This window comes from Anguilla rostrata, chromosome 2 (genome assembly GCF_018555375.3).
Source record: "Anguilla rostrata isolate EN2019 chromosome 2, ASM1855537v3, whole genome shotgun sequence".
Classification (NCBI taxonomy): Eukaryota; Metazoa; Chordata; class Actinopteri; order Anguilliformes; family Anguillidae; genus Anguilla; species Anguilla rostrata.
In genome coordinates, this window is record NC_057934.1 from 960 (window position 1) to 71755 (window position 70796).

Consider the following 70796-nt stretch of genomic DNA (forward strand, 5'->3'; position numbering starts at 1 on the left):
TATCACAATTTTCAGTACATTTGTTTAGGAAAAGTCACAAGGGGGAAGACATTGGCTATGGACATCTTCACTGCAGGTTTATAGATTTTTTTTTTTTCAAATTGACTGCTCTGCCATTTCTACTGTTAACTAATTTTTAACTAGACTACTGTAAACCATGCAAACAGCACATTTCTAAATTAATGTTAGCTGCACCAATAGATCCTCTACCGACATACAAACAATTTGTGGGTCTGTTGTGTGCATAATACCCCATAAAACACTTCCATTTAAAAATGACACTTTCACCACCCATTAATGTACTGTATGCTTGTGGGTCAAATAATGTTTATCTCAATAAGTATCATAGTATAATTTCTACAATTATACTCTAGTGTTGCTCGAGACCAGCCTGGGACTACCAACCAATGTTTAGGAACCATGAATCTAAACAACAGCAATTGAAGTCTTTCCATGAAATCTAAATTAGACCCAGTAGTTTCAGCTGGAAGAAACCTTTCTATAGTACTAATATGATGGGTGCTATACTTTAAAAATAATGTGTGTGTTGTCTGATTTTTCATTTTGCAGAATACAATTTTCTCTCACCGTTGTCTAAACACTACTGCATTACTGGGTTTTACCCTGAATAGAGACACTGCACACTTCAGAAATCCCCTTCAGTCACAATGAAACCAGCACTCTCCCTCTTATGTAGTTTTGAGCTGAATTATTAGTCTTTTTCAGCTATGTATATTTCAATTATCTGAACTTCATCATACATTTGTTTTTTATGATATGAAATGATTAACATATGATTCAAACTTGAACTGTTGACCTGATTGTTGAGATTAACTTCTACTGCAGTAAACTGACAAAGGTTTATTCTTTATTGAAATGGGGGAAATAGTCCATTTAAGATTTAATGACTGAAACGTTTACCAGGTCAGGAAGTCAATTAAACAAAAAGAAATGCAATCTGAATTTTGGAATTTAAAAAGTTTGTGAAACGTGCTATTTGTGGGATACTACATACATAAACTGCGGCACTGACTCATTACACATTAGTATACCTACTGATATTTATCTTATTAAATGGCTTGTTGACAAACTGTAGCTTTTGGTTTGCTTTTAGCAACCAGCTTTTGTAAATGTCCTTCACCGTGTATTTTACTCATACTAGTCATGCATTTCTGAATTTATGATGGGTCAGTTCTACTGAACGACGTTTGATAGATTGCATATAGCTCAATCAATCAACAACACAAATTTAACGGCAACAACACGGTATTCTCGGCAATGTAACCATTTGAAAACCGAGATAATTCATTTAACCCACGTTATCGTTGATTTTTATTTTTTACGAAAGTATACCCACTTTTTCAGCACCCGAGCTAGCACGTCGTGGGAAATCCCCATCGCTGTGAATGTAACCAGAAATACGACTCTATGCTTTAATCACTCGTTATGCTCAAAAAACATTCTGAACATTTTTACTTTACATAAACAGTCTATAAACGCCTTTATAAAACATCTTTCCTGAACATTTTCTCATTCAGCTTAAACAACTTTACTTTCGGTTTTCGTTGATTGCATAAATGCAGAAAGTGCAGTGCACCAGCGCAATTCGGCGTTCCTACCTTGTTTCGCTTAATGGTGATATCCTAGCTTCAAATGAATATTCCGTTTCCATCTATCGCAGTAAATGCATTATCTTGCGGAGCGATGTTCTGTGTAGCCTAAACCATCACGCATGCGGTAATCTGGACCTGGCGCGCGGCCAGGAGTACAGAAAAGTGAAAGGAAGTAGCACGCACACAGAAGCAAAATATAAATGTAACCGAGTGACACCATGTACACGAAAGGTTAAGACATCGCAAGTTAAAATGAACTTAAACTATAGGGTCTCTTACGTTAATTGCATTTATTTGTTAACCCATAAAGCCTTTCTAATTAATTCAGTCTACGGTAATACAGGCGTTTTAAAACTTGGTACTGACTGCCTAAGAGTATTTATGCACGAGCCCGGATCTACCGTTGGGGTGACTTGTGTGCTCCGCGTGCTTAAGGGCCCTGGCATGTGCACGGAAAAATAAAAATTAAAACATTTATCACAGTATTTATTGTCCTGTTGTCCATTTACATTTTCTGTAATACTAGAAGCATTTGTCAAAAGTGATACAAATTATTTTCACAAAGACCACTATGTATTGTGTTGTCTTTTTAAAAAAAAATTTTTAGGTATCAACATCAGGAGCATAACATTGAAGGAATTGAGGTGAACCTCACTTTAGAGGATCCATCTGCATGCCCTGTGGATTAGTGGATATTCAAGGCAGAACTCCTGACTTGTCCCGAAGGGGCTGAAACAAATATCTAATAATTATAGTTGGTGCTATAGCAAGTGGAAGACACCCTCTCTGTGGCAATAGTGACGTCACATCCACAGAACTCAAGTTTAGCTTAAGGGGACAAGACAAGGCTCCATTTTTGACATTCACTTCCTCATCCTGGTGAGAGGCGCTGCTCTTTAGTGCCAGTGCAGTTGGCTCCAGTATAGATCATTCAGCCACCACTTTCATTAGAAGTCAATGGTACCAATGCAGCAAAAATACTAAGTCAGAACATGTTATAGCAATTTATGTTTTTCAAAAACTGCCTGATGTCTGCAACTGTACATCACCAGACTGGGTATCTTCCCTGGTGATGATCTGCCAGGCCTGTACTGCAGCCATCTTCAGTTCCTGTTTGTTTTTATTTTATTTTTTCACCTTTATGTCACCAGGCAAGTCATTAAGATCAAATTCTTATTTATAATGGTGGCCTGACAAGCGACAAGCCACTTAAGGGAAGGGGAGGTGGGCTAGAAGATAAAAGCATGTTAAAAGCACAAAATACATCAATAATAACAAACTAAACAACAGTCAACAAACAAGATATGGGGGGGGGGGGGGGAACCAAAGTGTTTTGGGGATATTACATGGTAGAAAAACAGTTGCAGGAATCAGTGAAAATGCCTGAGATGGCATGTTTGAAGGCAGAAATGGTCATATTTATCCAGTTTTAGGGTTTTTTGCAGAGCATTCCAGTCACAGGCAGCAGCGGATTGAAATGTGTGTTTGTGTCAGGGGCATAGTTGCATTTTAGTCTGAATTTATTCATTTCATTACTATGGGGAAATGTGACACATTAGACTGCTGTCAGTGCCATATTTAGAATATAATACACTGTCATAGAACAGTAGGATATTTAATTTTTTCAGTTAATGTTCTAAAAGGGATGTGCTGCTCTCTAGTGGCCTGACAGTATTCATGCAACTATTTTTTCAAGTCATGTGGTGCAGATGAAGGGACATGTCCTGCTCATAAGACACAGGTGCAGTGCTGGTGATGAAGGAATTAGGCAAGCAAGCTAGTTAAGCCACTTTAAAGCAGTTTCACGTCACAGCACACCCCCCATCCCCAAATTCAAGGACCTATAAACCCTGTATAGTAGGCTGAGAGTAGCACCCAATGAATGCACAACAAATATAGACCTGAGATTCAATGTCCGAGCATCACAAGTTTTTGAAATTGGCAGAAGCTGCAAATGTTATGTTGCAATTAGATTTTAAATAAAATATTTTTAAATGCATCAGTCTCTGTTACAGGCAAAATATAACCAGCTTGGCTACTGCAAGCCCGAGCACATCAGAATGGGCATGCAGATCCAGGACCAGAACATTTCCATTCCATAATCAAGCAAAAATCCCTAAACTCTTACTTTCAGCAGCTTTTAAACTCCTGATATTTGTTGCAAATTTGAATATTTGGATAAAGTTATAACAGCAATTAAAGCATGACATTAAATCACACATTTCCAAATGTCCTTTTTTAATAACAAGCATGTGACAACAAAATCCTTATATTAAGCAGTGAGTCACAACAGTCTCTCCATGCAGACTTACAATTCTAGGAATAAAAAAATGATCTGTACCTCTTAAAATGAGATGAATTTAAAGGGAGAGTATATGCAGTTACCCATCATGACATAGACATGTGGTCAGCAGTACATAACCCATTTGAAAGCACCTGAAACAGGTAAAGCATGCTGAAAGAAATGCTCTATCCTAGAACTGAACTTGCAGCAGTCTTTTTTTTTTTTTTTTTTTTTTTACAAGTAGAGGCGTAGAGGCTGTGACATACATAATCTAGCATAATTTCCTTTTAGAGTGTGCATTCTGTACATGCCAGGGTTCCCAGGACACACCACCTATTACACTCATCTAGGCAAAACTCTCTACCTGAGGACCTGTGAAAAGTAAATCTGAGAGCTAACACCTGGACTCGGACAGAAACTCCCCAGGAACTTAACTAGGTTAAATCCTACAGTTTAAAGTGCCATTTCAAAAGTTGTTTCTATGCTAGTCATTGTTGCTTTACCTGATATTTTATGATATTGTCTGAACTGCCATTTCATCTCAAGTCAGATTTATCTCAACCAGAGTGCATACCACAAATAGCAATTACAAATTTCAAACTTAATACAAATTATTGGCAAATGATGTGCTCTAACTGCACATTTGTTATATTAGAGAAACGACTTTAAGAGCAAAACAAACCTAATACAAGCAGGAGCCGAACTAAATCAGATGCTATATATGAAAAATGAATGCAGAAGATAAAACACCACCTTAATGGATGAGGTATGGTACAACAGCACACATGCATGGAGTTCACACTGAGGAAAAACAACCCTAATGACTAGACTGGGGTACAGTGTATTTAAGGCAAAATGGAGCACAGTGATGATACATACTGGTCATCAGTCCCAGAGTGCATACTGCTGCACATGCCATGCCCGTTTCAGTGTTTACATGGAATAAAAGAATCATTTTACTTGTATCCTAAAATACTCACACACAATGCATGATTTTATTCAGTTCTCGTCATAACTAGTTTGGACTCCTAAGCATTGAGTATCTTTTGTTCTTATAGGTGTAAACTACTTTCTCAAAGCCAAGTCGTATGGACACAACCTTAATCTAAGAATTCGAAATACAAGGAAAATGGGTACGTTTCTCACCAAACTCCATTCTGATATTCAAACTGCTCAGATACAGTCCCACTTTGCAAATGAAGGAAAATGAAATCCTTTTCTTTGAATGATGCTATAAAATAAATAAAAAACAAGTGGACTGGACACACCAGCATTCTGTAACATTCTCTCTGTTTAGAGTATTCAAATATTGGTAAATAACACCCCATTGAACCCCAAAGCCAGCACAACCTTTACCTACATTTTAACTAACCCTAATCTGACATAACAAAGGGTCAAATTAAATCCATACATATTACAAAAAGCAAAGGAAAGATGCAAACTTCAAGGTACTTAAGAGCACTTTTATGGTGGTCATTGTTCTGCACGCTGGCATAATTAGCCAGAGTTCATAGCACCAAGTAGAAAAATAAATAACCGATTATATACAGAAGAGAACTAATTCTAAATGAAAGAAATCTGCACGTAACATAATTAACTGTATTAAATCAAATACAGAATACCTTGATGTCACATTATGCCTGCAACAGGCCAACAGCTGCTGCAGAGGTGTAGTGTTGTTTTGGTACATTCTCCTGGCAGCTATTGTCAGTTAAGCAGACTTACATTTCTATAGAAGCTGAGAGTTAGAGCATATCTATGTTCCATTATCAAGTATCTGTTCTAAAAAATCCATCATAGGACCAATTAAGCACATCAAATTCTAAAATAAATACAAAAAAAGGTACTTTGCCAAAATATACATAACAATATTAACTCCACAATAAGCAAAACCTTTCCTAATATATTGAAACTCCAGGCAGGTTAAGTCATGCCCAATACAACACACATCTTCCACATCTGACATCAGCAGAAAAGAGTCCTTTAAGTAGCAGGCTTATGGCCTGTAGAGGGCGCTGTCTCACTGCAGAGAGGGTGATGGTGTCTCGGCCTGGATGCTTATGGGCTGTAGGGGGCGCTGTCTCAGTGCAGAGAGGGCGATGGTGTCTCGGCCTGGATGCTTATGGGCTGTAGGGGGCGCTGTCTCAGTGCAGAGAGGGCGATGGTGTCTCGGCCTGTAGGGGGCACTGCCTCAGTGCAGAGAGGGCGATGGTGTCTCAGCCTGGATGCTGATGGCCTGTAAGAGGCACTGCCTCAGTGCAGAGAGGACGATGGCATCTCAGCTTGGATGCCGATCAGTGTGGGGGGCTGCTGGCCACTGGCGGGGGCCATGGCAGGCCGGGGGTTGAGGCGGGGGGGCAGGGGATTGGAGGGGCGGATGAGAGGTGGGGGCTGGTTCAGGGTAGGGCGGGGTTGCAGGAACCGGGCCTGCTGCTGCAGGGGTGGGGGCTGCCTGTGCAGGGCGGGTGTGGCAGGGAGGGAGGGGCGCAGCAGGGGTGGGGGCTGGTTTAGGGATGCTGCACCTGACGCTGGAGTGTGGGGGCCTGGAGACGGGCTCACTGGACCCTGTGGGAGAGAGAGACGTCACCACAGCGTCACTTAAACAAGACCAAACTAATCGCACTGCTACGTAAACAGGACCAAACCTAATCACACTGACACACACACACGCTGCCACACACACAAATGAGATTCATGACACTTGTGCAGACCTTTGTTTTTGTGCATGTCCCAGGTGTATGAGATGATGAATGCTGGCTGTTTATACATTTTATGTGCAATCCTGTTCATGTGATTAGCATAAGGGACACAGCCATGAACACAGGAATACAGGAAAGAAAAAAATGATAAACTGAAATGTTCTTGGATACGTTCTTACACACAGTTTACAATGAAATGTGATCGTACACACGTTTCGTGAATGAGGCCCAATGAGGGGAAATTACATCCACAAACATCACCCTGCCACACATCACACACTGCTTCAGAATACACAGGCCTTCTATGGGTGTTAATCCTGACTAAGTCAAACTTCAAACTTAAATCGTTTAACTTCATTAAATGTCAGGGTTTTTAAAGTAAAGGGAAACATTGCAGCACCTCCTCCTCCTCCTCGTCCGTACTCTTCCCTGATGGGGTGCTGGAACTGTTCTTCCCCTCCTCCCCAGAGGGGGCGCTGTCACCACGGGGGAGTTGCGTCCCCTGCTCCGCCTCCCACTCCTGCAGCACCTCCTCCAAGTTAAAGCGCCGACGGTAGTTCACAAAGAAGTTTTTTACCTGCCCAACGGTCTTATTACCGATAACATCGGCAATAGCTTGGAAGTCTTTCCCGTACTTCCGGACCCCTAGGAATACAAGCAAGTACAATGTTAAGGCTTACAGACACTCCATTTCTCCCCATGTTCTCATTCACTTTTAAACACACACAACCTATGCATTACCTTCTTTCAGTTTAGTGACTTATAAAATTGTGCATATAAAATCTTTGACTCATGTCTTCACTCACCTTGAACTGCAAGAAGCTGTTCATCTGTTGTCCAGCGGGCATTTACTTTCTGGTTGCACTACAAGAGAAAAATATGCGCTTCAATCCTTTATTTAAAATTACTTGTTTTGATTAAAACTGTAGAAGATATGAATAAAATATCTGAATTGGGTACAAACAATGCTTTCTTGTATCATTTTGATGTTGTTTTGTTTGATAAATGTTTTTTTTGATATAGGGTTCGACAAATAATACAATGCGGCAATGCTCACATCTGTGACTGAAGTCCCACAATTCTGCCCTTGTTCACATTTCAGACAAGTTACCTCAGGCAGCCTGAAGTCATCGATTCCAGCTTCCGTCTTCTGCTTCAGCCCGCTGTTCAGCTGCTTTGCATTTTGAACCTGAGATCAGAGAATGAGCAGAGAGAACAACAAAGCTCATTATGAACAGAACCTTCAGCCAAGTATTGAAGCAAAAAATCTGCCAGGTCAGGTATTCTTGTCCTGATGGTGAATTTGATCTTAATTGCACATTGCTGCAAAGTGACTGTTCTCTCCAGTGTGCCAAAGCTCACACGCATGACATCATTTGAGCCTTTTGCTCTCATGGCTGTGTAACTCGGGGTGACCTGGCACATTAGGGGTGTCATGGCATTCTGTAAGTATGAAACTGCAGTACCTGTCTTTTTAACGACACTAGCTCCATGTCCAGCTGCCTAAGAACAGTGTTAGCGGCGCTGGCGCTACAGGAAACAGCTACCACGTCCTCCTGAGTGAGGTACATGCCTTTGGGGGGTCGGCACTTGGCTCGCTGGGAGTGGTGTCGATGTTGGAGAGTCTGATGTTCTCGTCTCCCCAGCCCGATCTTAGTGGTGGGGGCTGGTGTTTCAGAGTGAGTCTGAAAACACAGCAGAAGAGACACGAACAATGAAGCCACATGTGCTCTGAAGCTAGAAAGAAGAACACAATCCATTTTTAACACCTTTATCCTTCTGTCAAACGTGACACTACATTTGTCGCATGCACCTGCAGCAAACGGCACAGGAATGACTTCATCGTTCTTTCTGTGTTTGCACAAAGTATGTTTGTAATTCACATTTTATAGGCTTGCCAGCTAGACAGAAAGCTACTGCAAAACAGGCCTACACCAAATCTGACCCGATGTCAGAGAGCTAAAAATAGCCCCGATACCCAACATAATTACAGCACACCATTTGGGCTTGGGTCAGGATGCAGACCTCTAATGTGAACACCATTTCATCTGTATTAAAATAAATACCATGGAGAATGTTTCCCCCCAATCATTCTCTGTTAAACAAAAGAGGTTCTAAAAAATACAGACAAATTTCTTTGTTTGAGCTGTTCTTCTTTTGATAAATCTCAGGACCGCAATGTAATATGGAATTGGAAGATATTACCTCTTTCTTGGTCTCCTTGGTTGGGTCATAATCACTGTCGTTCGCTTCAATGGGATTGGCTTCTTCCATTTCATCATCACTGTTGTGTTAAAACCATTTAAGTCAGATTTTCATTTTACCCTAACAAGCGAAATCACCACACTCACCCGTTTTAATGTTTGCTGCGCAGAAACCAAAGAAATATCGTCACTTGAAAAGAAATTGGTTCGCACTCAAAAATGGCTAGTGCAGATTCATGCACAAACGTTTCGGCATGTTGCCGCCTTCAGTGTGCAGAAGCTTTGTAGCCATTTTTTTGAGTGCGAACCAATTTTCCATCAGAAACTCTAAAAGAGCATCACACAAAGAGCTGTTAAAATGGTACCTTTCATCCTGATTGTTTCGGCTTGCTAACTTTCTGGCTTGTCGATCCATTAGACTTGTCCTGGAACGTGTCTTTTTCCAGGAGTAGTAGTATTTTACAAGACTGGAGATGGACTTGTCTGGGAGCTTCCAGGGGACAAAGCAGGTATATTCCATCAGTTAACCTCACATATAACTGCACTTTACATTTCCAACAGAGCTCATACCCTGGGAGCTTCCAGTGGGCAAATACACAAAGCTTTTATCAAATCCCCTTTAAAAGCCACCAATTTAATGTTTAGCACATCTAAGTAAACTATTTCAGTTTAAATGTGAAAACACAACATGGCTGTTCATATAAAATTTCAGAGTTTCTTTTGAACCTTTTATTTTTCTTCAATTTGAACACAGGCATGTGGACTGAAACAGTCTTTACTCATTAAACTGAGGTAATTGCGCAGTTTTTAAAAATAAAAAAACAAAAAACACTTGTAGGTATATTATCAATAATATGAACCTAAAGCTCTTCTGTAGGTACCATTGTGTGTTCTATATTGTATTTCAGGGTCAGATGGGTTTATAAAAGCATGTGACAGGTGAAGATTTTACCATTTGTTGAATTCTATGAAAGCTTTTCCCATGAAAGCTGAAGGCCTGCTCAAACAGCACTTTGTCCTCCACGGTCCACTCATCAGGGAACGGGGTGAAGTTGGGCAGGTCTGCCAGGGACTTCTCTATATTGTGTTTGTGCCAGAAGAGCATGCCCAGAGCCTGCAAATAAGTGTCTCGTTCACTGTGAATACTAAACGACAGGCCTGTCTATTACCAGCGTCAGTATTGAACTGATATGAAACAGCACAACTGTTTCATATCAACAAATGAGAACAACTATTACCTTCTAGGACAAATGTTCTTCTGCACTTTCTTAGCCAAGTAACGTTTGTGCGTGGCTATATTCTTTGTAATTAATTAGTTTATGAAAGCAAAACAGACCTGCTCAACATTGTATCCGTGTTTTTCTTTTGCAATGGCAACGTATTCATCCACTGTGGGCAAAATTATATAACTTTAGTTTAATTATATAAGTAATACAACATTTACACTGCACTATAAAAAGCAAAACTGTGACTTACATTTAGTATCGGCAATCGTGTGATATGGGGACCACACCAACATGCCCCCGCTGTCTTTTTCGCTGTATTTTGTGGAACCTACAACAATTAATAAAGTCTCAGCAAAGCGGTGTCGTGCAAGGAACAACTCTAACAACTCCTATGTACTGCGTTTGAAGCAAATAGGTAGTTTGTGCTTATATCTAATTCAGTTTCCTGCTGTTTTTTAAAGTCGTGCTACTGCTACAACAGTAAATATCTATAGCGCATCGACAGCGTTAAACAATCGGGCAGCTATAGTTACGAACCGCGCAACACAGCGACCGAGACCGGGTGAGATCTTAAACGAAAGGCAATTTGTTCTCCGTCCACACAAAAATACAAAATTTCACACTAAAGAAAATATGCAAGGGAAATCTGCATGGTTGTACAACTTAGGCAACTGCCTTACTTTAAAATTCAGGTAACGGCAGTTATAGCCTAACTACAGTAGGGTACGTGACTTGCGAGGTGTGCTTTCACAAAATGTACTTCCACTGAATATGGTCTCTAGCAATACGTACAAATTTAAAGTGTGCATTAAAAACAATCTTAACATTATCCTAGACGTTACATATTTCCTACCTCGCTACAATACCATTCCGAGGCTACCACTGCTAATGTCAGGTATCATAGCTATGGTGGTTTTCAGTTTGTATTCTAACATACCGGGATCAAATTCGGGGATGGTTGCTTGGTATTCAGACCCCACTCGCATTCCCACATCTAAAAAAAATTGAAAATCAAACATTAGGCATTCCAAACTTAACAAGTACAACAGCGAATACAAGAGAAAACGACCGTGGTTAGAGACTGGTGTTCGAGGCTATACCGTGCTCGTCGTCGCTGCCGCTTTCGTCAGAAAAATGTCCATTCGAGGCGTTGGAAGGACTCTTGGTTCCGTTCGATCGTCCTTTCCCTAAGTACTCTGAACCCTTTTCCATCATTCCAGGCATCACTTATTATTAATTTTGTTTTAATGTATAAAAAATTAAACGGCATGCAAGGTGCTACTTTAGCCAAGATAACTACTCCCCAGTCTACGCAGTACTGTGCTTGTCAAATATCACTCCACTGGTTTATTATTATTGTTATTTGAAGTTATTTTTTACTACACTTAATGATTTTTGTACCCGAATTTATGAGCAAGGAACAAATTTAGTTTATCGACACAGAAATTCGTTTGTATTTTAAGTCGGTCTGTTTTCTTTTAAAATACGATTAATTGGGATCTATTTTGTGTAGCGGATGGAATCGTCACTTTTCAACACTGAAGTAGAACTGCGGCCGGAGCGCAGTGAATCGGAGCCGCGGACGGACGTTTTATTTTTGTTATTGGGGTTTTTGTTATTCTTACACGGTTTCTGTGATCATGCAGTGGGCAGGTTTTCTTTTTGTAACGTTAGTTTCTTAATTTTATTCTGACCTGCTGTACTTCCCAAAGTTTCTATTCGCAGTTATGGCTTTTGGAGGTTTATTTTCTTTATAAAAACGATAAACGCAGTTCACCACAGCTATGAAGCCCGATTGGAGGGTTATGAAGTATTTGTAATACAATTAACGTAAGGTATTTTATGTGTACCATGGTAATATGAAGAAGAAATTTTCTCACAGTTTCTACACATTGTGTCTAAGCTGCATTAAAATACAACTGTGATGAGTCGTACGTCTTTATTTAGGCATTTATATACATCGTCTGAGATTATTTAGGTATAAACCATAGGAAGTAATCTGCTAACTGCAGCAGTGGTTAGAAATAGCCCGTAACTCGTGGACTGTAACATTTGCACGTTAATTAGTCTATAATTTGCCTACATTTCCATTTTTCTCAAACATAATATAATATAAAGATTCAGCTAACTAACTAATTTAAAAAATCTGATGTCTAATGCACACAGCCAGGCGTGTCATAAGTTATTTGTTCATACACTTGTTATATTAGAAAAATACTAATCAAAAATAAAAGTTGACCCGAATTTTACATTTTTATTTTTTAATTGCACTTACATCTGAAATGTATTTCAAACCTAGTAAATTTGAGGGAGCAGCTATATATTTATTTTTTTTTTAATTTTTTAAACAAGATGTCAGTTTCAAAAACATTAATCGAAAAACCATATAAAATACGTACTTATCTTCCACTTATGAATGTGGTGCCCAGTATTGAGGGGATTTAGTCTGAACCATTGATATAAATGTATAACTGGATGATTTGACATTAATATCTCACTTTTCTTGTTGAACTCACGATTGGCTGAAATTCATAAAGATAAGTATCCTAATTAAATCATTCGTCAATGTTTACAAGTAAATGGTAATGAGAGGACTCACTTTGTTATGGACTGGTTGTGACAGTCTGGATTAATTGTTTAAAATGACAGGATCTTTTATTTCAATATTTTTCCAGGAGGACGTGTGGGCAAATCCCCCTTCTAGCGTAAGCATAGTAATACTACCGGAAGTATGTTAAGAAAGTCATAGGCCTGCTATAGGAAACGCATAAACAGACAACGGGAAGTGCCTTAACAAAGAAAAACTACAGAAATAGCCAAAAACACGCGAAATATGTGAGTTAATTATATTGTTGTTTGTTGCCCCTTATCCTCCTTTAACCCTCCTCTCCTCATATGCCTTTCTGAAACATGTAATTTTTTTATTTTTTATAACACCACCCAAGAGATGCATGGGATTTGTAGTTTACTTCAAGTCACTGAAGACAATATTGCTTAGACATCAGTGGGAAATTTAAATGTCAGCTTTTTTAATATTCCTGACTTGGGGCTAAACAATTTCTGAAGAATAACCTAAATTATGGCGCAAGGACATTCTAGTTAATGGTTGTTCAGTTATTTTCTCTGTTTTGTGCATTTTGTAGCCAGCAGATGGAGACAAAAGCTATAAATACACTTTCATCCCTCAACAGAGTCTTTAATGAGGTAGTTCAAAATTTTATATTCCTTCTTTTGGATGTTCTTTCAGTTTTGGCGTGTTTTCGCCCGATTTTGTGTTCAATTCTGATTACTATATGGCTGTTTGATTTTATGCCTTTCCCCTGGCCTTAAGCGTGCACTCTCCTGAAGCATGCTCTGGCCTTAAGCGTGCACTCTCCTGAAGCATGCTCTGGCCTTAAGCGTGCACTCTCCTGAAGCATGCTCTGGCCTCAAGCGTGCACTCTCCTGAAGCATGCTCTGGTCTTAAGCGTGCACTCTACTGAAGCATGCTCTGGCCTTAAGCGTGCACTCTCCTGAAGCATGCTCTGGCTTTAAGCATGAATTTTTCTGAAGCTTGCTCTGGCTTTAAGCATGCATTTTCCTGAAGCTTGCTCTGGCTTTAAGCATGAATTTTCCTGAAGCATGCTCTGGCTCTAAGCATGCATTTTCCGGATGCATGCACTCACCTGAAGCATGTACTCTACTGAAGCATGCAATATTGCTGACTGCTTCTTTTCACACACAAGCCCATCTTCACAAACATGAGCTGGAGGAAGAAACTTCATGTGAATCTTTAGCGAGCAGACCACAGTCAACTGAACCCTCCCTTACCCTGAGAGACACTACTCCAGTTTTGCAGTACGCACAGTCAGCACTGACACGGTTGGGATCAATCCCAGAGCTACTTGATTTACCTGACCTCTTAAACCATTGGTTGCATCCTCCACACCAAGAAGCTGACATAGCACTTTCTGAAGCCACTTGTTAAGCAGTAAACACACTGCAAAATCCTAATAATTTAAACTAATCATTTACTTACCACAGGCTGTCCACTCGTGGTTTTGGTGCAAATTTATGTTCTACTCTGTCCCTGATTAATTAACTAAACATGGTTTTAAATAAGGACCTTGATTAGTTCCGTTTTAGTGCCCAGCTGGAATAAGAACCTGCCTCCACATTGGCCCTTTTCAGAAATGACGGTTCACCCTAGTTTAATTGGTTGATTTTAGGTGTCCTTATTGTATAATTGGTCAAGTTCCTTTCACCACTTGCCTACAGTCATATCTTCAGAATAAGGAATGTAACATGTTAAACATTTCCCAGGTCACATGTTCAGGAAGTCTCATGGCTCTGGATTTCCAATAGGGTCCAGGTCACACACACCACTTTTATAGCTAAGCCATATTTTGTCATATTGTTCCATATATTCAATTTATCAAGTTCATATTATTAATACATTATTATCTGAGCAATATACATGAGGCTTTCTAAGCATTATCTGAATGTGAACGTGACCGTCAAGGAAACCGTAAAAACGAAACGGACTTCAAGCAAAGGTATTTATTTATTTATTTATTTTCACTTCTATCGTCAATTAAAATACTAAAGGACAATAAAAGTCAAAAGTTGATAAAATATTTACAATTTTTTTTTGAAGAACCCCCTATTGAAATGTAACTGAAATAATTAGTTCATTTCACTCTTTACATCTTAATGTATATTAATTTAATTAACTTAATTATTTGCACTATTACTGACTATGGAATGTCTGTATTCACAATATTATTTTCCTTATTTTACTTACCTTATTTTTATTTATTTATTTATTTTTAAAACTATTTGATCTTTAGTTATTTTTTTCTATTTTATATATTGTACCATTTCTTATTTTTCAATAAGATACAGTAACATTTGAATTTACATATTGCTGTACTTATTTTTTTATTAAGGTATTTTTTATTGTTTTTTTACTGCAATTCTTGTTGTGCCCAGCAGATGGAAATGCGGCCTCGCGAGACTGAGGGAAAGTCGGCACGCGTGGCCGTCTTTCTGGTACTCGAGTGGAAGACCTCGGATTTTGCGCTAGTCCTCGGCAGGGGGGGGGCGCCGCCTCCGGTTCAGCGTAGCGTCTGGAGAACTCTGCACCTTAATCTCATTTTGGAGACCGTGAGACAGCCCTCGCACTCTGTTTGCCTGTGAACAGCTGTAGCATCCTCATGCGCTGAACCTTTCCCATCTGAATGACGAGGCAGGATGGCAGGTGGACGGAGGGGACTTGTAGCCCCTCAGAATACTTTTCTTGAGAATATTGTCCGGCGCTCTAACGGTAAGAATAATGTATATGTTGTCCTTTTTGGCAAATTGATATTGATAATGATGACGATGAACCAGTCCACTCTATTTATTGGGATAATAGTTGAATATTCTATTACTAAAGGATTTTGGAGGTTTTCATGCCTGTAAAATCTGTATGCTCTCAGAGCATAAGGATAGGGCAGGTTTTACTGTTTACGATGTGTTCAGATTTTATGAGGCAATAAGCATCCTTAATTATTGTACCCTGCCTCCTTTCAGACACAAGTTTATGTATGTGAAATAAGTATTTTTCGTACATGAATGGAATGTTTTAAGCAGTACATGAAATGAAAGATTTAGTTTTTGTTTAGTTAATTTATCCTTTCTGGGGCAGTGATGGGGCAGCATACTTAATCAGGATTCCAGTATAACCATGCACGCTGGATAGAAATACACAACATTTGTAAGATTTTAATTCTGGTTAATGATGAAACGCGTTGTAGCCTATATCTTTTACACAATGAGCATGGTTATTGGTAATATGATCAATATTTTGCTGTGACCTCGCCAATAGGCTATAGTTTTGCTTTGTCTTCAGCAATTATAGCAGCTAGTAGGACGAAATGAGAAATAAATATACACTCATAAATTTAAAAATAAAAATAGCCATTTATTTATTTATTATTTATTTATTATCCTTTATTTAACCAGGAAGGTCCCATTGAGATACAATATCTCTTCTGCCAGGGAGTCCTGGTCAAGATGGCAGCAGGAAAATAAAAGTTTCATATTAAAACATACCAAAGAAAATAAAAAAATAAAAAATATAATAATAAAAAAACAGACATACAAGGATCAGGAGCTAAAAGGCACTTGTTGCTATAAGCAATAACATTGTTCAGTAAAAACAGATTTTAACATATTTTTATACATGTCAAGAGAGGGTAAGGATTTCAGATTAAGAATGCCTTGTAACTCATTCCAGACATGCGGGGCATGAAAGGAAAAGGCTGATTTACCCAGTTCTGTTCGAATACTTGGGACCATGAGGAGAATTTTCTCTGAGGAGCTAGTGTTATGGCTACTGGAGTAATATTTCAGTAAGCCGGATATGTACTGCGGTAGTTTACCCAGTAAAGCTTTAAAAATAAAAATTAACATATGGGTTTTTCTCCTTGAATACAATGAAGTCCATTGAACCATTTCATTACAATGGTGCGTATGTACACTTGCACAAGTTACAAACCGCAGGGCATTTCAGAAGTCTGAAGAGCTTGTGTGTGTTCGTTTTAATGTGTGTGGTAATGCGTAAATGTACTTTAATAAAGAATTGAAGAATTTGAATTTATTTTAAAATTAAATTTAAATGAGGGCTTAGGGATGAATTAATCGAATCTGAATCATTGCAACTCTTTCATAATGTCCACACTCTCAGTATAGGACTTATTAATGGTCAGTAAATCATAATTAAGGGATTCAAGGTTTGTTTCTTCACAACTGTTGCAGATCACTGAGTGTACAGTTGACATTTTTAAGTTTTCAGGAAAAAGCAGTAAGTATTTAAATGAGCCCATGTTTGGCTAGACCAAACACAAAGGACACTTGCCCTGTAATATTGCTGTACTAAGCTACAGCAGCATGTTATCACAGTCAGTAAAGGGAAGGATGTGCTAAGCTAAATGCTTTGAGATGAGGGCAGTGTGGATATTCCTCTGTTACTCTAATGTAAATATGGCAGTTTTTCCGCTGAAATATTCATATGGCACGCGTTTTAAACAGGCCACGCTAAATGCAGCTGATCTTAATGACCGCGAGTTCAGCTTGCTTAACCCAGTGCAAAGCTGCAGCTGCTTCAGGCTCCTCCCCTGCGGGTTGTTCTTAATTTCGCCTTTTCGTTTTTTATCAATATTACTGCCTGTTAAAGTTGCTCCACTTACTTACATTTCATTAAAAACAAGGCCCTGCTCGGGAATTGAATGGCTCTCTAAGTGGAAGCACGGTTTGCTGTGTGTATTTAATGGTGTTGCTTTCCTTGCTTTAACCATTTTTCTTCTTACATTTTCAGTTTGGACATTGTCTCATAGACAGACAGGTATACACAGTGTTCATCAGTGATATGTTCCTCATACTGTCTTCTCTCTGTTGCCGTATTAATATTCTGTACCGGTTTTCTTTCATTTGTACATCTATGTACTGAAATTACTGCCACACTATGGGTCCTAAATCTCCCCTTTATTTCCTCACATCTCTCATTTTGTCTACATCTATGTGTCCATATGTTTATGGAATTATCAATAAATATTAATTGTATTTGAGGTTCAACTTACCTGTTTGCATATGTTTGAGTATTCAATAGTACATTTTATTATGGTACCCTTGTAAGATGACAGTATTGGCATGGAGCTCCTCTATTTTCATAACTCTGTGTTTTTCTGTAGTGTTCGTGTTTGTGTCCATTGAGAAGAAGACTGTAGTTTTATTTGGTATTTTGCCTGCTAGGTGAAAAGGTGCTAACTGGCAGCGCCACTCCTACTCTTGGAAAGCCCCAGGGTCTTTTTAGTGGTCATTGCACTTAATGGAAATTAAAACAGTTGATGGACACTTAACTCACTTCATAATTTTTTGTCTGAATTGCTTTCTGATTTTATGGATAAAGCAAAAAACAATCACCATTCCCCCCTCTAATGTCTGCAATGAACACCTTGCTTCCAACTCTCTTTATTCTGGGCCATAGTTATACTAGAGGATGCATCAGTGAACAGGCCTCCATCCCACACATGGTGGTAGCGGTTGTCTTCATGGCATGATATCTTTTACACTCCAAGTTTCATGCTAAATGTCTCATTGATTCAGAAAGCAGAGACCTATAATGCATTGATATAAATTATTCTAAATATACAGAGATTTTGAGGTAAACAGCATTGAGGTTCTCTCAATAGTTTAAAACTAGATCCAACTACAATTTCAGCAGCAAAATGTAACAAAGCTTGTGAGGACCCTGTTCTTCTCCAAGGGAAAGAGAGGAAGCCACAGATGCAGCCTGTGAAATGTGTTTCATAACTGAAGTGCAAACTAAATGTACAGCCTATCCAAATGATAGTTTTGTTAAGCAGGTGTTATGACCGGGTTCATTTCTGTCACAGGTCAGTTCAGGCTAAACCTCTCACTCATGTTAAACATCAGTGAGTACCTGGTGGTCAGCCTGCCTTTCCCCTGATTACTGATGCTTAGCATGTAGAAACCACACCCTCACCTTGCCAAACAGGTGTGCCCTGGTGTGCTAAGTGTGTGCTGCCTTGCATGGATCTTAATCCCACCTGTGTCTGCCTGTTTTATTTTTTTTCAACAGACACTAATTTTGTTCTGGGAAATGCGCAGATTGTGGACTGGCCCATAGTGTACAGCAACGATGGCTTCTGCAAGCTATCAGGCTTTCACCGGGCTGAGGTCATGCAGAAGAGCAGCACCTGCAGGTACCATCATCTCCTCAGGTTCTGTTCTGTCCTGCCTGCTGTGGTTTGGCCTTAGCAGGAAAAATGGGTTTGCAATGAGCTCTTTCACTGTGCTAATGCTAATTCATCTGCATTTCTCTTAAAACCTTACTGAACAGTTTGGCAATGCTAAAGCTAAATGTGTGACTGTGTGTGTGTGTGTGTGTAACTACAGGTGTAAGCATCACAGAGACTTGGAAAATGGCTTAAATGAAGCAAGACATCATTTGTATCATTTACAATACTTACTTAGATTAGTTTGTCTTCCTAAACTATGAATATAAAGTGCCACAAATGCAATTATTTTGGTAAACATGAAACATAAACTTGTACTAATTTAGAATGCAATGAAATACTGAGAGATCCCATGTATAAATCAGGTTAAACTATACATGTCCTGTATCAAAAAAGTCCTTGACCACAAGTGCGTAAAATCTAAGTGTGGATATGCAGAACTACTAAAGATCTATGAAGTAAAAAGTAAGCAGTGTACCCAGTGTCTCCAGATCTATCCAAAATGTCTAAATTATGCATTGCTGTAAATAGCAACATAATCATGTATTTCACTACAAATGTAGTGAAATTCCACTACAAATGCAGCAGTTTTGACTCAAGAAACTCACTTTTACATCACCTTAAAGTGGGAATTACAAGCTTCCCGTCAGTACAGGGGTCTAGAAACACATCCAAAAATGAATAAAATGGTTTTTGATTATAAAGCATACATTTATTAATTATGTCCCTTATAGTGTTTAAGATGAAACATTGATATCAGATTCAAAAATAATGCAAAAACATTGTGACATGTACCTAAATGGGCAATCATTAACTCTCGTATGTATTCTGTGGTTGTATGATTCCTTGTATGGGGATGGGACGACATTAAAACAATATTCAACCGTCCACTGAAATGTTTTGCCGATGTTCCAGCTTCACATCAGATCCACTGCATGAAACATAAGCAAGACTGAGCTACCAATGAATGCTTATGCTACAGTGTGAAATATCCTCATTATAAAATAGCACTAACCTATTTAAAGACACTCAATTTTAAAAAATAACATGTATAACCACAATATTTTGAGCAGTGATATTTAGCTATATATCAAGAATGAAATTGTATCTCTGTTCTACAGGCATTCTCCTCCAGAGAATCAAAGCTGTCCTTCTCCTCTTCTGACTTAGACCGAGCTGATATTGTTTTCTGGACTATCAGCATGACTTAGCCATGCTCAGAAGTTCTCAATAATGTTGTCCTTTACTGCAGACTCAAGCAATCAGTGAGAAGGGCTTTTGCTGCTTGCTTTTAGAGAAAGGGAACCGCTCGCTCGCACGCAGGGAAAGGGAACCACTCGCACACAGGGAAAGGGAACCGCTCGCTCGCACACAGGGAAAGGTAACCGCTCGCTCTCACACAGGGAAAGGTAACCGCTCGCATACAGGAAAAGGTAACCGCTCGCACGCAGGGAAAGGGAACCGCTCGCACGCAGGGAAAGGTAACCGCTCGCTCGCACACAGGGAAAGGTAACCGCTCGCTCTCACACAGGGAAAGGGAACCGCTCGCTCGCACGCAGGGAAAGGGAACCGCTCACACAGGGAAAGGGAACCGCTCACACAGGGAAAGGGAACCGCTCACACAGGGAAAGGTAACCGCTCGCTCGCACGCAGGGAAAGGGAACCGCTCGCACACAGGGAAAGGGAACCGCTCGCTCTCACACAGGGAAAGGTAACCGCTCTCACACAGGGAAAGGTAACCGCTTGCTCTCACACAGGGAAAGGTAACCGCTCGCATACAGGGAAAGGGAACCGCTCGCTCGCACACAGGGAAAGGGAACCGCTCGCTCGCACACAGGGAAAGGGAACCGCTCGCACGCAGGGAAAGGGAACCGCTCGCACGCAGGGAAAGGGAACCGCTCGCACCAGGGAACCGCTCGTCGCACGCAGGGAAAGGGAACCGCTCGCACGCAGGGAAAGGGAACCGCTCGCTCGCACGCAGGGAAAGGGAACCGCTCGCTCGCACGCAGGGAAAGGGAACCGCTCGCTCGCACGCAGGGAAAGGCAACCGCTCGCTCTCACACAGGGAAAGGTAACCGCTCGCATACAGGGAAAGGGAACCGCTCGCTCGCACACAGGGAAAGGGAACTGCTCGCACGCAGGGAAAGGGAACCGCTCGCTCGCACGCAGGGAAAGGGAACCGCTTGCACACAGGGAAAGGGAACCGCTCGCTCGCACACAGGGAAAGGGAACCGCTCGCTCGCACGCAGGGAAAGGGAACCGCTCGCACACAGGAAGACAACCGCCGTCGCACAGGGAAAGGGAACCGCTCGCTCGCACACAGGGAAAGGGAACCGCTCGCACGCAGGGAAAGGGAACCGCTCGCTCGCACGCAGGGAAAGGGAACCGCTCGCACACAGGGAAAGACAACCGCTCGCTCGCACACAGGGAAAGGGAACCGCTCGCTCGCACACAGGGAAAGGGAACCGCTCGCACGAAGGGAAAGGGAACCGCTCGCTCGCACGCAGGGAAAGGGAACCGCTCGCACACAGGGAAAGAGAACCGCTCGCGCATGCAGGGAAGACACGCTCGCTCGCACACAGGGAAAGACACCGCTCGCTCGCACACAGGGAAAGACAACCGCTCGCTCGCACACAGGGAAAGGGAACCGCTCGCTCGCACACAGGGAAAGGGAACCGCTCGCACGAAGGGAAAGGGAACCGCTCGCTCGCATGCAGGGAAAGACAACCGCTCGCTCGCACACAGGGAAAGACAACCGCTCGCTCGCACACAGGGAAAGACAACCGCTCGCTCGCACGCAGGGAAAGGGAACCGCCCTTCATGCCTCGCCCTGACGCAGAAGCTGTTCAGGGTGCAGGGAGTGATGGATAGGGTGCTGTAAGATGTCTTGGACTCAGACCTCTGCATACATTATGACTGTATTTTTTTTTCCAGAGATAGAAGACAGATTTGTAGGGATTTGAAATCTCTTGCATGACCTCACCTGTCCCAATAAAGGCAATGAGCTCTGACTCTGACTGCCATAAACCTCCCTCACCCCCACTATACCCCTCCCAATCCTGCACCCTCACCCCCACCATAACCCTCCCAATCCTGTACCTGCAGTTTCTGCATTGCAGTTATTGCATTAGCTGCAGTTTCTGCGTTAGCTGCAGGTTCTGCATTAGCTGCAGCTTTAGCCAGTGCATCAGCTGACATGGTGCCTGCTGGTGTTCCTGCTCCTCTTTTCTATTTTTCAGTTTCATGTATGGAGAACTTACAGATAAGGAAACGACTGAGAAGGTTCGACAAACATTTGAAAATTACGAGATAAACTCCTTTGAAATTCTCATGTACAAGAAGAATCGTAAGTAACCGTTAGTTGGGATTTCATCTGACAAATACATTCAAAGCTACCGTGTTTTGAACTGGGTAATGTACAATATACATTTAGAGTTTAACCAAATCACAACAAAGTAATAAATCCAACAGAAATACTTTTAGAAAATGAATCTATGGTATAACATAATTAATCATATACTGCTTATGAACAAAAACAGATAATTTTGATTAATGTCTTAAGGACTTTTCTTTCCGCAGGGATGCCAGTGTGGTTTTTTGTGAAAATCGCTCCCATTCGCAATGAGCAGGAGAAGGTGGTGTTGTTCCTCTGCACGTTCAGTGACATCACTGCATTTAAGCAGCCCATCGAAGATGAATCATCCAAAGGTCCGTGTAGGCAAAGTGCTCATGGGTTTAAAATGGCAATGAAATTTTAGCCAGTCAGAAGAGGATATTTAGGAAATGTATGATAAGATTGTATTGATATGATTGGAAACAGATTGATCTCTCTCAAACACTGAAGTTTGGGTTCAGTACAGTTCTATGGCAATCCATGCTATCTGTGTGTCAACTTAGAAAGTGGGTAGCAGTTGTAGGGATGTATTTAAAACACTTGAACCCTTGAGATTCCAGTAAGATTTGAAAACATGAGGCTGCGGGTAGTTCACTCGGTGAAAACACCATGTGCAGCACGAGTGAGCTCCACAGCCTCATATTGCATCCGGATGCTGCCAGTGCCAGCTGTGTGATTGAATCTTCCCAAAGCCAACTGCGCCTGCCCCTGCAGGCCTGCCGGCCCATACTGGCAGTGGGCCAAATGTTCCTAACCTTAACACTGCCCTAACACTACCCTAATCCTGCCGTACTGGCACTGGGGCAAATGTACCTAACCCTAACACTGCCCTAACACTACCCTAACCCTGCCCTACTGGCAGTGGGGCAAATGTACCTAACCCTAACACTGCCCTAACACTACCCTAACCCTGCCCTACTGGCACTGGGGCAAATGTACCTAACCTTAACCCTGCCCTAACACTGCCCTACTGGCACTGGGGCAAATGTACCTAACCCTAACCCTAACACTGCCCTCCTGGCCCAATCGGGAGCCATCCTGAGGAGAACCATGGCTTTGTACACTGTCCTGAATCCGCAGTGGGGCTCGTGTATGAGTGCGGCTGCAGTTGATTGGTCATTCCAGATTGGAGTGGGAATTGCTCAATGGCATGCTCAGTCCCACATTTGGTGCCAAATTTAAGTAAATAAATAAATGAATAAATATTTCAACAAAACGTATTACTAGCATGTAATTAAATGTGAAGGCAGGTCTGGTAGTAATTCATGTAGTTGTTTGTTGTTATAAAGTTTCTAAAAGTTTTGTTATAGGTATTATAAGTTTTTTTTTTTTGATATTGTGAAGGCTGGGGAAAACTGGCCCGTCTGACCCGAGCCCTAACGAGCAGCCGAGGGGTTCTGCAGCAGCTGGCCCCGGCTGTCCAGAGAGGAGAGAACGTCCACAAACACTCCCGCCTAGCTGAGGTAAGCATGCTTAACACCCACAAACACTCCCGCCTAGCTGAGGTGAGCATGCTTAACACCCACAAACACTCCCGCCTAGCTGAGGTAAGCATGCTTAACACCAACAAACACTCCCGCCTAGCTGAGGTGAGCATGCTTAACACCCACAAACACTCCCGCCTAGCTGAGGTAAGCATGCTTAACACCCACAAACACTCCCGCCTAGCTGAGGTAAGCATGCTTAACACCCACAAACACTCCCGCCTAGCTGAGGTAAGCATGCTTAACACCCACAAACACTCCCGCCTAGCTGAGGTAAGCATGCTTAACACCCACAAACACTCCCGCCTAGCTGAGGTGAGCATGCTTAACACCCACAAACACTCCCGCCTAGCTGAGGTGAGCATGCTTAACACCCACAAACACTCCCGCCTAGCTGAGGTAAGCATGCTTAACACCCACAAACACTCCCGCCTAGCTGAGGTGAGCATGCTTAACACCCACAAATACTCCCGCCTAGCTGAGGTAAGCATGCTTAACACCCACAAACACTCCGCCTAGCTGAGGTAAGCATGCTTAACACCCACAAACACTCCCGCCTAGCTGAGGTAGCATGCTTAACACCCACAAACACTCCGCCTAGCTGAGGTGAGCATGCTTAACACCCACAAACACTCCCGCCTAGCTGAGGTGAGCATGCTTAACACCCACAAACACTCCCGCCTAGCTGAGGTGAGCAGCTTAACACCCAAAACACTCCCGCCTAGCTGAGGTGAGCATGCTTAAACACCCACAAACACTCCCGCCTAGCTGAGGTAAGCATGCTTAACACCCACAAACACTCCCGCCTAGCTGAGGTGAGCATGCTTAACACCCACAAACACTCCCGCCTAGCTGAGGTGAGCATGCTTAACACCCACAAACACTCCCGCCTAGCTGAGGTGAGCATGCTTAACACCCACAAACACTCCCGCCTAGCTGAGGTGAGCATGCTTAACACCCACAAACACTCCCGCCTAGCTGAGGTAAGCATGCTTAACGTCCACAAACAGTCAAGCCTGGCCAAGATCAATGCTTATTCTGCTGGTAATCTAAGCTCCAACCTCTGCTACAGTCCCCACTTGCTATTGATTGGTTTATTTCCCGATATAACACTGTCAGCTCCTGCTCATGGTTCAGACTTGCAATGCTGAGAAGAAAATAGGAAAGCAGAGGCCCATAAATGCTGACACGATGCTTTACTTACAGCTGCATTTGTATGTTGTGAATTTGTTTAGTCCTCAGTGATGAGAAATGTATAAAGGGGGGAATCTGTAAATTATGTTCCTTTACATTACATTACATTACAGGCATTTAGCAGACGCTCTTATCCAGAGCGACTTACACAACTTTTTTTACATAGCATTTTTACATTGTATCCATTTGTACAGCTGGATGTATACTGAAGCAATGCAGGTTAAGTACCTTGCTCAAGGGTACAACGGCAGTGTCCTTACCCGGGAATCGAACCGGCGACCTTTCGGTTACCAGCCCAGTTCCTTACCCACTGTGCCACACTCCGTCCCATGCTCACACCATGAGAAATGGAATACGAAATATGGAGCTGGAGACAGAGAGGATTTATATTTAGCCATACTGACATCTGAGGCTCACTGAAAAAATATTGAGCGGATATGTTCAAATATCTAGTGTGCTTTTGATACTAAAAATGGGTTTGATTCCATTGAAATAAGGCTATCAATCAATGCTTTTAAACATTATGAAATATACAGAAGAACATGACTTTCACTCTGTGAATAAATGTGAGATTTTGGCTTCTCTCTGAAATTAAGCAGACTTTGGCTCAGTGGGAGTTCAATTGGCATCCATAGAACAGCTTGTTCTAACACTGTCAGGGCACTGTCTGAAAAAGAGTATCTCTGCCAGGTCTGTTTTTCATGCCAACAAAATGGGTTGTTTATCACAGTGCACTATAGGATTTTAGTTCAGTGTCCAGTGAGAACTACATATCCCATGCATTTTTACCCCATACAACTTCTTTAGTGATGGGGACTGTGTTTAAAATATCAAGAAATCATATTCTGTTCACTTAAATGCCGTTTATTTTGTCGCTCCTATAATAAATATCATTACATATACAGATATTTGCCAAACAGGTAAACACCAGTATGAAGCCCCATAATAGTGTGCTGGGCTGAGGCTTGCTAGGAGGGATGGGGTCCAGTCCTCCATGAGGCCTTGTGGAGGTTCAGACAGTGCCTCAGATATCAATCCACAGCCTCCCATCAATGCACAATTGTGTGAGAAGGCCATGCCATGTGGATGACATCATTGCACTGCTCATCAAATCACTGGCTTACCGGATGTGCTGTGTGGACAGGTGCACCTCTCCCTGCAGCAAAGAAATATTTCTGACATAACATGATATTAACATGACATACCATGTCATAGTTCCCCAGTGGTCCATAGTCCATTGTTTGCGCTTTTCGCACCAACGTGCTTGGAAACATGCACTGTGAGGTGTGATGAGTGGTTGTATCCTGCACAAGTTCTTGGTGGACCATTCATGTTGAATCTACTTGCTCATGCCCTGGGTAGGATTATAGCTAATGTCTTAAGACTCTATGGGACTCGGGCGTATGATTATAGGTAAGGTCTTGTCTTTGGGATTTGAGTATGTGATTGTAAGTTGTAGGTAAGCACTTCTCTCCCCCATTCAGGTGCTGCAGCTGGGCTCAGACATCCTCCCCCAGTACAAGCAGGAGGCTCCAAAGACGCCCCCCCATATTATCCTCCACTACTGCACCTTCAAGACCACCTGGGACTGGGTCATCCTCATCCTCACCTTCTACACGGCCATCATGGTGCCCTACAACGTGTCCTTCAAGACCAAGCAGAACAACGTCACCTGGCTGGTGGTGGACAGCATCGTGGATGTCATCTTCCTGGTGGACATCGTGCTCAACTTCCACACCACCTTCGTGGGCCCTGCTGGGGAGGTCATCTCTGACCCCAAACTCATCCGCATGAACTATGTAAAGACCTGGTTTGTCATCGACCTGCTGTCCTGCCTGCCCTATGACGTCATCAATGCCTTCGAGAATGTGGATGAGGTCAGGCTCCCATTCCAAAATGGCTTCCTTTAATCAGAACTGGGTCAAACTTGAGTTTGGATAAAATATTATACATTTTAAGTATGTTAACTTTTTTATACCAGTAAAATTTTCTGCAGACCCTGGATAATTAAGAAAACATACTGTAATCAAAACATCAAATCATATGAAATAATAGTTTTATTCTGAATATTGGTGGGAACAGTTCTCAGTAATCTGGTACCTAAAGGGTATTTTTAAGTATAATTAAAGAATGATTCAGACAATTATTTGACCCAGATGTGCTATTGGTGCAGCCATGTCTGCCCCTCCTGTTGGTTGGTCACATACTCCTTTGCCCTTTGGTGCCCTCAGTATTGTGCAGGCTAAGTTCATTTGTCAATCTTACTTGGAGCAAGTATCCAGCCGGCATCTTTAGAAGGTGCATAAATCTCAATTTTCCCTGATTAATGTGCCAGTAATGTCTTTTCACTTTGACTTCATCTCCTCACCACATCCACAGAGGCTCATATGTATTCATGGTGACGCTGTCTGCCAAAATAATAGGAGAGAAGCTTTCCTTTATGACCTGTGTGGCATTTAAAAAGCAGAGAATTTCAAAACCTCTTTCTGTGAACTGGAACTAAACCCACTGAAACACTGCTGTGCATAGACACCCCTGTGGGTTATAATGTTGAGTCAATTAATAAATTCAGAAAGCCTCTCATTTATCTGAAATCATGAAGAAAGTTACTCCCACTTGTTAAAATAAGCTATGAATAGCGAACCACACACTCCCTGAGCCTATTGGTTAGGATTAACCCAAGGACGTAGGTTTGATTGGACAGTTTGTAGGGACAGTAATGTCAGTAAAAGCATGATGACTACGTGCAGGAATACAGTGATTTTGTTATCGGAATAGTATTTATATAATAGTGTATGTATATCTCATGTTATAATCATACCCCCCCCCCCCGTTTCCCCCCCCCCATTTCCCCCAGGGTATCAGTAGCCTGTTTAGCTCTCTGAAGGTAGTGCGGCTGCTGCGTTTGGGACGAGTTGCTCGAAAGCTGGACCATTATCTGGAGTATGGGGCGGCAGTGTTGGTGCTCCTGGTGTGTGTGTTTGGGCTGGCTGCTCATTGGCTGGCCTGCATCTGGTACAGCATTGGGGACTATGAGGTAATTGACGAGGACAACAACACAGTGCGCATGGACAGCTGGCTGTACCTGCTGGGCGAAACCACAGGCTCACCATACCGCTTCAACCTCAGCGGCTCGGAGAAGTGGGAGGGGGGGCCCAGCAAGGACTCGGTTTACATCACCTCCCTGTACTTCACCATGACCAGCCTGACCAGCATCGGCTTCGGCAACATCGCCCCCACCAGCAACGGGGAGAAGATCTTTGCTGTGGCCATGATGATGATTGGATGTGAGTACTCCACCCCTTTCCTGTACTTTTGATTGGTTACAAGTACCTCACCCTTTCTTCTGCTGGTTTTGTGATTGGCAGGTACTACCCCCCCCCCCCCCCACCCCATTAGCAAGGTGTTTCTCATACTTTCCTCTGCTTGTTTTGTGATTATTATGTATTATTAGATAATAATATTCCTATACCTTCATTATCATGCATATATCATCATTATCATTGAGCGAGGGATTGATCCCCCAACGGTGGGGTTGTATGTGACCTAAGAGTTCGTATTTTAATGTAAAACAGCATAAATATGCTCCAAACATAATTAAACCTTTAGGAATTTCTGCTGCTCCTTTGTGATTAAAGGGATGTGGGATACACACTGTCAGAGGGCCATCACATAATTCAAATGTGTTTATTAAATTTGTAAATTCAGAAAGGTTCACATTAATCTCAGATCATGAAGAAAGATACTTCAGACTGACAATATGTATAGTGGACCACACACTCCCTCAGCCTGTTGTTAGGGGTCACCCAAAGACATAGGTTTGGCTAGAAGGTTGGAAGGCACAGTAATGTCAGTATGTCACTAAAAGCATGATGACCACATGTGGGGATGCAGTGATTTTGATATCACAATAATATCCTGTATTAGCATACAATAACCTCACTGTCTGCATTTCTTTTGGGAAAGAAATCAGGAGAGGAAAGGTACCTGGTTACCATGGCAACCACCATTCCAGGGTGCCTGTTTTAACAAAATAATAAAAAAAGACACTACACTAACATGTTCCACATAGAGAATGCAAAAAGAACAGTAGTTGGGAGCTTGATATGTTTCTCTCTGATTTTAAATCAGAAATAGGACAAAGTAATTTAAAAATATTTCTTAATGACTTATTTCTACATAAAGCAGAATGTACGGTGCCCTCCAAAATTATTGGCACCCCTGATAATGATGACCACAAAATCCTGTATAAAATTACATATGTAATGAACTATATTGCGAAAAAATGCAATTTTACATTAATGCGGTTGTAAAGAAGAGTTTTTCAGCAAGACATCACTTTATTTTCCAAAAATATAGGTGTCCAAAATTCTACTTTGGAACTTCCACTGAAACTAGGTGTTAACTAGGTGTTCAGATGTTCAGATTGTGACAGCATTCATGCTGTTTTTCAGAAGCTGTGCGGCTCTGAAGCTATGCTGTTGAGTCTCAGTGTGTCAGTGCTGTTGAGTCTGTGTGTCAGTGATGTTGAGGCTCAGTGTGTCAGTGCTGTTGAGTCTCAGTGTGTCAGTGCTGTTGAGTCTCAGTGTGTTAGTGATGTTGTGTCTCAGTGTGTCAGTGATGTTGAGTCTCATTGTGTCAATGCTTTATAGTCAGGGTTTTCTTTACAGGATTTTCACTGCCCTCAGAACTGGTGTCTGTGTCTTTCTGATGTCTATGTCTTTCCAGCTCTACTGTACGCCACCATCTTTGGTAACGTCACCACCATCTTCCAGCAGATGTACGCCAACACTAACAGGTACCACGAGATGCTGAACAGCGTGCGAGACTTCCTCAAGCTGTACCAGGTGCCCAACGGCCTGAGCGAGCGGGTGATGGACTACATCGTTTCCACCTGGTCCATGACCCGTGGCATTGATACCGAAAAGGTATGGAACTGCACCTGTGGAACAAGGATGTGTTAGTTTAAATACCAGGACAGGGGTGAATGGGTTTACATGCAGCTACTGGGGTGAGTGGGTTTTAATACAGGGGCGGGGGTGAGTGGGTTTAAATACAGGGACTGGGGTGAGTGGGTTTAAATACAGGGACGGTTGAGGGGTTAATACAGGACTGGGTGAGGGTTTAAATACAGGGACTGGGGTGAGTGGGTTTAAATACAGGGACAGGGTTGAGTGGGTTTAAATACAGGGACTGGGGTGAGTGGGTTTAAATACAGGGACTGGGGTGAGTGGGTTTAAATACAGGGACTGGGGTGAGTGGGTTTAAATACAGGGACAGGGTTGAGTGGGTTTAAATACAGGGACAGGGTTGAGTGGGTTTAAATACAGGGACTGGGGTGAGTGGGTTTAAATACAGGGACAGGGATAAGTTGGTAAAGGGAGGTCTATTGATTTTAAATTCCAATTTCAGAAGTCAGCATTTGTTAATTAAACTTTGCCTTGGTCAGTGTGTTTGCAGGAAAGAAATGCTGCACTACGCATGTACAATACACATTACACCTGTACAACACACTACACCTATACGACATACTACACATGTACAACACACTACACCTGTACAACACACTACACCTATACGACATACTACACATGTACAACACACTTCACCTGTACAACTACTCACCTGACAAACACACTTACAAACTACACTGTACAACACACTACACCTATACGACATACTACACATGTACAACAAACTACACCTGTACAACACACTACACCTGTACAACATACTACACCTGTACGACACACTACACCTGTACAACATACTACACATGTACAACACACTACACCTGTACAACATACTACACCTATACGACATACTACACCTGTACAACACACTACACCTGTACAACATACTACACATGTACAACACACTACACCTGTACAACACACTACACCTGTACAACACACTACACCTATACGACATACTACACATGTACAACAAACTACACCTGTACAACACACTACACCTATATGACACACTACACCTGTACAACAAACTACACCTGTACAACACACTACACCTGTACAACATACTACACATGTACAACACACTACACCTGTACAACACACTACACCTGTACGACATACTACACCTGTACAACACACTACACCTGTACAAAATACTACACCTGTACAACACACTACACCTGTACAACATACTACACCTGTACAACACACTACACCTATACGACATACTACACATGTACAACAAACTACACCTGTACAACACACTACACCTATATGACACACTACACCTGTACAACATACTACACATGTACAACAAACTACACCTGTACAACACACTACACCTGTACAACATACTACACATGTACAACACACTACACCTGTACAACATACTACACCTATACGACATACTACACCTGTACAACACACTACACCAGTGGAATTGAAGTTGGTTTACTGGCACATTCTTTTCATAATATTGACATATAGCAAATAAAAATCAATTGGCATACTGATACATATTTTTATTTTTATGAACTAATGATAATGAATATATACAATCTGTCTCCTCTGTCTTCCTCCTGTTCTGTTTTCCTCTCTGTCTCTCTCTCTCCGTCTTCTTCAGGTGTTACAGATCTGTCCTAAGGACATGCGGGCAGACATCTGTGTGCACCTGAACAGGAAGGTGTTTAAAGAGCACCCGGCGTTTCGGCTGGCCAGTGACGGCTGCCTCCGTGCCCTGGCCATGGAGTTCCAGACAGTCCACAGTGCTCCTGGGGACCTAATCTTCCATGCAGGCGAAAGCGTGGACAGCTTGTGCTTTGTGGTGTCTGGGTCCCTAGAGGTGATCCAGGATGATGAAGTGGTGGCCATTTTGGGTGAGTTTTGGGTACTTCATGTTTATGCTCCAAAACTAGTAGGAATGATGCCTGCTATTTGCACTACTAAAACTAAAACTGGTGAATTGTGGGTAATGGCAGTTTGATTACAGAGATGGTGAGTTTTACCCTCCTTCCCAAAGCGCAAGCTAAGAGTTCATGTTTCTGAGTTCATGTAGCTACCACTAGCTTCCCCGGTACAATAGTGGGAGAAGTGTGTACACAAGCACGCACCCACACACACACACACACACGCACACTACATTGTATGTTGCTTTATATAAGTACAAATGAAGTGGCACACACTGCTTTTCTGCTCTTAGGAAAGGGTGATGTATTTGGGGATGTATTCTGGAAGGAGGTGACCCTGGCACAGGCTTGTGCCAATGTCCGTGCCCTGACCTACTGCGACCTCCACATCATCAAGCGTGATGCGCTGCAGAAGGTTCTGGAGTTCTACACAGCCTTCTCCAACCACTTTTCCCGCAACCTACTGCTCACCTACAATCTGCGCAAGAGGGTGAGTAGTCTGCCCATCCCTGTGTGCAGCCAGTCTGTCCCAGCACACACCAGCCATGCAGAGTCTGCAGGTCTGCCCATCCCTGTGTGCAGCCAGTCTGTCCCAGCACACACCAGCCATGCAGTCTGCAGGTCTGCCCATCCCTGTGTGTAGCCAGTCTGTCCCAGCACACACCAGCCATGCAGTCTGCAGTCTGCCCCTGTTTGCAGTCTGCCCAGCACCACCGCCATGAGAGTCTCAGGTCTGCCACTGTGCAGCAGTCTGTCCCAGTACACACCCAGCCATGCAGTCTGCAGGTCTGCCCATCCCTGTGTGCAGCCAGTCTGTCCCAGTACACACCCAGCCATGTAGTCTGCAGGTCTGCTCATCCCTGTGTGCAGCCAGTCTGTCCCAACACACACCCAGCCATGCAGAGTCTGCTAATGGCTGGAAATCAACAGTGTTCCCGCAGTAAAGGGTTCTGATGGTTCTGTAATGGTTTGGGTTGCATATATGTTTCATTTCAAATGTAATGTGCTTGAGTAGAGAAGCAAAATTTGTGTCCCTGTTCAAATACTTATGGACTTACATGTACTTGCAAAATGGGTTCTGCTTTTCAAACTGTTCCTATGTTGGCAATCATGCATTTACAAACTGTCGTTGGCTGCTCTACTCTGAATAGTGAAATTGTATTTGCAGATTTGCTTAATGTATTGCCACCTTTAAAGATATTCCACTATATAGTGTAGAACAAAGAGCCAGGGTAGCCATTATACTATTAATTCTCTCCAAAAGTGGTTTGATTACATTTGTATTAAAAATAAAGGTTCTATTCCCTGTTTGCATCTAATTCCACATTAGATGAGCATGAGGGAGCACGGCAGCAGTTCTGGACCCTGTGTGATTGGGTTCAGATTAGGTGTGATTGGGTTAGAGTTTGGATTAGGTGTGATTAGGTTCGGGTTCGGGTTTGGGTTAGGTGTGATTGGGTTAGGGTTAGGTGTGATTGGGGATATGGCTTCAGTTGATGGAATCCCAACAGAAACCAGCTGCTCAGCACAAAGACCAATCAGAAGCCACAGACAGTGTACCATAGAGTAATGCACAACAGACGAAGGGTTGTGTCTGCAGTAACACAGGAATTTACTCAACTGTGGTTTCAGTTTGGAGCTGAAATTAAATATTTCCGTTTGAAGCAATTTCCTTGCAAACAGGAAGTGGGCTTCAGTAGGGATTGAGTAAGCTACATGAAATAGCATTGATTCAGTCTGTGAATAACTGAACTCACTGACTTCTCCCCTCCCTGATCCCTCACTGATCTCCCCTCCGTGATCTCTCACTGATCTCCCCTCCGTGATCTCTCACTGATCTCCCCTCCCTGATCCCTCACTGATCTCCCCTCCATGATCCCTCACTGATCCTCCCCTCCCTGATCTCTCACTGATCTCCGCTCCCTGATCCCTCCCTGATCCCTCACTGATCTCCCCTCCCTGATCCCTCACTGATCTCCCCTCCCTGATCCCTCACTGATCTCCCCTCCCTGATCTCTCACTGATCCCTCACTGATCTCTCACTGATCGCCCCTCCCTGGTCCCTCACTGATCTCCCCTCCCTGATCCCTCACTGATCTCCCCTCCATGATCCCTCACTGATCTCCCCTCCCTGATCTCTCACTGATCCCTCACTGATCTCTCACTGATCTCCCCTCCCTGATCCCTCACTGATCTCCCCTCCCTGATCCCTCACTGATCTCCCCTCCCTGATCTCTCACTGATCCCTCACTGATCCCTCACTGATCTCTCACTGATCTCTCACTGATCCCTCACTGATCTCTCCTCTGTGATCTCTCTCTGATCTTTAAGGTAGGTGTGATGTGTGGCACAGTCTGTAGTGTGGCCAGCATGCAGGTAGGTGAGTGTAACAGAGAGAGTAGGTGAGTGTTACAGAGAGAGTAGGTGAGTGTTACAGAGAGAGTAGGTGAGTGTTACAGAGAGAGTAGGTGAGTGTAACAAAGAGAGTAGGTGAGTGTTACAGAGAGAATAGGTGAGTGTTACAGAGAGAGTAGGTGAGTGTTACAGAGAGAATAGGTGAGTGTTACAGAGAGAGTAGGTGAGTGTAACAGTGTTACTGTTTGGTTATGGAGAGTGTAGGAGAGCAGTCCTCTTCTCTGAGACTGTGGTGCTAGTGTTCTTGCACAGGCCCTGTGAGGAATGGCTGCTGACATTAACACCATATCCACCCATGGCATTATGGGAAGGAAGCCTGTACATCTGCATCTGTGAGACTGTTGCAGTCTTAGGGATCTGATGGAGGAGTGTTGCAGAGGTGGAGGCAGGGGTTGGCTGAGCAACTGAGCATGCTCAATGGGGTGCCACTGTTACTGAGGTAGCATCAGGTAGTATGTTACCTATGTAAAATATATATTTTATATATGCATAAAATAAAGCAGTTTCAAGATATTTCAATTATTGATCAGATGAGAAAATATAGGGACTGTTATTAATATGTTATTTTCTTTTGTGTGTGAAATAAATGAAATGTAAATCTGGTATTCGTATCTACCGAAGTAACGTAACTCCCAACCCCACCATGTCTGTCCTGAATTGTCATTGGCCTTTTTTGCAGAACTGCTTTTGTGTTTTTCCAGAACCACTTTCAAGTTTTTCTTTCAGAACCTTTTCAGGGTTCCAATATTACGCAATTTCCACTAAAGCTGTGGTGGTTGGGAAATTTGCCAAGTGAAAGTTTCACTTCAGTTTTTGCAGTTCCTTTTTCACTGTATAACAATGTTTGCTTTTAGCTTTTCAATATGTCACCTAATTTAACCACCTAACGCACTTCCAGAGACAGAAGTGTCTGCCTAACATATACTATATATAACATATACTATATATATGTATATATACACACACACACACACACACACACATATATATATATATATATATATATATATATATATATATATATATATATTAGAGAATTGCATGTATATTAAAAATTCCTTTTCTGGCATGTTCTATTAATACAAGTCATTTACCCAACACTAATTTTCTCTGCTTGTGTTTCTTTGTGCAAAATACACATATAGAATGGCATTTTAAAAGCTGATGTTGCAATGAATAATATATATTAAAGATAATACTATGCATTAAAGAATTAAAGATAATACTATGCACAGTGGCTTTGTAAATATTGCATTGTAAAGACAGATGGAAAGTGTTACTTGCTACTTTTCGCTGAAATTTCTCTGAACAACACTAAAATGCACTGTGTGACAAAGAAGTTTTATTTGCTGGTATGTTTCACTGTGTAGCTACTGAAGATGATTTTTATAAAAGATGGCAGAGTTGGGTAACCTGTCCTGTACATGTTGGTCAGATAGAGAAGAAGGAAGAGGAAGTGAGAGGGCTGGGACATGTGAGAACAGGACAGGTCCTCTTCTGAAGCAGTGCTTCTGGGTTTAGTGTGTCACCATTATTCTGCAACTGAGGTTTTCACTTGATTTGTTCATTGTAGTTTCTCTTTAGTTTTCAGTCATTACTTAGAACTAGGTAGAAGTAATAGTCTGAAATGTCTTTAAATTCTGGAAGTATTAAAAAATACATTTTTGGAACTTGAGCCTGTTATGAATACTGAGCGCTATGCTATGACATAGTTGGAATTACAGAGACATGGCTTTGGGAAAGGGATGGGGATGAATATAATGTAGAGGTGTGCAAACTTATTAGGAAGAACAGATCCAATAGGAGAGGTGGGGGTATAGCCCTCTACATAAAATCATCTTAACGTGAAGGAAATTCCAGAAATTGACCAACCAAGGCCAAGGGAGGACATTTGGATTAAGCTCATAGAGACATGAGAGGCCTTTAACACAGGCACGTTACCGGCCGCCAGACGCACTACTTCAGTCAGTAGTGTAAATACAATGCTCTGTCAATATAAAAGCAGCTCAGCAGGAAGGAGAGACTATTATTATGGGTGACTTCAATTACCCCGCTATTAATTGGGAATTGATGACAGGACAAGGAAAAAGTGAGGAAGAATATTTAGATGTTATAAATTACCATTTTTGGCATAGTATGTCAGTGAGCCTACAAGAGGGAAATCAGTTCTGGATCTGGTGCTATGTAATGATCTTGACAGAATTTACAGCATAGGTAGTGGAGGCACTTGGGACAAGTGAGCATTCTGCAGTTAGTTTTTATATATTTTGGCAAATAAAGAGGGCTTTCTCTCAGAATTTCTATCCTTAGGCATGCCAATTTTAATAAGATGTGAGCGAGTTTAAGTAATATAGACTGAATGCAACTTCTTGATTATGAGACTGTAAATGAAAAGTGGGGCAGGTTCAAAATGATTCTTGATGCACAATGTAAATTCATTCCAAAGGTTATTAAAAGTAAGTTGAAAAACAGTCTTCCCAGCAGATGAACAAAGCTATATGGGAGAGCCTGAGAAAAGAGAATATACTTTATAAGATATATAAAAGAGACAATATGGGGAGTAAAAAGGCTGAATATTGTGATAGGCGTGTTAAGGTTAAAGAAAACAACAAAGGGTTGGGAAAAGGCTCTTTGAGTAGAAAATTTCCCAACATGCAAAAAGTAATCCTAAACAATTCTTTTAGCACTGCAGTAGGACAAGTAAAATCAGAGAGAACGTCAAGTGCATTAAGAATAAAGAACATATGAGAATAGGGATATTGCTGATGCTTTAAATAGTTACTTTGATTAGAGCTTTCCCGAGAGGAGGTTACTAATGGACCGGAAGGCATATTCAGTACTGAGTGCCTTAGCAGATATTGAGATCATCTTTTAGACCATCTGTAGAAATAGGAGAAATTTCAAATGGCACAGGGAAGGTCATGCTTGACAAATCTTTTGGTGTTCTTTGAGGAAGCTACCAAGTGGTTTGATTGTAGTAGGAATTATGATATTATATATTTGTATTTCCAAAAAGCATTTTATAAGGTACCACATGAGAGACTCAAAATGAAAACAGTAGGAATTACAGGAGGTATTTCACAATGGGTTCGAAACTGGCTACTGGTGTGCGCGTGTGTGCGCGCGCGTGTGCATGATCATCATGATGCCACAAACTGCACAGCTACTGCGCTGCACGCAGTCTAATCCCCACAACCATCCTTCACAAGTAAAGATGAGAGACACCTGGACACAATCTGCACATTTAATCCCAGAATTAATTTCTGCATGTAGACCCTGTGATCAGATTTAGCAGTGGGTGCGCCTTTAGGCATGTAGAACCTTTATCTGCACCATCACCTGCTGTGGGAGAAATTATCATAGGTACATTCTCTCGCTTTGTCCCTAACCCTGTTCCTCCTCTCTCAGATATCTTATATGTACTTATTTTGCACATACATTGTGGTTGTTGTAAATGTAGTAAATGGTGGTTGTTGTAAATGTAGCAGCCAGTGGTGACTAGACACAACCCACAGCTGCCATTTACCCACACGCTGCGTCTGTTGGATCGATTGAAATTCCAGAATGTGGTAAAAATTGAGTGCACCACAACACTGGTAAATATAATTTATAGGAAGATAAATCTGTTGGTCATGGCTCTCCTTGAGAAAAAATTGGTTGAGTAAATCCAATCTTGCAGAATGATTTAAGAGGAGTCTGGAGTGCTATAGTTCCTGTCTGATGCTTTGACGGAGAGCTGCTTCTGCAGCAGACAGAGGTCTGTGTGTAAAAGCAGGAGTGTGACTGCTGGCTTGGCTCCGTCTGTTCCAGATCGTGTTCCGGAAGATCAGTGATGTCAAGCGTGAGGAAGAGGAGCGTTTGATGAGGAAGAACGAGGCACCACTGAACCTGCCTCCTGACCATCCCGTGCGCCGGCTGTTCCAGCGCTTTCGGCAGCAGAAGGAGGCGCGGCTAGCGGCCGAACGAGCCAATCAGGATGAGTCCGATCTGGAGAGAGGCATTGCCTGCATGGGGCAGACCACCATCAACAAGGTCATTGCCTCCACCAGCGTTGTTACAGTGACTGAGAGCCCAGCCACACCCATCCTCTCTGCCACTTCTACATCCAGAGGCTCCGCCCATGTCAAGCTTGAGGGCCCTGCCCCCTCCAACCCTTCCAGGCCCAGCGAACCCTCCAGGGGTAAGGGTTGGGGTCGTTTCCGTGAGAACGCAGGGAAAGGAGAGGGCTGGAGCAAGGTTTCAAAGGCTGAGTCCATGGAGATGCTTCCGGAAAGAACTAAGACCATCCAGGAGACATCCCTGAAGAAGACTGACTCCTGCGACAGCGGAATCACCAAGAGCGACCTGCGGCTGGAGAGGGCTGGGGGGGGCGGGGAGGCGCGGTCTCCCCAGGACCGCAGCCCGGGGCGACCCGAGGCCCAGTTCTGCCCCATCCCGGAGCACTCCCTGCACGCCTCTGTGCTGGAGCTCCGGCAGGAGCTCAGGGAGGAGATCAGTTCCCTCAGTACCCGCATGGGAGCACTAGAGAGCCAGATCTCCCTGGTGCTCAGGATACTGCAGGCTGGGAAACGCAACTCCTCAGCCCCACAGGCTCTGTCACAGCCCCCCTCCCCCGAATCTGACAAAGAAGACATCTTCTCCTAATGCCGGTGAGGACAGTCTTATGCACAAACCCCCAGGGGGCATTGCTCCTGCTGTCCACCAGGGGGAAATGAACCTGTGAAGCAGAAGCTGCACTGTGGCACTTCCTTGTGAATCTGTAAGCCAGTGCACCTGACCTGAGACTGAACATGTTAACCTTTTAGGCACCAGTAGAATCCCTGCAGATCGAGACCAAATAAAACCATAAAACATCTAATTTCAGATCTAATATTCAGAGAAAATGATCTTATTTTATATAATTATATGTCATGGTTTGTAATGTTTCAAAGCTCCACAGGAGTCTTCACATTTTACAATTTTTTAAAGTGTCAAGTATTTTAAATACTTGCCTATATTTGACTCCTGCATTAAACCTGGTAATACACTGGATCACAGCCCTGCTGGATCTGTACAATAGATTGTATAGTATTTTGTAAAATTTTAAAAGAAAAGAACAAATTTATATTTTTTATTAATCAACAGAGTATCTGTTGGAACAATTTGTTCTATCAACTGATTTCATTTTTCCTAAAGGATAAATTCCTTGTTTACTTTTTATCTTTTTTTACTTTGCCTTGCCTTGCTGATTGGACTGCTTTTTGTTTATATTCAGCAGCTGTGTACCTTCACAAACCACCCACTCCTTCCCTCTCCTGTCCCACATGGCTCCATCCCTGAACCCATAATATTTCAAAGATGCATCCTGGGAATGTGAGAGCAGGAGAGTAAGTGATACTATTGTAGCATTTTTCACTGAAATATCATTTGATTCTGTCATAATACTGTGTATAAATGTACAGGTGACCACATGCAGAATATTTATCCTGCATATTTACACCATTTAATATGTCATAGGACATGAAATGAACATCACATCATAAACAAAAAAACAATAATGGTTTTGAAGCTGAGACTGTTAAGCATTGTTAGTTAAACATTGCTAGTTAAGCACTGCTAGTCAAAACTCTGTTAAACTGAACTGAAAACTGCAACTGTTGAAAATATGTGTAAAGTTACGTGAAATATTTGTAATAAACTATTTTATACCTGAGTATATGTGGATTATTTATATAATGATTTACTGTAGAGTAATATGGTGTAGTATTCATGCACAGTGAATGGATGGCTTTGCAGTGCCCTTAATGTGTATATGAAAAGGAATCACTTAAAGGAAAGTCAAATCTTATTCCTCTTTCTATTTGTGAAGCAGTGTGTGATGCATGTATGATAACCTCATGTTAAATGAGACCTTATTGAGGTGTCAAGGGGGGTCCTGGGGGTGGTTTATTGATAGCAGTGGTGTAATTGCTTCTGAGATTCATAATTCAGCCCAAACCAGTGACACGGGAGAACCATCACCATGGCGACTGAAGAAAAATGCTGGGGGGGCAGATAGGCTGCTGGGAGGACTGGTTCTAACTCACCCAATAAAGGGGTTAAAAGCTGGATTTAAGATAGAGTCTGCGAACAGAAATGTAGTTACACACTGCTCATCCAAACAGCTGTTAATAGTGTTAATAGCAAATCATCCATTTTCTTAACTTTGTACTGCCCTGTTAGAGAACAAAACCAGACTGAACTGAACTGAATCTGTATTACAGGCTTCACCTCTATAAAACACCTGGCAGAACTGGGCCTGTTATTCAGACAGAATAGGTGCATGGCCCAGTACTGAGAGAGGCTGTTATATTTATCTTTCCTGGTTTATACCAGGTCATCTGTCCCAACATTTACACAGAACAGAGAGCAGATCTGGAGAGTGTGGAGAGAGGAGTGGTGTTGCAGAAGCACAGACGGTCTTATTTACTGCTTTGTCCTTGTGGGTGAAATGACACTTCATGACTGCGCACACAGGCTGTGTGTCATGCACCCCACCCACCCAAAGGCAGGCAATCCAATCCGTTTCACTGACAGAGACAGAACTCGCAGAACGTGATTGATGGGCAGGAAACTATTACTATTTTACACCATCAGCACAACTGTTCTGGCCTGCAGACTAGCATTCAGTATGCAGTGAATATAAACCCATTTTAAACTATATTCATCAAACAGCCACCAGAAAAAGTATGGCTGTGCACAGGCAAAAAAGACATTGCAACTGCATATGTATCTTTTAAAGTAACCATACAGTAATCCAATATAAAAGTATCCCAAAAGGGATCTACATAACATCTTAAAATTCACCCTTCTATTAACACAAGTAAGCAATAGAATTCCTGTAGGCTGCTATTATCGTGTGGATGGACTTTCCCCTTGTGTCACAGCTGCTGCTTGGGTTTCCCCTGAACGCCGCTTCTCTTTGCCTCCTTGCTGACCCACCATCCGTCTGCAGATAAAATGACCATAACATCAAAGCTGTTGTTGATGTGAGTTTTTCTGTTTCCTTGACTACATCCCCTCTCCCATGCAGAGGGTGACAGAAATCCCATAATGCCTTGCGTTAGTAACTGTGTGTCTGTAACTCAGGAGGCTCTCCGCAGGTCTGAATGCCAGGAGGTATTTAAACACCTGAGATGAGAACAGGAGAGAAGCAGGCCACTCATTGGTCAGTCAGAGGAGGCAGTGCCAGCACTGTGATCACTCTTTCCCCCTTCACACCTCCTGTAGAGAGACAGGGTGCTGTGATCACTCTTTCCCTCCTCACATCCCTTCTCACACCTCCTGTAGAGAGACAGGGTGCTGTGATCACTCTTTCCCCCCTCACATCCCCTCTCACACCTCCTGTAGAGAGACAGGGTGCTGTGATCACTCTTTCCCCCCTCACATCCCCTCTCACACCTCCTGTAGAGAGACAGGGTGCTGTGATCACTCTTTCCCCCCTCACATCCCCTCTCACACCTCCTGTAGAGAGACAGGGTGCTGTGATCACTCTTTCCCCCCTCACATCCCCTCTCACACCTCCAGTAGGGAGACAGGGTGCTGTGATCACTCTTTCCCCCCTCACATCCCCTCTCACACCTCCTGTAGAGAGACAGGGTGCTGTGATCACTCTTTCCCCCCTCACATCCCCTCTCACACCTCCTGTAGAGAGACAGGCAGCACTCAGCTCAGTCTGTTCTCCTGCCTCATATTTCAGTCCAACCTAAGAGCGCTTTCTCTCAAATTCATGTAAAGCTCTAGAGTGGAGTGCTGCCCCTTTTAGAGGAGGGGTTGTGTCTTACTGTGTGGAAGTGGGAATGTACTGGTAATGTCTGATTGAATTTCCCTATGAATGAGCGCTCATTACCACGCAGAAGAGCCCCAGCCAAACAGCACATTCAATCTGCTGGGAACTCTGGAGACAATGTGGAACACGCCTGCATCACATTCTTATTTCTGAAAGCAGTGCAGCCGCTCACCAGCTGAGTGTTTTTTCACAGTCAGGACTAATATCACAGCGCTCCTTACAAGCAATTAGTGCTCTGGAAGAAAGCATGAAACACCCTCACTACTTGTGTGATAGCATGCCATCACAAACCATCTCACCTGCAATTCATCAAACCCACATACACCATTTGCTATGATATTTTTTGCATATGACCATCTTACTTTTGTTTGTCTATCCATGCAGGAATCAAACAGAAACTCAAACAATGAAGATTTTCAGTTTGGTGTCCTGTATGAAGAAATATTAAGAAAAACTGAGATTAATGGGAATAAAGGGTTTCACACAAGATTCACACAGAATAACTGCAGATTCACACAGAGAAAAACTGCAGATTCACACAGAGTAACTGCAGATTCACACAGAGAATAACCACAGATTCACACAGAGTAACTGCGGATTCATACAGAGTAACTGCAGATTCACATGGGGTCTCACTGTGTCCTTGATCTGTCCTGCAGATGCATTTAATCAGAGCTGCTGAGACTGTCACTTCCTGTAACAGCTATTTACTGTAGAGCTAATGAAAGGGATGAAAAATCAATAGCCCCTCCCCCTCAGCGTCTACCAAAAGGCCCTTCACATGTGCAAATCTACCGTGTCACTTGGCTGCTTGAGGTTCGAGATGTGAATGTGCTTCTGATTGCTCTGTTCATGTCCTCTCCTCTGCTTGTGTGACACCACTGCTCCCCCAAAGCCCTTTCTCCCGTACCTTTGAAACAACCTCGATTGTTAACTCCTTTCTTAGAGAAGTGAAAAAGCAACACAAACTTTCGCTTGAAATTATGACCACCTGGATAACCAAAAAGTTTCCATTACTTGTGTTCACTTTCATTTTTAGTTTTCCTTTTCACTTGCCGACAAAGCATCCCTTTACTCAGCTAACACCAGTCAGAAAAGGAACACTAAGAAAATATATAAGAAATGGAGGTGCATAGTTGGCAGTTTTTATGTCTGTTCTTTATTCTTAGTAGATTACAGATTGCAAACACTGCAGGGGTGATGTGTATAGGGCAGCTTCGCTTGTCATAGCATACCTGTGTGGGCCATTTGCACCTGTATGGGGCATTTTCAGAGTTCTGAAGTTCAGCCAGTCAGAGATGCAGCTCAGGGGTCAGCCCTAGAAAGCCCATCTGCTCTCAGCCTTGGCCTGATCACAGACAGTAAGGGGCATTGTGGGCGCAGGCAGCAGGCCAGGGGCATCAGGAGGACAGGAATAAACAGACCTCAGGACTGCCAGCAGCTCTGAGCCACGCCAGCTGGCCTCCTAAACAGCCAGGACTCATGCACAGCTAGGGCTCATACATAACTAGGCCTCATACACAGCTAGGGCTCATACACAGCCAGGGCTCATACACAGCTAAGGCTCATACACAGCCAGGACTCATACATAACTAGGCCTCATACACAGCCAGGGCTCATACACAGCTAGGGCTCATACACAGCCAGGACTCATACACAGCTAGGCTTCATACACAGCCAGGGCTCATACACAGCCAGGGCTCATACATAACCAGGCCTCATACACAGCCAGGGCTCATACACAGCCAGGGCTCATACATAACTAGGCCTCATACACAGCCAGGGCTCATACATAACTAGGCCTCATACACAGCCAGGGCTCATACATAACTAGGCCTCATACACAGCCAGGGCTCATACATAACTAGGCCTCATACACAGCCAGGACTCATACACAGCCAGGACTCATGCACAGCTAGGGCTCATACACAGCCAGGGCTCATACATAACTAGGCCTCATACACAGCCAGGGCTCACACACAACTAGGCCTCATACACAGCCAGGACTCATACACAGCTAGGCTTCATACACAGCCAGGGCTCATACACAGCCAGGGCTCATACATAACTAGGCCTCATACACAGCCAGGGCTCATACACAGCCAGCGCTCATACATAACTAGGCCTCATACACAGCCAGGGCTCATACACAGCTAGGGCTCATACACAGCCAGGACTCATACACAGCTAGGCCTCATACACAGCCAGGGCTCATACACAGCCAGGGCTCATACATAACTAGGCCTCATACACAGCCAGGGCTCATACACAGCTAGGGCTCAGTGAGGAAATAAAACGGGTGGGAAAACATCTCAGATGCTGAGAGTTTACAAAGAGGCCATATTGCATTGCTCTTCCCACTAATCATCGTGGTGTTCATAGTGCGCTGACTACACAAATGAAATCAAATCAAATTTTATTTGTATATCGTATTTCACAGCAATTGTCACAATACGCTTTACAGACAACCCTGGCCTAGGTCCCCACAGGAGCAAGCCTAAGGCAACAGTGGCAAGGAAAACTCCCTGTGGCAGATGGGAAGAAACCTTGGAAGGAACCAGGCTTAAGGGGGAAACCTATCCTCCTCTGGTCAGCTCAGGGTGTTGATTGGTGACCAACATGGTCAGTCAGTCAATGTTTACAGTGTTCATAATACGGCTCAGATGGTGGGCGGGACCGGGTGGTGGGGAGCAGCAGGTGGCAACAGACGTGGGCAGGGACAACCATACCTGCCTATCAAAAGCCAGTAAGGAAAGGATGCCACCCCACAAAGCTCAATAACTACAGGCTTCTCCCACCCTGTCTCCAGACTATAACTGATTATAAGCCTGAGCATAAAGGTGCATTTTTAATCTAGATTTAAAACCTGAAAATGAATTTCAAACGCCAGTCACATCACACAGTGGCCATTATAAGGACCACTGCTCCAGTCTGAGACCAGCTGTGGACAACTTTAAGAAGCTACTTGTCGAAAGGTCTCAAAACCCGTTCCTTTGCCTGTATGTTAATGACAGTGATGAAGGACTTACAGCCTTTAGTTCCGTAGAGGGTACGTGCAGAGAGGTTCCAAAATGTTTCAAAGATAATATTCATATTGTATAGCACTTTTCACAGTGGACTGTCACAAAGACTATTTACAGAGAGACAGAAGAAAAATCAAGATCAAGACATTAATGATAATTCAAAAGGGATGGAGAGCACATAGGGGTTAAGGAAACATTGTTCAGCATCACAGTTCTATGGTGATTATCTGTGCTTCACAAAATAATTTAAAGCAGTTTGCTTTGTTACCTCATACAATATTTAGGAAAATGAAATGAAGATGTTCCATCACAGCTCAGTCTGCAGCCTGTACGATCACCTTTAGTAAAGTCCTCACAATTAGGGGCATTCACAATATTACCTCCAAAAATGGTCTTTTCATTAGCAGGGACGGTGAATGTGGCAATTGTAAGCTAAAAGTCCACAGATTTCAATGCCACTGATTTCTCTTTATTGTAATGTTTGTCAAATCAGGGCTTACAACTGTAGAACTGGCTTTGTAGTTTATAATGCATGCAGCCTGGTCCTGAGTGCATATAACAGCAGATCCTGACGCTAACGCTCCTGTTAGCCATCAGGAATCCCCCCAGGAAACCCCCATCATCCTTCTGCACCCCCCCCCCCCCCATCTCCCCTCTGCAATGCAGTTTTTTGTTTTTCATCGCCTTCTCTTGGGCGACCCTTTCTGGAGGCGTTCCTGCATGTACAAATTTACTACACTGCCTCTGCCTTATTCTTCACCCTGAGACTGGAGTGCCCCCTAGTGAGCACTACCAGCACTGCAGCTTTGCTGCATTAACAATAAAGTGTGCCAGTCAGACGATGCGGCGGCAGAAAGCCCCCCCCCCTCCCCCCCCAGCTCAGCTGCCCAAAGTCACATGACCCCGCAGGCCTGTTTAATATTCACGTGCTGATGTGTCTGAATTTCCTCAGGATGTCCTAGAGAAATCAGGAGAGTCCTCACACATTGCAGGAGCTACAACACACTGCAGAAGCTATGACACACTGCAGGAGCTACAACACACTGCAGGAGCCACTACAACACTGCAGAAGCTACGACAGGACATGGGTCCTTAGAGATGATAAAATGAGAGAGCAGGGAAGACAGCTGTCCAAATGGAAGATAATGAAATGGGTGATGGGTAGGTTAGGGTGTAATCGCAGTGCTGACTTGGCAGGCTGGGCGTATCACACGATAGCTGAGCTAGCTATGACTTCTAGCAGCACAGCTCTGGCCTGCTATGTCTCCCCCAACCAGTCACATTGTTTAAGCAGAAAGAGATGGGGGGGATGGGGGGGGGGGAGAGAGAGAAAGGGAGGGAGGACCGGAGAGAGAGAAAGGCAGAGAAAAAGGGAGGGAGATAGAGAGAAAGAGAAAGGGAGAGAGGAGGAGGGAGAGAGAAAGGGAGAGAGGGGGAGGGAGAGAGAAACAGAGAGAGAGAGGGAGGGAGAGTAGGAGAGAGAGAGGGGGAGGGAGAGAGAAACAGAGAGAGAGGGAGGGAGAGTGGGAGAGAGAGAGAAAGGGAGAGAGGGTGAGGGAAGAAGATAGAGAGAAAGGGAGAGAGGGGGAGGGAGGGAGATACAGAAGGAGGGAGAGAGAGCGCGTGCATGCAAATGTGTATTTGCATGTTTTTTCTCCCCCTTCCTTGGTTGAGGGGGTTTGTTGTTCATTTAATTTATGTCTCAAAGCTTTAGCAACAAAAGTCCACTTATCATGCAAATAAAGTACACTCTGAGTTTGAGAGTGTGTGTTAAAACACTGAGTGAGAAAGAGAGGGGAGTGTTTTTAAAACACACATTCTAATACACAGATGCGAACCCTTTGTGTATAAACCCCACAGCACTGTGTGTGTTCTACCTCATTATGTTCCCTCAGAGCCTCGATATGATGGGTTAGAGGCTTCACCAGGTTCAGTTTAACTCAGGAAACCACGGGATTGCAGAAAGGCTCCCACAAGCACAAGATTTATAATAACCCCCTGCACCCAACTAGCATTATTTTTACAATCATTTCCCAATGTGCTTATATTAACTCAACAACTACACCTGATACACCTAACACTTAGCTAGGCTACCTAGTTAGCTAGGTAAGGTAGTTAACCAGGCAAATATGCAGCCATCCAGAAGAGGTTAATGATGCAAACCACAAAAAAGCAGGTGGGAAGGTCAGTGTAAAATATCTGCTAGTTATTAACAGGACAACTTGGTAGGCATGTTGCGTACATCACATGTGACTGGGATGATTGGAGTAACGGAATAATACATAAATGAATGTGGCTTTAATACTCATCTAAATGTTGTGTACCATTTCCTTCAGCTTTTATTAAAGAAAAGAGAGAATGTCCAGAATAAAGCCAGTAGGGTCACTGGGGTTTGGCTGTTTGGTTTAATAGTTCACCTTACTCCGGTTCAGATCTAAAAAACAGGGGTGGAGGGGAGATGAGAGTGTGCTCTTTTGTGGGTAATGTGTCAGATGTCATGGTAACAGGGCAACCGAGCACTGTGATTGGCTGGGGCAGTAGGATGGTCTGTTCCTGTCAGCTGAGAGAACTGCTGAGTGGACGCCCCAGGAGTTCATGGCCTCCTATTATTTAGCAGATTTGTTTTTGCATCCTGGCTGAAGCTTCTAGTGAGAGAGCAGAACCCGCATTAGGATTATATATGTGCCTTTGCACCGACCCGGGGGCAGAACCTAACAAATGTGTGGGGTGAATTGGTAAGAAACACTTTCTCTTTGCTTTTAATTGGGTTTTGGGGCAGGGGGGATCTGGTGTGTAATTCTTGTGTAAGCAAGTCAGCTCTTAGGTAATAGGCGATTGTGATTACTTTTTGTGGGGGAGGGGGTGACTCAGGGTTAGGGTGGGGGTGTACTGTGCTTACTGCAGAAACACCATTTCAGACAGGTAGGACCGTGATCATACTGAGACAGACTGCAGCAGAGCCCTTTACTGCCTACAAGGTCAGGCTTAAATGTGCTGGAGCCCAACACTAACCTAGCAGGAAAAGAACGGATTTGCACATTCATGTGAATGGTTAATGGCTAATGTATAATTTAGAAAGACAACTTAGCTCGTTAGAAAAGGGCCTATATAGCAATCACTGGCCCCTGTATGGACCCAAACCTGGATTCAGAAAACACACTGGTCTGTGATTGGTATGCACCTGCTCTGTAACAATGGCAGTGAGCGAGGGTTTGCCCAGGCAGAGTACCGATTAACAGACCTTCGCCAGCACACTAAGAGCCAGCTCCTCTCGCTAGCACACTAAGAGCCAGCTCCTCTCGCTAGCACACTAAGAGCCAGCTCCTCTCGCTAGCACACTAAGAGACAGCTCCTCTCGCTAGCTGCTCCAGGCCAGACAGAAGGATGCCAAGGTTCTGGCTTCTGGCTCAAGGGACTTCAGCGACCAGTCAGTAATGTTCCCCAGCAACCCAGGGCACACCAAAGGTCACACAGAGGTCAGAACCTGACATAGACCCATTTCCATTTTACCCCAGAACCACAGAGGAGGGGAGAGAGGGAAAGAGAGGAGAGAAGGAGAGATGGAGGAAGGGGAAGATGGAGAAAAGGAAGAAGAGAAAGAAGGACAGCAGTAGGGAGAGGAGTGGGAGGTAGAGAATGAGAGAGGGAGGGAACGACAGCACTCAAACCATTTCAGAACTGTTCCACCTCACCAGAGAGGTTCACAGGATTTAAAGGAGAACCAAAAAAAGTGCAGCGTCGGGAAGCGACGGCCATGACACGCCTGGATGCTTTCTGTTCTTTGGGACGAGGGCTAGGACAAAGCAGAAGGAATGCCTGGCTCACGGTTACTCACCGATTGCTGCTGCCATTTTGGGGATGTGGCTAAAGCTGAAGAGAGGACTTCAATCTGCAGGAGCTCAATAGGAGACGTCTTCTGAATGGGACTATGAATCTGTCACCAAGGATAACTGTATCTTACGGAGATCACTATTATGGGATGTTTTACAGAACTAACCCAACAGACACGTGACAACCTGGGATACACCTCTTCCCTCATCACATACCTGAGGATTTAAACCAGGAAGTAAATCTGCCCCAAAAAATTTTGTTTCCCTGAGTCACACCCTGGAGGCAGGGATGGGTGAGGAGCGGACAGGGCATCAGGGAGGGGGGGCAAGCTGCAAAAAACAATGTTGCCCTTGGTATACCACCCTCAGAACACAATGGCTTCAGCAAGGCCCTCCCGGATCTACACATTGCTAGATTTCTCTCTGGCCGGTTAAACTGTGCTCAACCAGCAAAAGGGAAACAATTGAAGGTTTTAAATTTTCCAACAAACTCAGCAGCCATAACCCAGAGGGCTGAGGGCAGCGGCCGCATGCAAACACAAAACCCAGCTCAGCCATGAAGCCTGTGCAGACCCCCCACCAGGGCCCAGATCAGCCTACTGCAGACACCCCACCAGGGCCCAGATCAGCCTACTGCAGACGCCCCACCAGGGCCCAGATCAGCCTACTGCAGACCCCCCCACCAGGGCCCAGATCAGCCTACTGCAGACCCCCCACCAGGGCCCAGCTCAGCCTACTGCAGACCCCTCCACCAGGGCCCAGATCAGCCTGCTGCAGACCTCCCCACCAGGGCCCAGCTCAGCATGCTGGAGACCCCCCACCAGGGCCCAGCTCAGCCTACCTCAGACCCCTCCACCAGGGCCAAGATCAGCCTGCTGCAGACCCCCCACCAGGGCCTAAATCAGCCCTACTGCAGTCCCCCACCAGGGCCAAGATCAGCCTACTGCAGACCCCCCACCAGGGCCCAGATCAGCCTACTGCAGACACCCCACCAGGGCCCAGATCAGCCTACTGCAGACGCCCCACCAGGGCCCAGATCAGCCTACTGCAGACGCCCCCACCAGGGCCCAGATCAGCCTACTGCAGACCCCCCACCAGGGCCTAAATCAGCCCTACTGCAGTCCCCCCGACAGGGCCTAAATCAGCCCTACTGCAGTCCCCCCACCAGGGCCTAAATCAGCCCTACTGCAGTCCCCCCCACCAGGGCCCAGATCAGCCTGCTGCAGACCTCCCCACCAGGGCCTAAATCAGCCCTACTGCAGTCCCCCCCACCAGGGCCCAGATCAGCCTGCTGCAGACACCCCACCAGGGCCCAGATCCGCCTGCTGCAGACCTCCCCACCAGGGCCCAGATTAGCCTGCTGCAGACCTCCCACCAGGGCCCAGCTCAGCCCTGAAAAAAGCAGTTAACCAGCTAGTCAGTGACAGTGCTCGGTCAATTTCCCTTGAGGAAAATAAAGTAAATCTTGAATCTTGGTTTCTTTATTTTTAGCTTGCTTCTTCACTTACACAAAGCTAGATTTATAAAATACTCTAAATTTCAAATGTCAGAAAAACACCTCTTCCTGTGTTTTTTGAAGAGGAAGTGTTTCTTAAAACATTAGCTACATTCCGCAACCTGTTAAAACCTCAAACCTCCTCATGCAGGTTTCCCAAAGGGACACTACTGAGAAGCTGGCTCACTAAGTCCCGGCCCACACTCCTGCTGCTCATCGCTGGACTGAAGCGGCCGCAGGTCACCCTCATGAGGAGGAAAAGGATGAAACGCACAAAAGTTGCAAAGGCCACGTAAGGGGTAAATATGGTCACTGTGCACGTATGGGGTAAATATGGTCTCTGTGCACGTAAGGGGTAAATATGGTCTCTGTGCACGTATGGGGTAAATATGGTCTCTGTGCACGTATGGGGTAAATATGGTCACTGTGCACGTATGGGGTAAATATGGTCACTGTGCACGTATGGGGTAAATATGGTCACTGTGCACCTATGGGGTAAATATGGTCTCTGTGCACATAAGGGGTAAATATGGTCACTGTGCCCCATATGGGGTAAATATGGTCATGGTGCATGAGGGTAAATAGGTCACTGCACGTTGAGGGTAAATATGGTCTCTGTGCACGTAAAGGGGTAAATATGGTCTCTGTGCACGTAGGGGTAAATATGGTCACTGTGCACGTATGGGGTAAATATGGTCACTGTGCACGTATGGGGTAAATATGGTCACTGTGCACGTATGGGGTAAATATGGTCACTGTGCACCTATGGGGTAAATATGGTCTCTGTGCACATAAGGGGTAAATATGGTCACTGTGCACATATGGGGTAAATATGGTCATTGTGCATGTAAGGGGTAAATATGGTCACTGCACGTATGGGGTAAATATGGTCTCTGTGCACGTAAGGGGTAAATATGGTCTCTGTGCACGTAAGGGGTAAATATGGTCACTGTGCACGTATGGGGTAAATATGGTCACTGTGCACGTATGGGGTAAATATGGTCACTGTGCACTTAAGGGGCCACACACAGAGCTGCACACACAGGCCACACGCAGAGCTGCAAACACAGGCCACACGCAGAGCTGCATGTGGGCGGGTTTCCTCGGAATCATTTCTGTTCTCAGCTGAAGTTGAATAAACCTCCAGAAAAGACTACCAATCACCGGAATCTTTGATACAGACAGCAAATGTAAAAACACAATCGAATCTAACTGCAACATTTTTGACAGCTACAAAGAAAGGCCTTGGCAGCTGCAGACAGTATTAAAGCTCTGCTCTTTGTTTTTCAGAACCTCAAATCGAATGCCCCATTTCACTTGAGTCCTTGGTACAGAGAACACCTGAACCTGCATTAGATATGGAAGACCAGGACACCACTGAAGAATCACACTTTCAGTCAAGGCTGAAGAGAGGAACTAAAAGCCAGAGAGAACAGAAAAGGGACTCAACACTTATTACAAAAACACGGAATTGAGCACAGAAAACAACCCCACACAAATTAATCATTTTATTCATACACAGTAACGTGTACATCATCTCTTAAATACACATTTATTATGATTCATTATATTACAAAGAGTGTGACTGTAAATTATTTACATTCTGTGCCAACATTTAGTTTAATAACATAATCGATAGCCCCGTCTCTGGTGATTTATTTCTGGTACAGCGCCTGATGTTTAGAATAACTGAGCTTGAGGAAGTAAAACAGTGGCACTCCAAAAGTGCAGGGTGGTGATAAACCAACAGGCAGCTTCTACATTAAACAGCTTATGCCAAGACCAGTTTCCCCAAACGAACCATCAGCCCAACCAGAAAATGCCAGTTTGGGGCAAAATATTTCTCATTAGCACTGGCCACTGATAGCAGAGTCCAGCCAATAAGCAAAGTACACACTTCAGCAATCCTAAATTACAACAGCGCTGCATTAAGGAAACTGAAACAGACATCCAGGATCTTGTAAGAACAACTAACAGCAGTTAAAACTTCAGAACCCATCACCCACTTGCTCAGGCTCGAGAGCCAATTAAGGCCATAAAACAGATCTTTTAAGCCACCAGCTTTCATATCAATGCATACTTATTACTGGCTATAACCATGAAGTAAATTTTTAACAGTCAGTATACAAAGATTAAAGAAAATAATCCTTACAAATACCAATGTAAATTTGAGTAAAACTGAGTAAAATGGATTCTTCCAATGATTTACTGCATAGGTGGCACGCCAATATTGTGACCGTGTTTGTAGGCAAACAATCGTTTGTAGATTAAACTTAACTTGGCTAAAATCCAGGTTGTCATTTGGAGTTTTCAAAGAATCTTACCAATCATACAGTTAAGAGTTAATGGTGTTGTTTAATGGAACAAGTCTACTCAACTACTACTGAATGTGTTCCTTCTGTTTGAGATTAAGATCTGTTTTTATATATCTGGTTAAAATGTCCAGTTTAGGAATTTTCTTTCTATTATTCCTCACTGTTTGTATTTTATTTTATTTTATTACATCAGGGAAACAGCAACAGTCACCGGTGACCTTCACCTTTATGAATATCATATTTCATTTGTTGAGTAAAAGATGCAGTTTTGCTGTACCTCATGGTTGTTAAATGACATTTTTTTGCTTGTACTGCACACGGTACTGTCAGAGACACTAGGGCGGTCCACATGGACACCCTCCGGGATTAACAGTGCCTCTGTTTCCATGCAAAGGATTGGTGTAGACTGTCCCAGCACTGGCCTATGATTGGTGTAGAGTGGCCCAGCACAGCCTTGTGATTGGCAGGGTTTGAAAGGGGTTGTATTTTGAGGAGGTGGCCCTATTTTGTGGTGAACTTTTGCTGAATGAGCTTGTACTTGGCAAGGTCTTGGTCCGAGACGGATGGCTGCAGTCTCTCCAGTGCCTCCGCAAAATCCTCAGCCGTTAACGTTAGCGCAGATATCTCTGTGTCCAAACCTGGGGGGAGAGGGGCCGAGACGCTCACAGACTAGAAATGTGGTGTTTAGGTTAGTTAGCGAATATCTGTGTCCAAACTGGGAGAGGGGCCGAGGCGCTCACAGACTAGAAATGTGGTGTGTTAGGGTTAGCGCAGATATCTCTGTGTCCAAACCTGGGGGGAGAGGGGCCGAGACGCTCACAGACTAGTAATGTGGTGTGTTAGGGTTAGGGTTAGCGCAGATATCTGTGTGCAAACCTGGGGGGAGAGGGGCCGAGAAGCTTACAGACTAGAAATGTGGTGTGTTAGGGTTAGGGTTAGCGCAGATATCTGTGTGCAAACCTGGGGGAGAGGGGCCGAGACGCTTACAGACTAGAAATGTGGTGTGCGGACTTTACACAACAAACAATTGGAACAGATGGGGTGCAGACTCAAGTACAGTAGGTGTGTGACAGTGTGGGGTGAAAGGTCAAGCACACTTTTCTAGTTGTCATTGCAATGCCTTATTTTTTTAGTAGAATACATATTACTTATTTTTTGAATGAGGAGTGGTGTCTATTTAAACAAAGGACAGCTGACTGGTGTCAGATAGAAATGAAAGTATAATCTGGGAACTCAGTGACAAAACTCATTTCAGAACTGGGAGAGTAATGAATAAGAACACAAAAGTATAACACAAGGACACAGGCCTCAGAATTCAGGCTATAAAACACTTCAGGGTGATTTTAAAGATTTTCACTCAAGTAAATAACATCCTGGTGCTGTGACGTGAAACTAGATAACCTGATGAAAGATTTCTTTTCATCACCTGTTTGATATCAATTGTTTACACTTTTGGGGTTTTTCTCTGAATGAACCATATTAACTCAATCAACAGCGTTTGTTTGTAGTGCTTCAGAACATAAAGAAAGACACTGAATAATCAAGATTAACAAATTTGTTTTCATGAGAAAAACTGTGTCAACAGAGAGAACAATTAACTGCACTAAAAGAGAATTTTAAGCAGAAATTTTATCCAGGCTTCACTGTTTTTTCCAGCCCCTGAAAGCAATAATATCATCTTGTCACTTCAACTGTTTTATCATCTGCAACAATGTATTTTAATTTTTATTTCAAGGCCTTTAAGCAAACTATAATCAATGAATGAACGTATATTTTAGAGAACTAAAATAATTTTAGAACTGTGTTTGTCAGTAGTTGAACATGAATTCCATGCAAATGCTCCAATCTGATCAGTAGATTGGAGGGTAGGGCTAGTGTTAAATGCACACCCACCAACACAATTTTCTTGTGATTTGTTTTTTTACTCAAATTATCCAAAGTCCCTTTTCAACGTAAATGTGAGAAATGTGTTAATTTGGAGAGAAATTTCACACCATCATTAAAAAAATCAGTTGATTCTCTCAAGGGGGGTGCAAGCACACCATCTTGCAGAGGACAGGACTGAGCCAAAATGACTGGTGACATTCAATGCTGAAGCGTCTGTGAGGGGAGAGTACGGAATGCTCCATGATGTCATAATGTAAATGTCTCTGTGAGGCCGTAGTGCTGCAGGTTCTATATTGTCATAGTACAGAAGGATCTGTGAGCTCATTGTATAGAAGGGTCTGTGAGGTCATAGTGCAGTGCTGAAGGAACTGTGAAGTAACAGTAAAGATGAATCATGAAGTGGAACACAGCTGAAGGTAAGGATGGCTCGAGTCCCAGAATGCTTTGCTTTAGAAATATATTACATTAGCAGTTGACACAAATGAACTGACCTTCGCCAATGCTGTGAATTTTGCGCTTAATGGCGGTCGTCATGGCATCTGAGCACAGGGCGTAGAGGTCAGCTCCAGTCAGCTGAGCAGGACAGCGCTCTACCACAGCCGAGAGGCTCACGCTCGGATCCACCTGGAACCTGCCGGAACAGAGACAGCCAGGCCAGCTGAGCGGAGACCATGTCTGCAGGCCAACATGCATCCGCCACACACAGACCTGCCAGGAACCCTGACCCTAACCAGCTAGGAGCCAGTGCCAAGACCAGGGATGTCTGCAACTTGCACTGTGACCCCTGACTTCTCAGCTCACACCTCACACAGGCTGGAAACAAAGCTGCTGGAACTCTAGAGTAGAGCAAACAGATGAATGGAAGCCCACCTTTGAAAATCAGGGAACTGATCTGCCTCACCTGAATGTACTTTTACATACTCACAAGTACATGCTCGGATGCATGCATTCTCCTATACTGTATGTACTCACCTGTACATACATGTATTTATGGACAGAGATGGATAGTGGAAACAAACCAACGATGTACATGTGCACGTGCAAAGCTCACGTTCAACAGTAAAGAGCAGACACACACTGTAGTGCAGTGCGTGATTAGATGAGACCAATAGGCCAACTTTATCATTCTATAATTGTAAAACTATCTGTTGTCTCTACAAAACACAGTCTCTATAAATGAAAGAAGTGTTTAAATCGCAAACTTCTCTTCTTGCCGCTTTCTAATGGAGTTTTCCCAGCATTATGGCTGGAGAGTTATCACACTATACTGCAGCCACTGAAATGTTTTTCTCCTTTTGTTACAGAGCTTTAAGTACAAATCCGTGCAAAACCCTCCATGAACAACCCAGCTAACAGGGATACATAACTGACAGAACTATTTCTGCATATACACAGTTTTACACGTGTCTGTCAAACTTGCAAATGTATCTCAGTTTCTCCAATAGAACAACATCCCAATTTATCAGAGGTGAAGATCCTCAGAGCCAAATGTGTTTCTGATCTAGTGTTGATTTTTGCAACAAGAGTTTTGATACTGAAGGAATTTCCAGACTTACATTTCTGCATTTCTGAGAAATGGATCTTTCAGCATTTCACTGCATGTTCACTGCTTGTGTGTACCCTGCACATGAGGCTGAATCTCTTTCCATTTGCGATAGTGACAGTTAGTGACCAGTAATAACAGTTCATTACAATAAACAGACATTCATAACAATCAATTACAGTTAATAATAGTTCACCTACTTTCTCACAATAGCCTTCAGGACCTGTAGCTGAGACTCCTTGTCTTCAGTGATCCCAACATAGACCAGTTTATCAAACCTGTGGGCAGAGACGAAGGCCTTTGAGCAAGATGGTTGAGTCTCTAACACTAAATCCATGGCCTGACAGATTTACTTCCGACTTTAAAAAAGTACAAAAAATACTACATTTGCATATTGCAGAGAAAAGCACAGTTAGATGTAATCAGATTGGCTGATTGCATCCTTTACCTGCCAGGTCTGAGCAGAGATTGGTCGAGCAGATCTGGACGGTTGGTTGCTCCAATCACAAACACATCCCCAGATGAGTGCAGTCCATCCAGTTCAGCTAGGAGCTGCGAAACCACCCTGGAGCAAAGAACACTCAACCATTAGGCTCTGTCTCCAGGCCCGTCTGCTCCATCAGCACACATCTTACTTCCAGGTTAGATGCAGTAACTAAGGCAAAGACAAAAGGCTGAATTTGAAGGGAAACTGGTCTAGCACTACGGCCTAGAGCATATTTAAGTATTTAACACAGCTCTGCACAACACAATCCATTAGCTCCACCCTGAGCAAAAGTATACTATGACTGTTTTAAAACTAATGTGTGTGTGTGTGCATGCGTGTGTAGTGTGTGTCTGTAGTGTGTCTGTGTGAGGGTGTGTCTGTGTGCGCATGTGTGTGTAGTGTAGTGTGTGTGTCTGTGTGTGCCTGTGTGTGTGTGTCTACGTGTGTGTGCGTGTCTGCGTGTGTGTGCATGTATGTGTGTAGTGTGTGTGTGTGCGTATGTTTGTAGTGTGTGCGTGTCTGCGTGTGTGTGTGTGTGCATATGTGTGTGTGTGTGTGTGTGTGTATGTGTATGTATGTGTGTAGTGTGTGTGTGTGCGTATGTTTGTAGTGTGTGCGTGTGTGTGTGTGCATATGTGTGTGTGTGTGTGTGTGCGTATGTGTGTATGTGTATGTATGTGTGTCTGTGTGTATGTATGTGTGTCTGTGTCTGTGTGTCTGTGTGTGAGTAAGAGAAAGCCGCGCCCACCGGTCCATCACTCCTCCAGAGTCCCCACTGCGCCCCCTATTGGGCGCCAGGGAGTCCAGCTCATCAAAGAAGATGATGCAGGGAGACGCAGCTCGAGCTTTACTGAACACTGGAATTAAAGCACATTTATACAAAGAGTCACTATTTTATACTGGGAGAAAGAAAGCACATTTACACAGAGAGTCACTGTTTTTACACTGGGAATTAGGACGGAGTGTGGCACAGTGGTAGGACTCCTTGTAACCGAAAGGTCAGGTTGATCCGGTAGGACACTGCGTGTACCCTGAGCAAGATTACTTAACCTGCATTGCTTCAGTATATATCCAGCTGTATAAATGGATACAATGTAAAGTGCTATGTAAAAAATTGTGTAAGTCGCTCTGGATAAGAGCGTCTGCTAAATGCCTATAATGTAATGTAATGTAATTACACACTGACCTTCTCGGACATTCTCCTCACTTTGTCCAACATACATGTTGATGAGTTCTGGACCTTTAACACTGAAAATTCAATAACAATGATTACCTTTCAATCTAATTAATCGATGAACAACCAAACATTTACCTTTCAATCAAATCAATCAATAAGCAAGAAAAATTAACATTTCAAAAACTGACCCCAAATACAGTGCCAATCAGCCAGGCATGCCCCAAACACAGGACCAATAAGCCACCACACACCCCAAACACAGGACCAATCAGCCACCACACACCCCAAACACAGGACCAATCAGCCGCCAGACACCCCCCAAACACAGGACCAATCAGCCGCCAGACACCCCCCAAACACAGGACCAATCAGCCGCCAGACACCCCTCAAACACAGGACCAATCAGCCACCAGACACCCCCCAAACACAGGACCAATCAGCTGCCACACGCCCCAAACACAGGACCACACACTTTCAGTGGGACTCATGGGGGGTTAGAGGCACCTGAGGAAGGTCATGGCGCATTCTGTGGCCACAGCCTTGGCCAGGAGGGTCTTGCCGGTGCCGGGGGGGCCGTACAGGAGGAGGCCGGACCGCCGCAGCCCCAGGGACAGCAGTTCCGGGTGCTCCAGGGGCAGCTGGATGGTGTCCAGGATCTCCTGCTTCACCTGCTGCAGCCCGCCCACATCCTGCCACCTGACCAAGGGCACCTACAGCAACATCACAGTGACATCACAGCGGCATCACAACCCTGCCACCTGACTGAGGGCACCTACAGTGACATCACAGCGGCATCACAGTGACATCACAACCCTGCCACCTGACTGAGGGCACCTACAGTGACATCACAGCGGCATCACAGTGACATCACAACCCTTCCACCTGACTGAGGGCACCTACAGTGACATCACAGTCCTGCTAGTTCCTGTCCTGCTAAATTAGACACACCTAGCAGCACTGGAGCAAAGCACCCACGGGTTTACACTCGAACACAGGGGCTCCCAAACTGGAATGTAACCAGTGCAGAGACTGTAACCAGTGCAGTGAGTAATTTGTCTCATCATGGTCCATGGGCACCATGAGAATTGAACTGGCATTAATATAAAGCTAAACATGCTATAGGCTAATACTAGTGTGGTTTCATCCTTTATCCTGCTGCTATAGGCTAATCCCAGCATGGCTTCAGCCTTAATCCTGCTGCTATAGGCCAATTCCAGCATGGTTTCATCCTTTATCCTGCTGTTATAGGCTAATCCCAGCCTGGTTTCATCCTTTATCCTGCTGCTATAGGCTAATCCCAGCATGGCTTCATCCTCTATCCTGCTGCTATAGGCTAATCCCAGCATGGTTTCATCCTTTATCCTGCTGCTATAGGCTAATCCCAGCCTGGTTTCATCCTTTATCCTGCTGCTATAGGCTAATCCCAGCCTGGTTTCATCCTTTATCCTGCTGTTATAGGCTAATCCCAGCCTGGTTTCATCCTTTATCCTGCTACTATAGGCTAATCCCAGCTTGGCTTCATCCACATGGTTGATGAAGTAATGGCACAGTAATGGCAGTAGAAAAGACAAAAAGGTTATTTATGGGATTCCATATTGAGTTCCACAGGAACAACGGTAGTGAGAGCCAACAGAAACATAGAAGAGCTTAGTCAATCATGCGACAGACGGGAGTGAGGGCGGACCTTGGGGGCGCCGATGGCCTGGGCGTGGGTCTTCTGCAGCTGCTCCAGAGCGCTGGTGAAATCCTGCAACAGGACGGTCACCCCAAAAGAGCACAGGTCCCTCTCCTGTCCCACAGTCGCCCCTCCCGGGAAACTGCAGAGGGGGGGCAGACACTCCCTCAGCACCTCAAAAACATATCTGGTCCTAACCTCATCCTAAACCCTAACTCCACAACCCAAATTCATAACCCCCAAACCGAAAATCTACCATGTCCTGGCCCTCTTCATTACCAGCTCCCATCCTCCTACACAGAATGAAGAAAACCAGAGATTTACAGCCTGCAGCTTCTTCCAGAAATGAACTTACCATAAACTCAGAACCCTTCTGCGGGCCACCTTGCCAGCTAACGTCACTAATGCACACAAGTCACCTAAAAGAAACCCCTGAGAGGGGGAGAGAGGGTGGCAGAGGAGAGGGAGAGAGGGAAGCAGGGGGAGAGGGAGAGGGAGGCAGGGGAGAGAGAGATAGGGAGAGAGGGAGGCAGGGGAGAGGGAGAGATGGAGGCAGGGGGAGAGAGAGAGGAACACACTTCAAGAATGGATTGTGGAAAGATAAACGCAGAATGTTAATTTTAGGGCGATGTTTAAGAGAATAGTAACAAGGTTGCTGTGGCACTAGCTGGGTGTGGCTCACTGCAGTCTGTTTGGCCAGGTGGCCCAGGCTCAGGGCTTTGCTCAGGGGCAGTCCTGCACTCAGGCTGGCCAGCATCGCCCTCCTCTGCTCATCTGTGGGGCTCTCCACCACCATCTGGTGGACAAATGCTGCCATCACATCCGGGGACAGCTCCTGGGCATCACACACTGTGGCTACTACGGTAACACTACCGAACATGAAGGGAGAGAGGAAGAGATGGGGAGGGGGAGGACAGGAGCAGAGGAGGGGAGGGGAGTATAGAAGGAGAGGTAAAGGAGAGGAGAGAAGAGAAGGTAAGTAGGTACGCAGTGCACGCACATTAAACCCAATGAGAAACTCCCACAACACAGAGCTAAGAGTGGACTTTCATTCTAGATACTGTAAATTCTTCAAATAAATTTGCAAAGCTCAGTGAATTTACAACCAAACAAGTAAATAACCAAAATATTCAAGAACAAAATATTATGACTGTGGGTGAAAAAATAAGTTTAAATTTAAGTGGTCAGTAATTTGCAAGAATTACACTAAAGGGTTAAAGTATTGACTAGTCTGAGGCATGTAGTTCTGTAGATGTCAATGTCCACTCATGATCCAGCTGTGGGTCTGGCTGCATTTGGCTGTAAGTTTGCAGGGTTGCAGTTGCAGCAATTCACCTTTGGGGGGCGCTGGCGATAAGCTGGCAGAGGGTGGAGAGCACTCTGGGGTCTGGCTCGGCTCCGCCCTGCAACCGGCCCAGCAGCTGCAGGTTCCTAAGCAACAGCACGCAGGGCGTGTGCAGCTGCGCCCGAGAGAAGGCTGTCTGCATCTTCACCTCGCAGGCAGCTGGCGTGTCTGCGCAGAGAGAGACGCAATCCACCTGCGCAGGTATGCGCAGTCAGAGACACAACCCAGGGACCACAGACTGGCCTTACAGGCCACACCTGCCTCTAGTGTGTACGGGACATTACTTGTAGCAGGTGCAGGTGTGTGTACGGGACGTTACCTGCGGCAGGTGCAGGTGTGTGTATGGGACGTTACCTGCGGCAGGTGTAGGTGTGTGTATGGGACGTTACCTGCAGCAGGTGCAGGTGAGTGTACGGGACGTCACCTGCAGCAGGTGCAGGTGAGTGTACAGGACGTTACCTGCAGCAGGTGCAGGTGAGTGTACAGGACGTTACCTGCAGCAGGTGTGTGTATGGGACGTTACCTGCAGCAGGTGCAGGTGTGTGTACGGGACGTTACCTGCAGCAGGTGCAGGTGTGTGTACGGGACGTTACCTGCAGCAGGTGTGTGTATGGGACGTTACCTGCAGCAGGTGCAGGTGTGTGTACGGGACATTACCTGCAGCAGGTGCAGGTGAGTGTACAGGACGTTACCTGCAGCAGGTGCAGGTGTGTGTACGGGACGTTACCTGCAGCAGGTGCAGGTGTGTGTACAGGACGTTACCTGCAGCAGGTGTGTGTATGGGACGTTACCTGCAGCAGGTGCAGGTGTGTGTACGGGACGTTACCTGCAGCAGGTGTGTGTATGGGACGTTACCTGCAGCAGGTGCAGGTGTGTGTACGGGACATTACCTGCAGCAGGTGCAGGTGAGTGTACAGGACGTTACCTGCAGCAGGTGCAGGTGTGTGTACGGGACGTTACCTGCAGCAGGTGCAGGTGTGTGTACGGGACGTTACCTGCAGCAGGTGCAGGTGTGTGTACGGGACGTTACCTGCAGCAGGTGCAGGTGTAATCTCCGACACGCCGCTCTGAGAATCGTGGCTTTTCCACTCCCTCGGGGGGCCGATAGCAGGACGCTGCAGATGCCTGTCAGAGCAGAGGAGCTGTGAAACACGCGAGAGATTTAGAGATCCAACAACTACCCAACTGCAGAATACCCAGCAACTACTCAGCAACAACCCAACTGCAGAATACCCAGCAACTACCCAGCAACAACCCAACTGCAAAATACCCAGCAACTACCTAGCAACAACCCAACTGCAGAATACCCAGCAACTACCTAGCAACAACCCAACTGCAGAATACCCAGCAACTACCTAGCAACAACCCAACTGCAGAATACCCAGCAACTACCTAGCAACAACCCAACTGCAGAATACTCAGCAACTACCTAGCAACAACCCAACTGCAGAATACCCAGCAACTACCCAGCAACAACCCAACTGCAAAATACCCAGAAACTACCCAAAAGCAGAATACCCAGCAATTGCTCAACTGCAAAATACCCCGAAATTACCCAACTGCAAAATAGCCAGCAACTACCCAATTGCAAAACAGCACATCTTACACTTCATATAAAATTTCAAGAGCATGTAGTCTGAGCTTTCTAAGCCATTAAAATAATTTGTCAAATTATTCAAATAAAAATGTACATTTGTATAGTGCTTCTTACAGAGACTCGGTCATAAAAACAGAAAGAATTGGGCAAAACTAAAGCCCCAAAAATCCAGGAAGAAAGGAAAAAACAGCAACATTAGTTGGCATCAAACCTACATTTCAAGTTTTATCAAGATTAGATTTTTTATGCGCTGTGGTGCGGTTTACGAGGTGTGGTGCGGTTTATGAGGTGCGGCGCGGTTTACGAGGTGCGGTGTGGTTTACAAGCTGTGGTGCGGTTTACGAGGTGCGGTGTGGTTTACAAGCTGTGGTGCGGTTTACGAGGTGTGGTGCGGTTTACGAGGTGCGGTGCGGTTTACGAGGTGTGGTGCGGTTTATGAGGTGCGGTGCAGTTTATGAGCTGTGGTGCGGTTTATGAGGTGCTGTGCGGTTTATGAGGTGCGGTGCGGTTTATGAGGTGCGGTGCGGTTTACAAGGTGCGGTGCGGTTTACAAGGTGCTGTGCGGTTTACAAGGTGCGGTGCGGTTTATGAGCTGCGGTGCGGTTTACGAGGTGCGGTGCGGTTTACGAGGTGTGGTGCGGTTTATGAGCTGCGGTGCGGTTTATGAGGTGCGGTGCGGTTTACGAGGTGCGGTGCGGTTTACAAGGTGCGGTGAGGTTTACGAGGTGCGGTGAGGTTTACGAGGTGTGGTGCGGTTTAGGAGCTGTGGTGCGGTTTATGAGGTGCGGTGCGGTTTATGAGCTGCGGTGCGGTTTACAAGGTGCGGTGCGGTTTACGAGGTGTGGTGCGGTTTATGAGCTGCGGTGCGGTTTATGAGGTGCGGTGCGCTGACCTCGTGCTCATGTACGGCTGCATGGTGGACGTTAGCAGTTCTACTGTGCTGGAGAGCCCAGGAGGAGATAGGCTGGTCCAGAAGGAGGGAGCATCACCCAGACAGGAATGCGGTGCGGGGCTGTTCACTGAACCCCCCTGAAACAGAACAAATAAAACAACAGAATCAGCACAACCACAGCTCCACAAGCCCAGCTAACACAGCACAACAGCAGCAGGATAGTGGTGAGGCCAGAGCGCTGGCAGCTTCCTGAAAGAGGCACAGGGACATTGCAGCTGAGCAGTAAGACCACACGCAGTCACCACATTACAAACACAATGCATTCGGTCAGCCCTGGCACTGCTGGGCTGTGTCTCTCAGTTTACAATAAAAAGGGGAGAAGCTGTAAACTACACACCAAAACTACAGATCCCATTAGCCAAATCAGACCTTAAAGAAAGCCAGTTTCACAAAAGGAACCAAGCCCATTCAGTACTATTTTCATTATGTTATACAAGGGTGCATCCTCACCCATCACATTACATCCACAACATACACTGTACTAGTCCCCACCCCTACACTCACTGGAGTGCATTCTGGGTAAAGGCACATTACTGTGTGGTCTCTATCTGCCAACCCTTACCATGTACAGAGAGGTGTGGTCTCTGTCTAAGAGCCTGTAGCATGTACAGAGAGATGTGGTCTCTATCTAAGAGCCTGTACCATGTACAGAGAGGTGTGGTCTCTATCTAAGAGCCTGTACCATGTACAGAGAGGTGTGGTCTCTATCTGCCAACCCTTACCATGTACAGAGAGGTGTGGTCTCTATCTGCCAGCCCTTACCATGTGCAGAGAGGTGTGGTCTCTATCTGCCAACCCTTACCATGTACAGAGCGGTGTGGTCTCTATCTGCCAACCCTTACCATGTACAGAGAGGTGTGGTCTCTATCTGCCAGGAACCCGGTAGGACCCAAGCCAGCCAGCTCCCCGGTGCTACCGCACACCTTCTTCACTTTAAAGCACAGAACTGGCCACCTGTAGAACAGAGACGGGCAGGGCTGGCAAACACGCTTCCTCTCAAACATCCTCAGATGACACCAGCATCAGATCCTGAATGCATTTCACTCAAAAACTTTTTCTGAAAGACACCAGCAAAATTCATCCACTAACAAGCTTAAAAAAAATTCCTGTTGAAATTCCCAGGGATCTGCAAGAGTGACCTGCACCTTTAAAATGAAAGTATGTGAATACGTTTGTTTCTGACCCATGTCTTCATGTATATCTAATCATCATATCAGACTAATGATTACCAGCATGCCCTCTAGCGTTTGACACTGGGAATTGTATAAGGAACGGAAGTAGAGGTCGTTGTTAGCGACATAACCTGGTGAATCGTTCTGTGTTGCTGGATAAGACCTCAGGGTGCCCGTCCGTGGGAACACATAGCACATCTCCCTGCTGCACCAACCTGCAGGAATAAGGCAAGAGCTTTTTCTGTACGGAACACAAGCATGCAACAGGTGACAGAGAGGGGGAGGGCAGGGGGGCAGGACCAGGGCAGGGGGGGGAAAGGCAGGACCAGGGCAGGGGGAGGCAGGACCTGGGCAGGGGGAGGCAGGACCTGGGCAGGGGAGGGCTGGGGGGGGGGCATGACCAGGGCAGGGGAGGGCAGGACCAGGGCACATATTCTCCATTAAAGGCTTCCCTAACCTCGGAGTGCCAAAGTGTTCAGAGAGAACATTGTCGAAGACGCCATGACAGTTGTAGTCCGGAGAGGCAATCCTGTCTAGGTGGAGCTCTTTGGCGAAAGGTGGTGATGCGGTGCGCGACTGACTTTCTGAAAGCGCCGTCACGGGGGGAGGAAGTGGCTCGTTGCGCCTCTACAGAAAGTCAAAACAAAGAGCGATCAGAAACTGATCGCACAATCAGGATGTACAACAGCACTGTTGTATCTCACCTTTATCTTCACCACTCGGCTATGGACAGGCACTGGCTCTCCGTTGGACAGGTTGAACCACAGCGCGGGGGAAACGTAGCCCACGTTGTCTTGAAGATCTAGATCTGGGGATTTCACGAAGTCGGCGACAACTACGGCCGCGAGGTGAGCACACCCCCTGCTCCGCGTCTCTTCCCCGGCACCAGGACTCTGTGGGACCTCACTTCTGCCGCAGGTTTTACTTTTATCAGTAAGGAGGCCTAGCGCTGAAACCACAACCCACTCCTGGTTGAACAGTCCCAATTTTAGCAGTAAATTCTTGCTCATGAAAATTGAACCATCCACGTCTACGGCAGATTCCACATCTACTTTTGGTCTGATTCTCCCTTGCCTGGTCAGGCTAGTAATATCGACAACTCTAACATCAATCCTGCATTCCAATGCTTGGAGAACGGCCGAGAATCCCGTATTCAGCAATTGCTTATTATCTAACAAGGAACTGCCGCTGAGGCTATTAGCATAATGTGCGAAATCCGAAACGTACAGTGAGGTTATAGTTCTGGTCATAGTTGCAGTCGTGTTGTTGCATAGTTCCAGTGCGCCTGGATACTGCGCCAGATCCCTGCAGTCAGTAACCAACACACTGGTAGTTATTGTGATGACTCCCTGGGCCACAGGCGCGCATTCCAACACAACCAAGTCAAAAAGATGCTGGTGCACCTGTGCAATATCTTCACCGAACAGTGGATGATAGGGTATTAACAGTACGTCGCCTTGTCTGACGAGAAGAGTTTGTTTCTGACAAGACGCCAGTATTAGCAATCCATTCGAGAACTTATCGGAACTCGCCCATTTGAAAGTCTGTCGGCTTCGTGCACCTATCATAACTTTACTCAGCCCTACCGGTGATGTTAAACGCACGGTTCCCGCTGCATCCAGAGGAAATCCATAATGTCGGTGGAAGGTTTTGCTTGTGTACAGCTTCAGAGACGTATCTGCGATTGGTCTGCACTCCGGTATCTCTTCTTCTGTCGTAAGGTGCGCACAGAGCAAAATATCTACCCTGGAAGAAGAATGCCGTCTCCGTGCCGACAACAAAAACACGCAGGTGGACTCGTCATTGTTCGGAAATAAATGGCTGAACTGATACTTGGAAACAAGAACATGTAAAGGGTTTAGCTGAGTAGGAAAGGTGTCCAAGCAAAACAGCTGTACCTTGGCCGCCATGTTGCTGAAAGCCGCATGCGCCGATGAAAATAGGCTAAGTGTCGACCATCGAGCTATCGAATATTATGCCGTTCTTAGTGCCGTTCTTATACGCCAGAGGGCAGTGTAACACAATATTTATGCATACAACGAATCAACAATGGCCTTATTGAGTGAACCCAGCATATCAAATACATTTATTCCACATATAAAATCTCGCTCGCTACTGAATACGTAATCATAGACATGCTTAAGCATAGCAATAAAAACGTTCACGCCGATGACATAACTTCAAAATAGTTTGAATTACGCAAGCGAATATCGCTTTATCAGCAATGTCTTCCACAGATAACCTAATAATAGTGTGCATTGGCGTGACTGATGCCAATGTTGGGGGACTACTTGCTTGCCCACAAAAGCAGGCTAGTTTACTTTAAATGGTCAGACTGTGGCACGGTTAACAAACTTGGAGAAGAGATATTTTTCCCTATGGCCATACGGCCATTCTTTAGTGGAATTTTCTGTTGAAACATTTTCAACAAAAAACATATAGGGAAAGGTTTTTTTAAAATACAGTTGAAATACAAGTTACTCCTCTTGACCAAGTTTTTTTTTTGGAGGAAGTTGCGTATTTGTTTAAACATTTCTAAAGGGCAGACTACAAAGTGAAATTCAATTTTTGTGCTTTCGCAGCTAAAACAGCGGTGAAGTATAATATGCCCTGCGGTAATTAAATGTAATGATAGGCTACAAATTTCCCACATATCACCACGGACAACAGCAATCCCAGTGGCGAGAAACGATGAGAGTACTGCGCATAGAGCACAACAGGAGGAAACGAAACCAGCCTCTGAGTTATCAATTTCTAATAATAATAATAATAATAATGAATTATGTCTTCTGTCCACGAAATTTGTCCCATGATTCCAATGGAATAAAATGTTATATATATATATTAATCAGAATATAATACAAGAATGGAAATATAATTCTGTATATATGTAGCCTAGTATATGTTTGTATCAACTTATTATTATTGTGTGTGTGTGCGTATGTTATGTAATGGTAGCAAGTTCCACGTCTGCAAGAAGCAGCTGTACTAAGTGTTTTGGATGTGATGGATAACCCGAACCGTTAAATGATGGGTTCTAAACCTATCAAAAAGCGCGAGGATAGCTCCGGCCTGGAGACCGTGCCGGGGCGGGACCTTGTGATCCTTTAAAGTTGAATGGTGGCGCGTACTGTGGGATGTGCAAACGGAGATTATGAGCGGAGGTCTGACAACAAGAAGCGATCAAATTTAGAAATAAGAGGTTCAAAGACTGGGAGCATAAACTGAGCACAATGGCATCAAAATGTCCGAGATGTGAGAAGCCCGTCTTCTTTGGTAAGGAAATATCGTTTTAGAAGTCGCCCCCAATCAGTTTATATTGAGGAACGTTAAATGGCTAATCCAACTAGCCTACTTGCTAGTGTGGCTACTAGCAACGTGGACTGTAGCAAAAGACGAGCGATTGCAATGGTCTTGGACATTTTGTACAAATCTTACATTAGAAATTAAAAACTTCTCTTACTGCTCCTTTGACCAATGCCCAACTCCGTAAACCGAATCAGTTTCTGATTCGGCGAAAAATTATTCTCCCAAGTAATCTTTCTAGTCATTAGTGTGTTCCGGTGTTTCTTTTGTAGCCTGTTTTTTCGTGTTTTTTGTGTTTTTTGTGTTTTTTTTTTTGTTTCATACTTGAGTGTTCGTAGAAACAGCTGAAAGGCAAGTGTTTAGCTTACTTGGCTGTAATTATCCAACAAGTAAGGGCAGTAGTTGTGGGATTACAGTGTATTTATAGTGGTGTTGACTGCATCATCCTTCTTTCCCAGACACGGTGGAATATTGATGATCATAAATTATGAGACTACAGTCGAAGTAGTGGCGGTATGCCATAAATTCAGCTTTACTTGCTGTGTCTATGTCAACTTTGAGTCCCTCATCTTCACGTGAAGCAGACCGCTTGTGTGAGTAGCTGGAATGCGGGGGCTGAATTCACACGCTGTTGTGGCAGTGCTGGGGCACCTGCCAGCTCCTCCTGGAGCTTCTGTACCCGAGACTACAGGAGAGGATCCTAAAGAATGTGTTACTGATTACTGGTTGCACAGCAGAAAACCTTTAATCATTGTCTTAATGTATAAATAACCTGTGCATTGTACCTAAGTATTAGTGACAGGCATATTGGCTGCTGTGCAACTGGTAATTTAAGGTTATTACTGAAAAAACTAAATGTTAAATATTTTAAAAGCTCTTTCAAGGAGCCTTATTGTGTTGGAGTGGAAATGCCAAACATAATGAATTCATGAGAACTTTTTGCTGGTGAGTGAAGAAATGCATTCATCTGCAAAATGGGAACACATCCTGCCCATGTAAATGATGTCATCATTACCCTGACTCCATCAGTTACAGACATGGAGCTCTGAGAGTAACGGGGGCTCTGAGAGTAACGGGGGCTCGGAGCTCTGAGAGTAACGGGGGCTCTGAGAGTAACGGGGGCTCGGAGCTCTGAGAGTAACGGGGGCTCTGAGAGTAACGGGGGCTCTGAGAGTAACGGGGGCTCTGAGAGTAACGGGGGCTCGGAGCTCTGAGAGTAACGGGGGCTCGGAGCTCTGAGAGTATTGCCTGATTGATGTCCCGTCTTCTCCCTCTTCCACACAGCGGAGAAGGTGAGCTCTCTGGGGAGGAACTGGCACAGATTCTGCCTGAAGTGTGAGCGCTGCAGTAAGACTCTGTCTGCTGGAGGACATGCAGAGGTGAGAGGGCAATGTGCGCATGAGCCTGTTTGAGACCTCACATTTGCTGCACCCCCAAGTGACCCCACATTTACTGCGTCCCCTCTGACGATGAGGTGACGGTATCAAGTGATCACATGACTTTGAGCCGAAGCTATTTAATCCTAACCCTAACCATAACCCTGACTGTGTAATACCAAGAACGGGAGTGAGGAGAACTGCTGTGCTAATCTGTACTGTATTTTGAGATGTTTATTTTTAATAATTTTTTTTCTGCGCAATGCAGATTCTCAAGTTGAGACTAAAGAATTTCATATTCAGACAAGTGAGCACTCTCTTCTCTTCGGCTGTTTATATGAAGCAGTGAAATCCCAACCGGGCCCTTCCTTCTTCTGGAGGCTAAATATCATGTGAATGTATTTGGGTTTAGAAACAAACTATACAACATGCTAGTTCTGAAATAAATACATAATTGGCAGGGGTCACCTGAAGTACTCTAGGTACTGCAAATATCAGGTTATCCTTGTTTCAGATTTCATCCTGAGCAGGAGGACCTGGAGGAACTTGTGGTGTTTTTAGTGAAATCTTTTCCCAGGCTGTAGAAGGTGAAATATCAGCGTAAATAATCCCCCAAACTACACTTCCTGCACTGGAGGAAGTGTACAACACTGTGGAATGTTTTTATGAGGCAACATCTTCATGCCCTCTCACTCTCTCTCTTGTTCTTTCTCTCTGTCTCTCGCTGTCTCTGTCTCGCTCACTCTTTCTCTCTCTCTCTCTCACTGTCTCTCTCTCGCTCTCTCTGTCTCTCGCTCTGTCTCTTTCTTTCTTGCAGTCGATGTTTCTCTCTGACAGTAGTGTTATTTTAGACACTGTTTCAAATCCCCTTCACACTAAGCTTATCCATAATTGTTTTCTTTGATACACATTGTCATTGACCAAATGTATCTGCTTTTGTGATGTTTAAATTGCATCCCAAGATGATCTTTTATTACACTCGCATGATTCAGAGAGATGGATTTAGTCTGTTATACAACACGGAAATAGAATTTGCGTGAGGGGATCTGTGTTTATGGAGAATGGTATGTGTCAGGGAGGGGGTTGGGGGGGGTACTGTAATGTTTAACCTTCTTTCTGCCTGTGCTGTGTGCTTTAGACATATTGTGCACCATCCTGCATAAATGATTGATCCCTCCTGTCTCACTCTGATATTACACCCCCTCATCTCACTCTGGGAAGTGGGCAATGCTCAGTAGGAAGAAGGGGACAGTGTTTGGAGGAGTACTGGGCTTTCAGTAGGGTTCTGAGGGGGCGTAGAGTCACACTCAGGGGGCCCCTGAGGCCCCTGAGGCCTTTTTCAGAGGGGGTCAATAATATGATGCTTATACGCACACAAACATCCACAAGCACATACACTCTCTTACACAGTCCCGCACATACACACACACACAGTCCTGGACACACACACAAACACACACGCAGTCATGCACACACACACACACACACACACACACTCCCGCACGCACACACACACACACACACACACTCACGCACGCACACACACACACATGATTATTTATTGAATGGCAGCAAAGGCCTTTTCCCTGTGCTGTGTGCTTGTTCTGTTTTTCCGGCAGCACGATGGAAGGCCATA

At 44.4% G+C, this 70796-nt stretch overlaps 4 protein-coding genes and 1 long non-coding RNA gene across 11 annotated transcripts in view; 3 read left to right on the forward strand and 2 right to left on the reverse strand.

The window, feature by feature from the left end:
- Positions 1 to 3834: 3834 nt before the first annotated feature.
- LOC135242695 (REST corepressor 3-like) lies at positions 3835 to 11572 on the reverse strand. Of its 3 annotated transcripts, XR_010326428.1 has the most exons (13): positions 11127 to 11562; positions 10964 to 11020; positions 10277 to 10354; positions 10137 to 10189; positions 9753 to 9914; positions 9166 to 9290; positions 8802 to 8880; positions 8063 to 8281; positions 7708 to 7785; positions 7403 to 7460; positions 6997 to 7241; positions 6010 to 6462; positions 3835 to 5947 (listed from the first exon to the last, which is right to left on the reverse strand). XR_010326428.1 is itself a non-coding variant. In XM_064313893.1 (12 exons), exons 1-12 carry the CDS (start codon positions 11248 to 11250, stop codon positions 6151 to 6153), a joined length of 1413 nt encoding a protein of 470 aa, XP_064169963.1. In that variant the 5' UTR covers positions 11251 to 11572; the 3' UTR covers positions 3835 to 6150. The 3 variants fall into 3 exon arrangements, 2 of the variants coding, with proteins under 2 accessions (XP_064169963.1, XP_064169951.1); XM_064313893.1 differs by having other exon boundaries at positions 3835 to 6462; positions 7174 to 7241; positions 11127 to 11572; XM_064313881.1 differs by having other exon boundaries at positions 3835 to 6462.
- Positions 11573 to 14996: 3424 nt separating this feature from the next.
- LOC135242671 (potassium voltage-gated channel subfamily H member 1-like) lies at positions 14997 to 39865 on the forward strand. Of its 5 annotated transcripts, none has more exons than XM_064313848.1 (13): positions 14997 to 15331; positions 17366 to 17392; positions 18650 to 18773; positions 22046 to 22152; positions 22386 to 22514; positions 23545 to 23663; positions 26363 to 26755; positions 27736 to 28165; positions 29607 to 29806; positions 31476 to 31728; positions 32052 to 32248; positions 37984 to 38822; positions 39428 to 39865. In XM_064313848.1, exons 1-12 carry the CDS (start codon positions 15259 to 15261, stop codon positions 38815 to 38817), a joined length of 2886 nt encoding a protein of 961 aa, XP_064169918.1. In that variant the 5' UTR covers positions 14997 to 15258; the 3' UTR covers positions 38818 to 38822; positions 39428 to 39865. The 5 variants fall into 5 exon arrangements, with proteins under 5 accessions (XP_064169918.1, XP_064169927.1, XP_064169909.1 ...); XM_064313857.1 differs by having other exon boundaries at positions 39431 to 39865; XM_064313839.1 differs by having other exon boundaries at positions 14998 to 15331; positions 37984 to 39865.
- Positions 39866 to 47573: 7708 nt separating this feature from the next.
- On the forward strand, positions 47574 to 52919 carry LOC135242832 (uncharacterized). The gene is made up of 3 exons (XR_010326475.1): positions 47574 to 47738; positions 50480 to 50627; positions 51619 to 52919. It is a non-coding gene; the product is annotated as an uncharacterized LOC135242832 (long non-coding RNA).
- pex6 (peroxisomal biogenesis factor 6) lies at positions 51822 to 66432 on the reverse strand. Its single transcript, XM_064313906.1, has 17 exons — positions 65183 to 66432; positions 64936 to 65105; positions 64610 to 64693; positions 64149 to 64260; positions 63247 to 63383; positions 61788 to 61899; positions 60748 to 60950; positions 60095 to 60281; positions 59768 to 59844; positions 59422 to 59554; positions 58242 to 58447; positions 57747 to 57808; positions 57309 to 57417; positions 56522 to 56638; positions 56274 to 56351; positions 55022 to 55161; positions 51822 to 53281 (listed from the first exon to the last, which is right to left on the reverse strand). The coding sequence occupies exons 1-17, from the start codon at positions 66386 to 66388 to the stop codon at positions 53145 to 53147; spliced, it is 3270 nt and encodes a 1089-aa protein (XP_064169976.1). The 5' UTR covers positions 66389 to 66432; the 3' UTR covers positions 51822 to 53144.
- Positions 66433 to 67593: 1161 nt separating this feature from the next.
- LOC135242808 (cysteine-rich protein 3-like) overlaps positions 67594 to 70796 on the forward strand; it is a 6394-nt gene continuing 3191 nt past the window's right edge. The window contains exons 1-3 of the mRNA XM_064314061.1: positions 67594 to 67754; positions 69069 to 69163; positions 70780 to 70796. The exon at positions 70780 to 70796 is cut by the window's right edge and continues 41 nt beyond it. Coding sequence (XP_064170131.1) covers positions 67712 to 67754; positions 69069 to 69163; positions 70780 to 70796 — 155 coding nt within the window. The 5' untranslated portion in view covers positions 67594 to 67711. The remainder of the gene's footprint in view (positions 67755 to 69068; positions 69164 to 70779) is intronic.

What these genes read in the sequence shown, in the direction of transcription:
- LOC135242671 (XM_064313848.1), top strand. Translation starts at nt 15,259, where the DNA reads ATGGCAGGTGGACGGAGGGGACTTGTAGCCCCTCAGAATACTTTTCTT. An exon ending in ATTGTCTCATAGACAGACAG is followed by an intron (nt 17,393 to 18,649) that starts GTATACACAGTG and finishes TTTTTTCAACAG; the next exon opens with ACACTAATTTTGTTCTGGGA. An exon ending in TCTCATGTACAAGAAGAATC is followed by an intron (nt 22,153 to 22,385) that starts GTAAGTAACCGT and finishes TTCTTTCCGCAG; the next exon opens with GGATGCCAGTGTGGTTTTTT.
- pex6 (XM_064313906.1), bottom strand. Translation starts at nt 66,388, where the DNA reads ATGGCGGCCAAGGTACAGCTGTTTTGCTTGGACACCTTTCCTACTCAG. An exon ending in GAACACTTTGGCACTCCGAG is followed by an intron (nt 64,694 to 64,935) that starts GTTAGGGAAGCC and finishes TTATTCCTGCAG; the next exon opens with GTTGGTGCAGCAGGGAGATG. An exon ending in TCTCTGCTCAGACCTGGCAG is followed by an intron (nt 56,352 to 56,521) that starts GTAAAGGATGCA and finishes CTCTGCCCACAG; the next exon opens with GTTTGATAAACTGGTCTATG.
- LOC135242695 (XM_064313881.1), bottom strand. Translation starts at nt 11,250, where the DNA reads ATGCCTGGAATGATGGAAAAGGGTTCAGAGTACTTAGGGAAAGGACGA. An exon ending in ACGGATACAATGTTGAGCAG is followed by an intron (nt 9,915 to 10,136) that starts GTCTGTTTTGCT and finishes ACTTATTTGCAG; the next exon opens with GCTCTGGGCATGCTCTTCTG. An exon ending in ACAGCTTCTTGCAGTTCAAG is followed by an intron (nt 7,242 to 7,402) that starts GTGAGTGAAGAC and finishes TTGTATTCCTAG; the next exon opens with GGGTCCGGAAGTACGGGAAA.